At 38.2% G+C, this 72089-nt stretch overlaps 2 non-coding genes across 2 annotated transcripts; both read left to right on the forward strand.

Moving 5' to 3' along the window:
- The first annotated feature begins 20358 nt into the window (after positions 1 to 20358).
- Positions 20359 to 20466, forward strand: LOC112700531 (small nucleolar RNA R71). The gene has a single exon (XR_003153438.1). It is a non-coding gene; the product is annotated as a small nucleolar RNA R71 (small nucleolar RNA).
- A 26577-nt stretch (positions 20467 to 47043) lies between these two features.
- Positions 47044 to 47151, forward strand: LOC112699856 (small nucleolar RNA R71). Its single transcript, XR_003152791.1, has one exon. It is a non-coding gene; the product is annotated as a small nucleolar RNA R71 (small nucleolar RNA).
- Positions 47152 to 72089: the final 24938 nt, after the last annotated feature.

Genomic DNA, 72089 nt, shown 5'->3' on the forward strand with positions numbered 1-72089 from the left:
ATTCATTGATCAAATGCTGGATCGCCTGTCAGGTAAATCACATTATTGCTTTTTAGATGGTTATACAGGTTATTTCCAGATTCATATAGCTCCTGAGGATTAGGAAAAGACTACTTTTACATGTCCTTTTGGGACTTATGCTTACAAGAGAATGCCCTTTGGCTTGTGCAATGCACCAGCTACTTTTCAAAGGTACATGATGAGTCTTTTTTCTGATCTCATTGAGGACTGTATTGAAGTATTTATGGATGATTTTAGTGTTTATGGTGATTCTTTTAGACTTTGCTTAGATGGATTATCTAGAGTATTAGATAGATGTGTCAATACAAACCTTGTATTAAATTTTGAAAAATGTCATTTTATGGTTAAACAAGGGATTGTATTAGGACATGTTATATCTAATACTGGTATTTCTGTAGACCCAGCAAAGGTGAATGTTATTTCCAGCTTACCTTACCCTTCCTCTGTGAGGGAAGTCCGTTCGTTCCTTGGCCATGCAGGTTTTTACAGGAGATTTATTAAGGACTTCAGTAAGGTAGCACTTCCCTTATCCAGATTGCTGCAGAAGGATATTGAGTTCGAGTTCAGTGAGAATTGTAAACAAGCGTTCGATAAGCTGAAGACCAACCTGACTCAAGCTCACATTGTGAGAAGACCAAACTGGAGCCAGCCATTTGAAATCATGTGCGATGCTTCCAACCATGCAGTAGGAGCAGTGCTGGCTCAGCGTGACGGTAAGGATCCTTTTGTTATTGCTTATGCGTCTAAAACTTTAGACGCTGCCCAGTCCAATTATACTACTACTGAGAAAGAGTTTCTTGCTATTGTTTTTGCTCTGGATAAATTCCGAGCTTATCTACTTGGTACTAGAGTAGTAGTGTATTCGGACCATGCAGCTTTGAAGTATCTATTAGCTAAAAAGGAGTTCAAACCAAGGCTCATACGTTGGATATTGCTTTTACAAGAATTTGATTTAGAAATAAAGGATAGGAGTGGTAATCAGAATCTAGTGGCAGAGCACTTGAGTTGCCTTGAGCACATTAAGGATGATTCTACTCCTATAGATGATCATTTTCCATTTGATAACCTGCAAGCAGTATCTGAGGTAGCACCTTGGTACGCACCTGTAGCTAATTATTTAGTTAGCCGCACATTTCCTCCACATTTTTCTAAGCATCAAAGGGACAAGCTGAAAAGCGAGTCTAAATATTATATATGGGATGACCCATATTTGTGGAGATGTGGTGCTGATCAGGTAATTAGACGTTGTGTACCTCAATCAGAATTCTAGTCTATTTTGGAGGCCTGTCACTTATCTGAGAGTGGAGGACATTTTGGCCCTCAAAGAACAGCTAGAAAAATCTTAGACTGTGGATTCTGGTGGCCTACTCTTTTTAGAGACGCTGCTGAGTTTTGTAGATCTTGTCTTCCATGCCAAAAATTTGGTAATATATCCAGGAGGGATGAGATGCCTCAACAATTTATGCTTTTTTGTGAAATTTTGTATGTTTGGGGCATTGACTTCATGGGTCCGTTCCCGAATTCTAATGGTCAATTTTATATACTGTTAGCTGTGGATTATGTTTCCAAGTGGGTGGAAGCAATTTCCACCCGCACTGATGATGCTAACACTGTTGTTTCCTTTGTGAGAAACCATATTATTTGCCGCTTTGGATCACCACGAGCAATCGTGAGCGATCAAGGCACTCATTTCTGTAACAGGAAACTAACAGGATTGATGAAGAAGCATAGGATAATTCATAAGGTTGCAACAGCATACCATCCTCAGACCAATGGGCAAGCCGAGGTGTCAAACAGAGAGATAAAGTGTATCTTGCAAAAGATAGTCAAACCTCATAGAAAAGACTGGAGCACCAGGCTACAAGATGCACTATGGGCATACAGGACAGCATACAAAACACCCATTGGAATGAGCCCTTTCCGCTTAGTTTATGGAAAAGCTTGTCATCTCCCAGTTAAAGTAGAGCACAGAGCCTTTTGGGCAGTTAAGGAGTGCAACATGGGAATTGAGCAAGCTAGAGCTGAAAGGAAGTTGCAACTGCAAGAACTGGAAAGCCTTCGCCTAGAAGCTTATGAGAACTCAAGAATATACAAGGAAAAGATGAAGGCTGTACATGATCAGCACATTCGGAGGAAAGAGTTCTAACCTAGGGATTTAGTCCTCCTTTACAAATCTCGACTAAGACTCATGCCAGGCAAGTTGCGATTGAGATGGGAAGGTCCATACAGAGTAGAGAAGGCCGAACCATACGGAGTTTATCACCTAAGCCACCCTTCACACTCTGACCTTATCAAAGTTAATGGACAACGTCTGAAGCTATACCATGGAGAGAAGCTGCAGAAAAATAAGGAGCTTGAGATCTTCCTCTTGGAAGATCCCCACAGGCCAGAAGATTGAGCTACTGGAGCGTCCAACTTACGGACGTTAAAACAAAGTGCTAGGTGGGAGACAACCCACCATGGTATGATCGTTCTTTTCTTTTTATCTCTAGTTTTTCCTAGTCAATAACTCTCCTCTTTATTAGCGCCTTCATGCATCTGCATTCGCATTTTATTAAAAAAAAAAAACAAGAGCTGCGCGACGCGACCGCATCAGCGACGTGTCCGCATCGCGAGGAGAGGGGAGAAAATAAAAAAAACAAACAGAGAGTCATGCCGGAGCGTGGCTGGAGGTGTGCCACTGGCACAAATCATCCCACGCGACCGCGTTACTGACGCATCCGCGTCTCATGGGATTCCTGGCCTTCCACGCGATCGCATGCCCCACGCGGCCGCGTGCCGTGGATTTCGACGTAAAAGGGTGCACAACCAATTATTGTGATGGAGTGGTGCTGGATTGGTGCTGAACACACAATTCTACCCACGCGGCCGGGTGACCCACGCGACCGCATCACATTCCTCTAAAAGCCCACTCACGCGATCGCATGCCCCACGCGATCGCGTCACCCCAATTTTGGCAAATTTATCAATTTGAACAGAGAGTTGTGCAGCCGCGAGGATGTACTCGCGCTAGAAGCACATATGGGTCACACGACCGCGTCACCTATCTTACAGCGCAATCACGCGAATGCGTGCACCACGCGGACGCGTCGCTTGCGCCGCACAGCTCCACTAAAACTGCCAAATTATCTTATCTTTCTCTCCTCCAAATCCTAATTTTTCTTTTCCCTCCTTATTTCTCCCTTCTCCCTTCTCCCTTCTATCCCACCCTTCACTCTCTCTTTCTCTCACCTCCATTAACAAGGTTTTCTTTTCTTCTTCCCTTTCTTCCCTTTTTATCATTCTTATTCTTTTAGATGTTATTTTCTTTTCTTTTCTTTTTCTTTTCTTTATCATTATTTTCTTTCTTCTTATTTTCTTTTTACATGGTGCTAGCATATTTATTTGAGCCATCATTCCTCATTATTTGCTTGTGGATTATTGTAATTTGTTTGTGATGGTGTTTTGTGGAAAAATGAATTTCCAACACACAAATCCAACCGGCAAGTGTACCGGGTCGCATCAAGTAGTAATAACTCACAAGAGTGAGGTCGATCCACACAGAGATTGATGGATCAAGCAACTTTAGTGGGTGATTAGTTTAGTCAAGCTAACATTGAAGGGATATTGGATGAAATGTAGCCAACAGAATTCTAAATGACAGGAAACTTAAAGTTGAAGAAAGTAAAATTGCATAAACTTAAATAACAAGAAAGTAAAATAGCTGAAACTTAAATTGCAAGAAAAGTAAATTACATGAAATGTAAAGGGGGGTTGGGTGCTGGAAATTAAAGAGAGCAATAGATCAAAGCTTAGAACAATTGCAAGGAAATTAAATTGCAGGAAATGTAAATTCAAGGTCACAGTAGCTTAAATGTAAATTGCAGAAGAACACAAGCGCAGGAAATTAAATTGGGAGCAATGAGATGCAATAAAGAGACATAGATCATTTCTCAAATCTCAAAGTGAAACGAACAATTTCAATGAAACAGTAAAAACAGAAGGAAAGCCAAGAACTCAACTTAATTGCAAAATAAAATTGAAGATCTCAGGGAATCAAAGAGACTAGAGAACAAGTCTAGATCTCACACCCTTCCTTGATTCAACAGCAAATAGATTGAAGAAGAATTAGAGATGGAAGCAATAAAGAGAGCCTTGATTCAAAACAAAATTCCTTGAATTATGCAGAAGAACAAAGTAGAGATGTTGCAGATGGAGAATGAAAACAGAATTTCTTTCAATCTCAATCCAAAATTCAAACAGAAAGGAAAATTAAAAGAGAGAGAGCTATCTACTACTACTACTCCCTAATGGAGCAAGCCTCTTTCCTAATGGAGCTCTCTATTAGAGCCAACCTCCTCTCTGAAATGAGAGTGATGCCCTTTATATAGGCTTTTTACAAAATAAAAATAAAATGAAATTGAAATTAAAAATAAATTCACAAAATGAAATTCCTAATCTAGCTTGTTCTTGTGCCTTTGAGTGGGCTTTGCTTGCTTTGGATTTGAGGAGAAATGGGTTTAGTTGGCCTTGATTCGATTTGGTGAAGAAATGAATTAAATTGGATTTTTAATCCAATTTTCAGCCCATGAGGAAGTAGCTTCCAGGAGGCTGCCCTGCCCTTATGGAGGGCAGAGCAGGAAATGGTGCGTGCGGCCCTCGTTGCGTGCGTGCTTGGTGCGTTCAAGATGCTGCAGGATACTGCCCTGCACCTGTGGAGGGCAGGGCAGAGTTGTCATGGTGCGCCAAGCTGTCTGTGCGTGCGTGCTTGCTGGCCGAGACTCCCTTGGGGCGCGTCAGTGTTGTGCACTGGCCATGCACCACAAAATGCTGCCCTGCGCTTGTGGAGGGCAGGGCAATGTTGCCAATGGTGAAGTCCCACGTTCGAAACTCAGTGGAGGCACATGATGCTCCTTTTCGTTGGTTTTCTTAGCACCAAAGTAATGCTTAGTTCCTTGCTTCCTCATGGTGCCGTGTTCGATCCTGGGATATTGAAAGCAAGCCAGTTTTTGCTTGTTTTCCTTGTGCTTGAGCGCTACTCCTTTCCTCCTTGTTCTTGGGTTCGAAACCTATAGGAAGCACTAGGAAGCAATTTCCTTTGAATTATCCTTGGATGAAGCCCAATATTGCTCTTGAGGAGGGCAGGGCAGAGTTTTTGCTTCCTTTGGTCCTTGGCATTAAATTGTTCTCCGCCCTTGTTGTGGGGCAGGGCAGTGATGCATTTCAAGGCTTGGTTCAATATGCTGCTCTCCTAGAGGGCAGTGTGCTCTCCTGGAGGGCAGAGTAGCTTCCTCCCTTCCATGCGCCACATTCTTTTTTTCCTTGGGCCACGCTTTCTTAAGCCACGTTTTACTTCTTTTCTTCCTTTCTTCACCTTCAAGAAACCAAAACAACCAATCAAAGTATCTCTAAACTCATAAGGTTTATAATTCATTAAAAATCAACTAATTTTTGCCCAAACCTCATGATTTAGCCTAAATTTAATGGTGGTTGTTTGATTTAAAGAAGTTATGCATTTTCATTCCAAATCACTTACTTAGGATGCAAGAAAGTGCATAAAGACTAATGAAACAAGTGAAATTAGCTTTAAAAATAGGTATATGATGACATGTCATCACAACACCAAACTTAAACCTTGCTTGTCCCCAAGCAAGAAAAGAATCATGCAATAAAGATTGACAATCCAAGGTAAGAAAAATAGCAACTCAATGTTCATGGTTAGCTAGTTTTCTATGCATGCTTCAATCACAAAAGAAATGTAAATGATTGATGCTTCTATCTAGCTCATTTTATGAAATCTTTTTCTTATAATTCTTCCTTGAAAGAAGCTTTTGATTTTTTTTTATTTAGCTTCATCTTTTGGGTGCTTTGCCCCATGAGTTGATAACAAAGCTACGACTTCTAAATACTTTGTTTTCAAGTATTACCACTTGATACATAAGCACCACAAGTATTTAATTAGAGGACTTCATTAAGCTCATTTTTCTTTTCTTTTCTTGACTCTCTAATCATTGATGCTCAGAGCCTTGAGCTTTGAGGGAGTGCTTTTGCACTTGAGCCTAGCCTTGACTTCTAAGTGTTTTGTTTTCAAGCATTTGGCTTGATACATAAACACCACAAGCACTTAGCAAATAAATTGCCATTGGTACTCAGAGCCTTCAGCTTTCTCATTCTTTCCCTTTTTCTTTTCTTGCTTTAATTGTATTTGCTTCTTCAAGGTTTTCATGATTTCAAAAGATTTCATAAAATGTCCTAGATAAAAACTTTAATTAAATAAAATCCAATGCAATTGAGCAACAATCAAACATTCTAGCTTTCCAATACTTGTATGCACATGCTAAATTCTTCTTTAATTCCTTGTTTATTTATGATCATGATGCTTTACTGCTTTTAAACTCACAAAACTTAAGTTGGTAGTCATAATGGTACAGCACCATGTTGTAAATCAAATTCAAGCTATGCTTAGTCATACCACACATGTAGACAGAGAAGATAATAAGACAATCATGCAATTTAAAGTGCTGGAAATAAATGAGAGGAAAAGGAACTTTACAACCTTGCAATTCATCTTCTCTATTGTTGTCATTTTCCTCCCATTCTTCTCCTTCCCATACCAACTCAGAATGCTTGCTCATCCTCAAGCAACAATTAGAATAATGGCTATGGGGCTAAGATGGATCATGAATGTCTTACGCAATGAAATGTTAGCATTACATGTGTTTCAAGAAAGCAAAAATGGAAAATAACAATCAAGGCACAAGAGACAGCGACATTTTGATTGCAAGCATAAGAAGGTGTGCACAATACTTTGCATAAAGAATAAGTGGCATACCAAACTTAGTGTGACACTTTCACTTGGAATTGATGCAAGTATTAAATAGATATTGGAACCAAATTTTGTTGCATAGCAACACCAAACTTAGAATGCAATCATATTTCAATTTATTTGAATTAAAACAAAGCATGGAGAAGAAATATACCTACGGTTGGGTTACCTCCCAACAAGTGCTCTTTTAGTGTCATTAGCTTGACATGTTGCTCTTCACTTTCTTCCTCTTCTTCCAGTTTGTTAAGAGGAATGACCTCAAGGGGGGAGAAAATTCAGCTACTGTCCCTTGCCTTGGTCTTTCCTCAGCAAGCTTCCTTTTGCAAATGGCTTGTTTGATCTTGCTTGCTAGATCAGGGACAGGATTGGTGCTCTTGTTAGTTGCCTTCACTTCTTTGAATTCAAGACTTGGTTGCTGTGTGATTGTTGGAGTGATTTCTTCATCAAGAGCCTCTTGCATTGGTGGTTCCATGAGCTTTTCCTTCATATACTTTTCTGCTTCAGTTGAGTGTGACTTCTCTTGAGTGTCTTCCTCCCTTTCTTCTTCATGATTTTCCATTAATGCCTCTGGGAGGGAATCTTTATGCTTCATTGTCACCTTAAGTGGCTCTTGTGAATGTAAAACCCTTAGCTCATGTCCTTCATCCTTCATTGCAATTTCACTTGACACAAGGACCTTTTGTTCCTGTTTTTCTACTTCCTCATTCATAAATTGGTCTTCATCCTTACTGTTTGATGGTTCTAAGTTCCCCCTTGTTTGCTCTAAGGGCCCATTCATCTTCTTGAGGATGATTTCTTTCCAGGATTGAGGTTGTGTGTATCTTTCCACGAGTTTTCTATGTATTTCAGTGGCTTGAAGGTAATCCTCATCTGCTGATTCAAGAGATGAAGGTTGAGAGTAATTTTGGTGACGTGGATGTGTTGTGGTGAAGTTGTGTTGAGGGGTGTGGAATGAGTTGTATGATTGATGGGATGACTTGTATGGATTTTGGTGGAAACTTTGTGTTGAGGCATAATTAAGTGATGAAGAACTTTCAAATGAGAAACTGGGACGTGAGGGTGGATGCTCTTTCATTCCTTGGTGATACTCCCATCCACCATGAGGATAATGGTATGAATCATTTTGTGGTGGTGAGAAATATCCCATATGATTATCTTGTTCATCTTGTGGCTTTGAAGTGTATCTCCATGGATTGGAGTGCTTAGAATCTGTAAATTCTTGGTGATATTCCCAACCACCATTAGAGATTTGTGATGGTGGGTGATATTCCAGAAAATTTGTTTGATCACAAGATGAGTTGAACTCCATTTGAATTTTGTAAAACACAACACCAATGAAAATTGAAATTACACATATCAGAAATGAGTTTTGCTTAGTGAGGCAAAAACACAAACACCTTGGTTTCAACTTAGAACAGAGAACAAAAAAGAAAAAAAATGCTTGATCTAGACTTCTCACCCACTTAATCATTGTTGATCTAATCAATCCCCGGCAACGGCACCAAAAACTTGATGGTGTTTTTGTGGAAAAATGAATTTCCAACACACAAATCCAACCGGCAAGTGTACCGGGTCGCATCAAATAGTAATAACTCACAAGAGTGAGGTCGATCCCACAGGGATTGATGGATCAAGCAACTTTAGTGGGTGATTAGTTTAGTCAAGCTAACATTGAAGGGATATTGGATGAAATGTAGCCAACAGAATTATAAATGACAGGAAACTTAAAGTTGCAGAAAGTAAAATTGCATAAAACTTAAATAACAAGAAAGTAAAATAGCTGAAACTTAAATTGCAAGAAAAGTAAATTACATGAAAAGTAAAGGGGGTTGGGTGCTGGAAATTAAAGAGAGCAATAGATCAAAGCTTAGAACAATTGCAAGGAAATTAAATTGCAGGAAAAGTAAATTCAAGGTCACAGTAGCTTAAATGTAAATTGCAGAAGAACACAAGCGCAGGAAATTAAATTGGGAGCAATGAGATGCAACAAAGAGACATAGATCATTTCTCAAATCTCAAAGTGAAACTAACAATTTCAATGAAACAGTAAAAACAGAAGGAAAGCCAAGAACTCAACTCAATTGCAAAATAAAATTGAAGATCTCAGGGAATCAAAGAGACTAGAGAACAAGTCTAGATCTCACGCCCTTCCTTGATTCAACAGCCAATAGATTGAAGAAGAATTAGAGATGGAAGCAGTAAAGAGAGCCTTGATTCAAATCAAAATTCCTTGAATTATGCAGAAGAACAAAGTAGAGATGTTGCAGATGGAGAATGAAAACATAATTTCTTTCAATCTCAATCCAAAATTCAAATAGAAAGGAAAATTAAAAGAGAGAGAGCTATCTACTACTACTACTACTCCCTAATGGAGCAAGCCTCTTTCCTAATGGAGCTCTCTATTAGAGCCAACCTCCTCTCTGAAATGAGAGTGATGCCCTTTATATAGGCTTTTTACAAAATAAAAATAAAATGAAATTGAAATTAAAAATAAATTCACAAAATGAAATTCCTAATCTAGCTTGTTCTTGTGCCTTTGAGTGGGCTTTGCTTGCTTTGGATTTGAGGAGAAATGGATTTAGTTGGCCTTGATTCGATTTGGTGAAGAAATGAATTAAACTGGATTTTTAATCCAATTTTCAGCCCATGAGGAAGTAGCTTCCAGGAGGCTGCCCTGCCCTTGTGGAGGGCAGAGCAGGAAATGGTGCGTGCGGCCCTCGTTGCGTGCGTGCTTGGTGCATTCAAGATGCTGCAGGATACTGCCCTGCCCTTATGGAGGGTAGGGCAGAGTTATCATGGTGCGCCAAGCTGCCTGTGCGTGCGTGCTTGCTGGCCGAGACTCCCTTGGTGCGCGTCAGTGTTGTGCGCTGGCCATGCACCACAAAATGCTGCCCTGCCCTTGTGGAGGGCAGGGCAATGTTGCCAATGGTGAAATCCCACGTTTGAAACTCAGTGGAGGCACATGATGCTCCTTTTCCTTGGTTTTCTTGGCACCAAAGTAATGATTAGTTCCTTGCTTCCTCATGGTGCCGTGTTCGATCCTGGGAGATTGAAAGCAAGCCAGATTTTGCTTGTTTTCCTTGTGCTTGAGCGCTACTCCTTTCCTCCTTGTTCTTGGGTTCGAAACCCATAGAAAGCATTAGGAAGCAATTTCCTTTGAATTATCCTTGGATGAAGCCCGATATTGCTTTTGAGGAGGACAGGGCAGAGTTTTTGCTTCCTTTGGTCCTTGGCATTAAATTGTGCTCCGCCCTTGTTGTGGGCAGGGCAGTGATGCTTTTCAAGGCTTGGTTCAATATGCTGCTCTCCTAGAGGGCAGTGTGCTCTCCTGGAGGGCAGTGTAGCTTCCTCCCTTCCATGCGCCACATTCTTTTTTTCCTTGGGCCACGCTTTCTTAAGCCACGTTTTACTTCTTTTCTTCCTTTCTTCACCTTCAAGAAACCAAAACAACCAATCAAAGTATCTCTAAACTCATAAGGTTTATAATTCATTAAAAATCAATCAATTTTTGCCCAAACCTCATGATTTAGCCTAAATTTAATGGTGGTTGTTTGATTTAAAAAAGTTATGCATTTTCATTCCAAATCACTTACTTAGGATGCAAGAAAGTGCATAAAGACTAATGAAACAAGTGAAATTAGCTTAAAAAATAGGTATATGATGACATGTCATCAGTTTGGCACTTATATCTTATTCTCAAAAAAAGGATTGCTTGCATGTTTACTTTCATACTTTCTATGCCTTATTTACCATGCATGTTATGTGTTTGTGAAAAGGCCCATATGGCATCATGCACTTTTCTACATTATCCTATTCTACTACCCCGTGCATGTTTTTCACAAAATTCATTTTCTATTTTATTAATCCAATTTAATTGCCAATACAAATTGTTAATTTGTTACGAAGTGATGCTTGATCTATGCTACTCATGCCCTTGCCGGCATGCCAATAATCATCTTGTATCTACTTCTCTTTTTATGCACCTATCCTATTTCCTTTCTTGATCTTTTCACATGTTGTATAGACCATGTGTTTATTTCATTCATCTTCACCGTGCACTTTTTATTACCCACTCCATCTCCTTCCTTGCTTTGTTTCTTTGGATCTAACTTACTTTCTCTTCCCTTTTTCAGAATGGCCACCAAGAAAGGCAAAGAGAAGGCTACCCCTAAACCCACAGCAAGGAAAGGAGCGAAGAGAGCATTACTGGCAGAACCTTCTTCAACTGCAATCAAGCCCTCAACAAAGAGAATTAAAAGGATTATCAAGGTGGATGAAAAGGAACGAGCCTTTCCAGCCAAGGACACTGCACGATTCCCAAATCGCTACTGTAAGCAGATGTTTCCTATTCTGGCAGCTCGAAATTACAACAACGAACACCTTCTTATCCTTCCACCTAATATCGCTGAATTTGTTGAGCCACAAATTGCACATAGACATTGGGGATTTTGACTGAGATAGCCACGACAGGTTAATCTTTCTTGGGTTGTTGAGTTCTACTCCAATTTCCACCTACCGACTTTGCAGTCCATCCATTTACGCCAGAAGTAAGTCCCCATTACCGAAGAAGCCATACAGCAAGCCTTAGATCTCCCACCTGCTCCAAAAGGATTGGACGCTTTTCAGAGAGCCACAACCAAGCACCAGGCATACACTTTTGACTGGGACGCTGTTCTCAGAATTATTGCTCCCCCTGGCAGCAAATGGATCTTCGGATACCATCGTTCTCGTCCTAAAGGAATCTCAGCTTCCGCCCTTACCTTAGAGGCTCACGTATGGGCACAGATCATGTCCCATTACGTCTTCCCGAGTACTCATGAGTCCTCCTTCACCGCAGACATGGCCGTTCTACTATGGTGTATCCTCACAGACCAGCCTCTCAATTTACCGCGACATATTTGGAATGCTATGGCACATGTGCAGATCACGGACAACCTACCTTTTCCCGCATTGGTCTCTGATCCCATCTCAGCAGCCGGAGTATCCTACAGAGCTGGGGACACCAAAGCCATTCTCCCACGGGATGATCAATATGTTCCTCACGGGAAAAATCTCAGGCCACAACTTGCCACTACCAGCCAGTCCACAAAGGATGCTGCCACTCCTCCACCATTTACCAGTCAACTGCTACTTCAGATACTGAAGCGGTTGGACCAACATGAAAAGAAAGCAAAGCTCCGTGAGCGCTGAAACTAACGCCGATTCAAACACCTCAGGGAGCTGCTTCGAGGAGATTGCAGAGACTCAGACACGCCGGACTCCACGTCCTTCACCAGCACAGGGAGCCATGACGGCCCCGACTGTGGAGACACTGCCACTAGCCCACCATTGTTCCTGACAGATGGCACCGAGGACGGTGCAAAGCCTTAAGTGTGGGTAGGTCGGTCAGTACCTGACTTCCGGAGGTAAATTCTCTTCCCTAGCACCAATAAATTAGGATATTTTAGTTAGATTTTCTTTTTCTTAGAATAGGTTAGTTGCATGCATGTTCTACTTGATTGAAAAGACAATAAGTTTCTTCTAAAAAAAATATCTTTAGAACAAAATTTCACTAATTCTGATCCTAATTTTTATGATATATCTGCTTGAAGTTGTATTTGGAACATGATTTTTGAGCTAAAGAACACACAACCTGTGAAAATTTGAGCTTTTATGCATGGTTACATTATTTAACCATAATTATTTTATTCTTGTGTGTTTACTTCTCTATGATTGTAATCTATATTTTGTCTCATTTTATATGTCCAATAGTTATTATGTTTATATGCTTGCATGTGATTGAGGCCATTATTTGTTTAAACTCACTTATCCAAATTAAGCCTACCCTTTTTAATTACCTTTGTTAACCACTTTGAGCCTTAAAATCCCATTTGTTTTGTATTTTACCACATCACTATCCTTAAGTGGAAAAACAATTGTATATGCCAAATTGAATCTTTGGTTAGCTTAAGATAGAATTGTGTATGCTAGTTAAGTATGGGAATTTGTGGGAACAAAAATTATTAAGGGAATGTATCATGATAATATAATGGGAATTTGGGTACCTACTCATGTGAAGCTATAAGAATTACAAATCTATGTGCATTGATAAGCTATGTTTAATGAATAAGGGGACAAAATTACCCCAATGTTAAATTAAAAATTCAAAGACTAATGCACACATATATATATATAAAAAAATTTGATACATGAGTATGGAAGGTAAAAGGGAATTCTAGGTAGCTAGGTATGAATTCTAAAGTTATATAAAATATATAGGTTGGGTTAAAGTTGGGTTAATTAAAGATTCAATTTATAAGCTCACTTAACCATATATATATATATGTATATCATTACCTTGGCCCCATTACAACCTTAAAAAGACCTCATGATGTTTGCATTGGCATATTAACTGTTGTTGATTGGTTAGGAGAAAAACAAAAGTTAGAGAGCATAATTAGAGAAGGATAGAGTGATTACCCTATACACTAGAGGGATTAGAGCGTATATACATCATCAGTGAGGGTTCTATGCTTAAATTTTCATGTTCCCTGCTTTCACGAGTTATCTTCTTGCACTTTTATCTGTTTCACTGTATAGTGATAGAATTAATGGAATTTGATTACTAATTGTTTTGAAGAGCTTATTTACTTTTGATCAAGTGGGCAAGAATCATATAGTTGCATTTGTACATATATAGGTTGTATTGCATTGCATGAATTTCTACATGTTCATACTCATTTATCTTATCTCCTTCAATTAAGCATGAGGACATGCTAATGTTTAAGTGTGGGGAGGTTGATAAACCACTATTTTATGGTTTATATTGTGTATAATTATGTGGTTTTATCATGATCCTTACCTACTTATTCATTAATTTATCATGCATTTATATTTTCTTCCTGGAATTATTACATGGTTGAAAACTGCTTCCTAGAGACTTTTTATTATGCATTTTAACTCTCCTTTATCCCATTCGATGCCGTGATCTGTGTGTTAAGTGTTTCAGGCTTTATAGGGCATGGATGAGTTGGAGATTGGAAGGGAAGCTAGCAAAAATGGAAGGAACACAAGAAATTGAGGAGACAACCAGCGAGAAGTGATGCGGCTGCATGGCTCACGCATTCGCGCGGAAGAGGAGAAATCGTAGTGACGCGGAGGCGTGGACGATGCGAACGCGTGGCACGGAAAAACGCGAATGACGCGTCCACGTGGACGACGCGATCGCGTGACATGCGCGATCTGCATAATCTGCAGATTTCGCTGGGAGCGGTTTTGGGCCCTGTTTTGACCCAGTTCTCGGCCCAGAACAGCATACTAGAGCCAGAGAACATGCAGAAACGAAGAACAACATTCATTCTACACAGTTTTGAGTTTTTAGATCTAGTTTTACTCCTCCTCTAGGTTTTCTCTCTACACAATTGGTACTCTTAGGATATTATTTTTCTACTGCTTTTGCATTGGGATATTGAGAAGAGTCATTACCTCATCAAGACTTCGTCATTCTAGTTCGTTTTCTTTACCTGGTTTTACTCTTCCATGTCCTTTGCTTTGTTAATTTTACCATTGGAATACTATTAGGATTTATTCAATACAAGGATTATTCTTATTTTAATTGGATTATTTTTTATTTCTATTGACAATGTCTTTCTTTAATTTCTTCTCATATGTTATGAATTTGGCATTCACAATGAGCGAGTAGTTCCCTAACTTGATGGAGAGTTGATTGAAAGGAACCAATTGAGTTGGAAGGCTTGAAAGAAAGATTGTAATTGGGTTTACTGTTGGATTGCCTTCTAGTCACTAACATCAATCCCTTTTAATCGAGTGGGTTGCAATTTGTGAACAGACGTAGTATTCTAACCTGTTTGATTTTCCTTTGCCTAGTAAAGGATAACAAAACAGAATAACTTTTAATTATCAATTAATCTTGAGAGCATTCCAACTATAATAGGGATTCCAAATAATCCACTCCCAGTCAAGGCTTTTATTTACATTGTTCAAATTCATCAATTTAATTTCCTGTTATTCAACTCAAACTTTTTTGAAAACATCTGATTAATAAAATAGCACACCTTTCTGCAACTCGTTAGGAGACGACCTGGGATTCATACTCCCAGTATTTAAAATTTGAACTTCTGTGACTGGTGCGCGAAATTGTGAACAATACTTTTTCACAACTCTCATAATCCCCGGTCATGAACCCCAAAAACTTGGTGGCTCAATACCATGGCATTACACAACTTCGCACAACTAACCAGCAAGTGCACTGGGTCGTCCAAGTAATAAACCTTACGCGAGTAAGGGTCGATCCCACGGAGATTGTTAGTATTGAAGCAAGCTATGGTCATCTTGTAAATCTTAGTCAGGCAAACTCAAATGGTAATGGTGATGAACGAAAATAACAAAAAGGTAAAGATAGAGATACTTATGTAATTCATTGGTAGGAACTTCAGATAAGCGCATGAAGATGCCTTCCCTTCCGTCTCTCTGCTTTCCTACTGTCTTCATCCAATCCTTCTTATTCCTTTCCATGGCAAGCTTGTGTAGGGTTTCACCATTGTCAATGGCTACCTCCCATCCTCTCAGTGAAAACGATTGCATATGCTCTGTCACAGCACGCGGAATTCAGCTGTCGGTTCTCGGTCAGGCCGGAATAGAATCCATCGATTCTTTTGCGTCTGTCACTAACGCCCCGCCTGCTAGGAGTTTGAAGCACGTCACAGTCATTCAATCATTGAATCCTACTCAGAATACCACAGACAAGGTTAGACCTTCCAGATTCTCTTGAATGCCGCCATCAGTTCTTGCCTATACCACGAAGATTCCGGTTAAAGAACCCAAGAGATATTCACCCAATCGAAGGTAGAACGGAGGTGGTTGTCAGTCACACGTTCATAGGTGAGAATGATGATGAGTGTCACGGATCATCACATTCATCAAGTTGAAGAACAAGTGATATCTTAGAACAAGAACAAGCGGAATTGAATGGAAGAAAAATAGTAATTGCATTAATACTCGAGGTACAGCAGAGCTCCACACCTTAATCTATGGTGTGTAGAAGCTCCACCGTTGAAAATACATAAGTATAAGGTCTAGGCATGGCCGAATGGCCAGCCTCCCAGTGATCTAAGATAGCATAAAATGAAGATAGCTACCAAAGTCTGATCTAGAGATCTAAAGTAATCAAAAGATGAAAATACAATAGTAAAAGGTCCTACTTATAGAAAACTAGTAGCCTAAGGTTTACAGAGATGAGTAAAAGACATAAAAATCCACTTCCGGGCCCACTTGGTGTGTGCTTGGGCAGAGCAATGAAGCATTTTTGTGTAGAGACTCTTCTTGGAGTTAAACGCCAGCTTTTATGCCAGTTTGGGCGTTTAACTCCCATTTGGGTGCCAGTTCCAGCGTTTAACGCTGGGATTTCTGAGGGTTACTTTGAACGCCGGTTTGGGCCATCGAATCTTGAGCAAAGTATGGACTATCATATATTGCTGGAAAGCCCAGGATGTCTACTTTCCAACGCCGTTGAGAGCGCGCCAATTGGGCTTCTGTAGCTCCAGAAAATCCACTTCGAGTGCAGGGAGGTCAGAATCCAACAGCATCTGCAATCCTTTTTAGTCTCTGAATCAGATTTTTGCTCAGGTCCCTCAATTTCAGCCAGAAAATACCTGAAATCACAGAAAAACACACAAATACATAGTAAAGTCCAGAAAAGTGAATTTTAGCTAAAAACTAATAAAAATATACTAAAAACTAACTAGATCATATTAAAAACATACTAAAAACAATGCCAAAAAGCATACAAATTATCCGCTCATCACAACACCAAACTTAAATTGTTGCTTGTCCTCAAGCAACTGAAAATCAAATAAGATAAAAAGAAGAGAATATGCAATGAATTCCAAAAACATCTATGAAGATCAGTATTAATTAGATGAGCGGGGCTTTTAGCTTTTTGCCTCTGAACAGTTTTGGCATCTCACTCTATCCTTTGAAATTCAGAATGATTGGCTTCTTTAGGAACTCAGAATCCAGATAGTGTTATTGATTCTCCTAGTAGAGTATGATGATTCTTGAACATAGCTACTTATTGAGTCTTGGCTGTGGCCCAAAGCACTCTGTCTTCCAGTATTACCACCGGATACATACATGCCACAGACACATAATTGGGTGAACCTTTTCAGATTGTGACTCAGCTTTGCTAAAGTCCCCAATTAGAGGTGTCCAGGGTTCTTAAGCACACTCTTATTTGCCTTGGATCACAACTCTTATTTCTCGTTATTTTTTTTCGTTTTCTTTTTCTTTTTCTCTTTTTTTTTTAATAGAAATGCTTTTTCTTGCTTCAAGAATCATTTTTATGATTTTCCAGATCCTCAGTAACATGTCTCCTTTTTCATCATTCTTTCAAGAGCCAACATTCATGAACCACAAATTCAAGATACATATGCACTGTTTAAGCATACATTCAGAAAACAAAAATATTGCCACCACATCAAAATAATTAAACTGTTGTAAAATTCAAAATTCATGCAATTCTTTCCTTTTCAATTTAAGCACGTTTTTATTTAAGAAAGGTGATGGATTCATAGGACATTCATAACTTTAAGGCATAGACACTAAGACACTAATGATCACAAGACACAAACATAGATAAACATAAGCACTAGAATTCGAAAAACAGAAGAATAAAGAACAAGGAAATTAAGGAACGGGTCCACCTTAGTGATGGCAACTCTTTCTTCCTCTTGAAGATCCTATGGAGTGCTTGAGCTCCTCAATGTCTCTTCCTTGTCTTTGTTGCTCCTCTCTCATGATTCTTTGATCTTCTCTAATTTCATGGAGGATGATGGAGTGTTCTTGATGCTCCACCCTTAGTTGTCCCATGTTGGAACTCAATTCTCCTAGGGAGGTGTTGATTTGCTCCCAATAGTTTTGTGGAGGAAAGTGCATCCCTTGAGGCATCTCAGGGATTTCATGATGAGTGGGGTCTCATCCTTTTCTTAGTGATGGGCTTGAGGTCATGCCTTCTCAGTTGAACCGGCTTCCCTCTTGAATCTCTCTTTTATTGAACGCCCTCTTCACAAATGTCTATGCGGACTTGGTCCAACCTTTGATCAAAGTTGACCCTTCTTCAAGGCCACAACTTCATAGAAGTGGTCTTGATGCACCCTTGAGATGAATCTTTCCATCTCCCATGGCTCGGAGGTGAAAGCTTTTGCCTTCCCTTTCCTCTTTCTAGAGGTTTCTCCGGCTTTGGATGCCATAAATGGTTATGGAAAAACGAAAAGCAACGCTTTTACCACACCAAACTTAAAAGGTTTGCTCGTCCTCGAGCAAAAGAAGAAAGAAGAGAGTAGAAGAAGAAGAAATGAGGAGAAAGGGAATGGCTTTGTATTCGGCCAAAGGGGAGAGAGATGGTGTTTAAGGTGTGTGAAAATGAAGGAGTGAAGGAGGGTTTATATAGGAGAGGGGGAGAGGGATGTTCGGCCATTTAAAAACACGTTTTGAGCCAATTCTGGCGTTAAACGCCGGGCTGGTGCCCATTTCTGGCGTTTAACGCCAGCTTCTTGCCCCTTTTTGGCGTTTAACGCCAGTCTGGTGCCCCTTTCTGGCGTTAAACGCCCAACAGCTAACCTTACCGGCGTTTAAACACCAGTAGGTGCGTCCTCCAGGGTGTGCTGTTTTTCTTCCTGTTTTTCATTCTGTTTTTGCTTTTTTCATTAATTTTGTGACTTCTTATGATCATCAACCTACAAAAGACATAAAATAACAAAAGAAAATAGTTAATTATAAAACATTGGGTTGCCTCCCAACAAGCGTTTCTTTAATGTCAATAGCTTGACAGAGGACTCTCATGGAGCCTCACTGGTGCTCAGAGCAATGTTGGAACCTCCCAACACCAAACTTAGAGTTTGAATGTGGGGGTTCAACACCAAACTTAGAGTTTGGTTGTGGCCTCCCAACACCAAACTTAGAGTTTGACTGTGGGGGCTCTGTTTGGCTCTATTTTGAGAGAAGCTCTTCATGCTTCCTCTCCATGATGATAGAGGGATATCCTTGGGCCTTAAACACCAAGGATTCTTCATTCACTTGAATGATTAACTCTCCTCTATCAACATCAATCACAGCCTTTGCTGTGGCTAGGAAGGGTCTGCCAAGGATGATGGATTCATCCATGCACTTCCCAGTCTCTAGGACTATGAAATCAGTAGGGATGTAATGGTCTTCAACCTTTACCAGAACATCCTCTACAAGTCCATGGGCTTGTTTTCTTGAATTGTCTGCCATCTCTAGTGAGATTTTTGCAGCTTGCACCTCAAAGATCCCCAATTTCTCCATTACAGAGAAGGGCATGAGGTTTACACTTGACCCTAAGTCACATAAGGCCTTCTTGAAGGTCATGGTGCCTATGGTACAAGGTATAGAAAACTTCCCAGGGTCCTGTCTCTTTTGAGGCAGTTTCTGCCTAGACAAGTCATTCAGTTCTTTGGTGAGCAAAGGGGGTTCATCCTCCCAAGCCTCATTTCCAAATAACTTGTCATTTAGCTTCATGATTGCTCCAAGGTATTTAGCAACTTGCTCCTCAGTGACATACTCATCCTCTTCAGAGGAAGAATACTCATCAGAGCTCATGAATGGCAGAAGTAAGTCCAATGGAATCTCTATGGTCTCAGTTTGAGCCTCAGATTCCCATGGTTCCTCATTGGGGAATTCATTGGAGGCCAGTGGACGCCCAGTGAGGCCTTCCTCAGTGGCGTTCACTGCCTCTTCTTCCTCCCAAAATTCGGCCATGTTGATGGCCTTGCACTTTCCTTTTGGATTTTCTTCTGTATTGCTTGGGAGAGTACTAGGAGGGAGTTCAGTAATTTTCTTGCTCAGTTGACCCACTTGTCCTTCCAAATTTCTAATGGAGGACCTTGTTTCAGTCATGAAACTTTGAGTGGTTTTAATTAGATCAGAGACCATGGTTGCTAAGTCAGAGGTATTATGCTTAGAGCTCTCTGTCTGTTGCTGAGAAGATGATGGAAAAGGCTTGCCATTGCTAAACCTGTTTCTTCCACCATTATTATTGTTGAAACCTTGTTGAGGTCTCTGTTGATCTTTCCATGAAAGATTTGGATGATTCCTCCATGAAGGATTATAGGTGTTTCCATAGGGTTCTCCCATGTAATTCACCTCCTCTATTGAAGGGTTCTCAGGATCATAAGCTTCTTCCTCAGATGAAGCTTCCTTAGTACTGCTTGGTGCATTTTGCATCCCAGACAGACTTGAGAAATCATATTGACTTGTTGAGTCAATATTTTATTCTGAGCCAATATGGCATTCAGAGTATCAATCTCAAGAACTCCTTTCTTCTGACTAGTCCCATTGTTCACAGGATTTCTTTCAGAAGTGTACATGAATTGGTTATTTGCAACCATTTCAATTAGTTCTTGAGCTTCAGTAGGCATCTTCTTCAGATGAAGAGATCCTCCAGAAGAGCTATCCAAGGACATCTTGGACAGTTCAGAGAGACCATCATAGAAAATTCCTATGATGCTCCATTCAGAAAGCATGTCAGAGGGACATTTTCTGATTAATTGTTTGTATCTTTCCCAAGCTTCATAGAGGGATTCTCCTTCCTTCTGTCTGAAGGTTTGGACTTCCACTCTAAGCTTACTCAATTTTTGAGGTGGAAAGAACTTTGCCAAGAAGGCATTGACTAGCTTTTCCCAAGAGTCCAGGCTTTCTTTAGGTTGAGAGTCCAACCATGCTCTAGCTCTGTCTCTTACAGCAAAAGGGAATAGCATTAGTCTGTAGACCTCAGGGTCAACCCCATTAGTCTTGACAGTGTCACAGATTTGCAAGAACTCAGCTAAAAACTGATGAGGATCTTCCAATGGAAGTCCATGAAACTTGCAATTCTGTTGCATTAGAGAAACTAATTGAGGCTTAAGCTCAAAGTTGTTTGCTCCAATGGCAGGGATAGAGATGCTTCTCCCATAGAAATCGGGAGTAGGTGCAGTAAAGTCACCCAGCACCTTCCTTGCATTGTTGGCATTGTTGTTGTTTTCGGTTGCCATGAGTTCTTCTTCTTTGAAGGATTCGGTCAGATCCTCTAAAGAGAGTTGTGCTTTGGCTTCTCTTAGCTTTCTCTTCAAGGTCCTTTCAGGTTCAGGGTCAGCCTCAACAAGAATGCTTTTGTCTTTGCTCCTGCTCATAAGAAAGAGAAGAAAACAAGAAAATATGGAATCCTCTATGTCACAGTATAGAGATTCCTTGAGGTGTCAGAGGAAAAGGAAAGTAGAAGACAGAAGTAGAAAATTCGAACTTATCAAAGAAGATGGAGTTCGAATTTTGCATTAAGGGATAGTGTTAGTCCATAAATAGAAGGATGTGAGAAGGAGGGAAGTAATTTTCGAAAATTAAGTAAAAGATTTTGAAAACATTTTTGAAAACACTACTTGATTTTCGAAAATGAAAGTGGAAAAGAAATCAAGTAATTTTTGAAAAAGATTTTGAAATTAGAAATCAAAAACATTTGATTGAAAACTATTTTGAAAAAGATGTGGTTAAGAAGATATGATTAGTTTTAAAAAGATGTGATTGAGAAGATATGATTTGAAAAACATTTTAAAAAGATTTGATTTTGAAAATTAAAAACTTGGCTAACAAGAAAAGATATGATTCAAACATTAAACCTTCCTCAACAGAAAAGGCAACATACTTGAAATGTTGAATCAAATCATTAATTGATAGCAAGTATTTTTAAAAATGGAAAGAAATTGGTTTTGAAAAAGATTTGATTGAAAAATTGATTTGAAAAAGATTTGATTTTGAAAAGATTTTGAAAACTTAGAAAAAATTTGATTTGAAAACAAAATCTTCCCTTCTAGCCATCCTGGCGTTAAACGCCCAGAATGGTGCACATTCTGGCGTTTAACGCCCAAAATGCTACCCTTTTGGGCGTTAAACGCCCAACCAGGTACCCTGGCTGGCGTTTAAACGCCAGTCTGTCCTTCTTCACTAGGCGTTTTGAACGCCCAGCTTTTTCTGTGCAATTCCTCTGCTGAATGTTCTGAATCTTCAATTCTCTGTATTATTGACTTGAGAAGACACAAATTAAAAATATTTTTGGATTTTTGATAATTAGGACAAATCAAAATGCAACAAGAATCAAATAACAATGCATGCAAGACACCAAACTTAGCAGTTTGTGTACTACTGACACTAACAGGATGAAAATGCATATGAGACACACAAAACACTCAAGTCAATAGAATTCAAAGATTAGAGCAAGTAAATCGTCAAGAACATCTTGAAGATCACCAAGATACATGAATGAATGCATGCAATTGACACCAAACTTAAGATGAGACACTAGACTCAAACAAGAAATTTTTTGGATTTTATGATTTTTTTTTTATTTTTTTTGTGTTTTTCGAAAATTAAGTGGAAAAAGGTATCAAAATTCTTAATGAGAATTCCAGGAATCAGTGCAATGCTAGTCTAAGACTCCGGTCCAGGAATTAGACATGGCTTCACAGCCAGCCAAGCCTTCAAAGAAAGCTTCGGTCCAAAACACTAGACATGGCCAAAGGCCAGCCAAGCCTTAGCAGATCACTGCTCCAAAAGCAAGATTGATAGAAATCAACAAGCTCTTGTGATGATAAGTTGAAACCTCGGTCCAATGAGATTAGACATGGCTTCTCAGCCAGCCAGACTTCAACAAATCATCATGAAACTCTAGAATTCATCTTCAAGAATTTCGAAAAAAATACCTAATCTAAGCAACAAGATGAACCGTCAGTTTTCCAAACTAGAACAATCTCTGGCAATAACGCCAAAAACTTGGTGTTGTTGCCGGATCTTGGCACTGATATTACCAAAAGCTTGCTCAAAACTTGAACAATCCCCGGCAACGGCGCCAAAAACTTGGTGCGCGAAATTGTGAACAATACTTTTTCACAACTCTCATAATCCCCGGTCATGAACCCCAAAAACTTGGTGGCTCAATACCATGGCATTACACAACTTCGCACAACTAACCAGCAAGTGCACTGGGTCGTCCAAGTAATAAACCTTACGCGAGTAAGGGTCGATCCCACGGAGATTGTTAGTATTGAAGCAAGCTATGGTCATCTTGTAAATCTTAGTCAGGCAAACTCAAATGGTAATGGTGATGAACGAAAATAACAAAAAGGTAAAGATAGAGATACTTATGTAATTCATTGGTAGGAACTTCAGATAAGCGCATGAAGATGCCTTCCCTTCCGTCTCTCTGCTTTCCTACTGTCTTCATCCAATCCTTCTTATTCCTTTCCATGGCAAGCTTGTGTAGGGTTTCACCGTTGTCAATGGCTACCTCCCATCCTCTCAGTGAAAACGATTGCATATGCTCTGTCACAGCACGCGGAATTCAGCTGTCGGTTCTCGGTCAGGCCAGAATAGAATCCATCGATTCTTTTGCGTCTGTCACTAACGCCCCGCCTGCTAGGAGTTTGAAGCACGTCACAGTCATTCAATCATTGAATCCTACTCAGAATACCACAGACAAGGTTAGACCTTCCGGATTCTCTTGAATGCCGCCATCAGTTCTTGCCTATACCACGAAGATTCCGGTTAAAGAACCCAAGAGATATTCACCCAATCGAAGGTAGAACGGAGGTGGTTGTCAGTCACACGTTCATAGGTGAGAATGATGATGAGTGTCACGGATCATCACATTCATCAAGTTGAAGAACAAGTGATATCTTAGAACAAGAACAAGCGGAATTGAATGGAAGAAAAATAGTAATTGCATTAATACTCGAGGTACAGCAGAGCTCCACACCTTAATCTATGGTGTGTAGAAGCTCCACCGTTGAAAATACATAAGTATAAGGTCTAGGCATGGCCGAATGGCCAGCCTCCCAGTGATCTAAGATAGCATAAAATGAAGATAGCTACCAAAGTCTGATCTAGAGATCTAAAGTAATCAAAAGATGAAAATACAATAGTAAAAGGTCCTACTTATAGAAAACTAGTAGCCTAAGGTTTACAGAGATGAGTAAAAGACATAAAAATCCACTTCCGGGCCCACTTGGTGTGTGCTTGGGCTGAGCAATGAAGCATTTTCGTGTAGAGACTCTTCTTGGAGTTAAACGCCAGCTTTTATGCCAGTTTGGGCGTTTAACTCCCATTTGGGTGCCAGTTCCAGCGTTTAACGCTGGGATTTCTGAGGGTGACTTTGAACGCCGGTTTGGGCTATCGAATCTTGGGCAAAGTATGGACTATCATATATTGCTGGAAAGCCCAGGATGTCTACTTTCCAACGCCGTTGAGAGCCCGCCAATTGGGCTTCTGTAGCTCCAGAAAATCCACTTCGAGTGCAGGGAGGTCAGAATCCAACAGCATCTGCAGTCCTTTTTAGTCTCTGAATCAGATTTTTGCTCAGGTCCCTCAATTTCAGCCAGAAAATACCTGAAATCACAGAAAAACACACAAACACATAGTAAAGTCCAGAAAAGTGAATTTTAGCTAAAAACTAATAAAAATATACTAAAAACTAACTAGATCATATTAAAAACATACTAAAAACAATGCCAAAAAGCATACAAATTATCCGCTCATCAGTGACATATTTCGAAATTGATAAGTGGATTTCCGGTGAGTTAAGAACTATACTTGCAACGTACACATTTTAATAATTTTTAATTCACCAATTTTCGCTGCATCAGTCACCCACGCGCACGCGTGACCCTGCGAAATCGACGTAAAAGGGTGTATGGCAGCAAGTTGTGATGGAGTGGGGTTAGAACCGTGCTAGAAGCACAAGCCCTACCACGCAAACGCGTCCCCCATGCGTCCGCACCATTTTTCAAAACAAGGCCAACCACGCGATCGCGTCGCCCACGCGACTGCGTCACCCTAAAATTTGGCAATATAAGTTTCAAATAGAGAGTTGTGCAATCACGAGGCTGCCCTCGCGCTAATGGCACAAATCAATCCATGCGACCGCGTGGATGACGCATCCGCGTCATTTCATAGAAGCGCTATCCGCGCGAACGCGTCACTCACGCGTCCGTGTCACAAGCGGCGCACAGCTTATCCAGAGCAGCCAAATATCTTATCCTTTCTTCCCCATATCTAAATCTTTTCTTTCCTTCTTATTTCTTTCTTCCACCTTTCTTACTTTCTTTTTCTTTTCCATTGGTGTTAAAATTCTCTTCCTCAACTATTGCATCTTTTCTTGAATTATTCTGGTGCTTCATGACTTGTTTTATTCTGATTGGGTATTATTATTCATAAGTCAATGCTAATTTTTATAATATTGATATTCCTTTTGCATTGATATGCACTTACACTATCTTGCATTACCCACACTCTATTCCCCTTTGTTACACTTTTTGCACTATTGATATGCCATTTGATCTTACTATTTTCTCACTTGCATGTTGTAGCTACCATGTAATTGAAACCTTTATTATTTGGCATTAACACCCATATTTTATTTATGTTCTTATCTTTATTTCTGGGTTACTTTCCTTCTTTTTCTCTCCTTTCAGGATGGCCACCGAAAGGGGAAAGGAAGAACTTCTATATGGGGAGACATGCAAGTCAATCTGCACAATCTATAGAGAAAGGCATCAGTTGGAGCAGCCCGTCCACTTGTACATCTTAGCATGCACCGAGGACGGTGCAATCTTTAAGTGTGGGGAGGTCGATACTGATCTTCATGGGTTAGTTATTCTCTTCTCAACACCAATGACTTATTTTCTTATTAGTTCATTGTTGCATTACATAATAGATTGCATGTGTAGTTGATTGCTTGCATTTAAGTACTACATGGTTGAAAAATAATAAGTTTCTTTCTATGACCCTATTTTTGAATAATTTCGCTAATTTAAATTAAAAACTAAAATCTTTCATGTGTTAAATTTGTTTGAAGTTGTATTTGGAACATGGTTTTTGAGCTAAAGAACACACAACCTGTGAGATTTTGAGCTTATTTATATGGTTACATTATTTAACCATAAATTTTTATTCTTGTGTGTTTTCTTCCCTATGATTGCAATCTTTGCTTTGTTCTATTCTATATGTCCACTATTTAGTGTATTTACATGCTTGCATATGATTGATGCCATTATTTGTTTAGCTCACTTATCCCAAATAAGCCTACCCTTTAAATTACCTTTGTTAGCCACTTTGTGCCTTTTTAATCCTATTTGTTCTACATTTTACCACATTACTAGCCTTAAGCGGAAAAACAATTAAATATCCCAATTGAATCTTTAGTTAGCTTAAGATAGAAATTGTGTGTTAATTGAGTATGGGAAGATTGTGGGAACAAGGGTTAAGAAGGGAATGTGTCATGATAAAATAATGGGAATTTGGGTACCTACTCATGTAAAACAGAAAATCAAAAATTCCATATGCATTGATATGTTGTTTCGGTTTATATATATATATATATATATATATATATATATATAATCCAAAAAATATTCAATAAATAAGTAATTAAATAAGGGGATAAAATTACCCCAATGCTAAGTTAAGTTAAGAGAAAGATCAATGCATATGTGATACAAATTAAAAGAACAGTTGATACATGAGTATGGAATGTGAAAGTGAAAAGTATGGGTAGCTAGGCATGATTCTAAATATTATAGAATTTATGTATGTTAGGTGATAGCTTAGGTTAGTCGAAGATTCAATTTATAGCTCACTTAGCCATACATATATCCTCACCCTTGCCTTGGCCCCATTACAACCTTGAAAAGACCTCATGATGTTTGCATTGGTACATTAAATATTTGTTGATTGGTTAGATGAAGAACAAAGTTTAGAAAGCATTATTAGAGAAGAGTAGAGTGAATTACCCTATACACTTGAGAGATTAGAGTACACATACACTACCATTGAGGGTTCAATGCTTGATTCTATGTTCCTTGCTTTCATGAGCTATCTTCTTACAAGTTTACTTGTCTTTTATTGTGTAATTTGAATTAGTGGAATTTGATTCATATTTGTCTTGGAGAACTTATTTATTTTTAACCAAGTAGGTAGAAACATTTTTGCATGTAGTTGCATTCACATAGATAGGTTGCATTGCATACTCTCTATCATTCCTCTTCACTCCCTTATAGCTTCTCTTGAGCTTAGCATGAGGACATGCTAATGTTTAAGTGTGGGGAGGTTAATAAACCACTATTTTATGTTCTATCTTGTGCTCAATTGAGTGGTTTTTATCAAGTCTTTGCACACTTATTCACACTAATTGCATGTTTTACATTTTCCTTCCTAATTCTGTGCTTTGATTGAAAACATGATTCTTTGGCCTTAGATTTGCTAATTATTAATCCTCTCTTATTACCATTTGATGCCTTGATATGTGTATTAAGTGATTTCAGAGATTACAGGGCAAGAATGGCTTAGAGAATAGAAAGGAATCATGCAAAAGTGGAAGGACTACAAGAAACTTAAGGAACTGCTAAAGCTGTCCAGCCTGACTTCTTCGCACTCAAACGGTCATAACTTGAGCTACAGTAGTCTAAATGATGCAGTTTTAGTTGCGTTGGAAAGTTAATGTCCGGGGCTTCCATTTGATATAATTTGTCATAGTGGCCGTACAGCTAGGCAACACGAACGCGTGCTCCACACGAACACGTCGCAGTGACGAAAATCAGCGTGGCAGATTTCACCCCCAGCGATTTCTGGGCAATTTCCAGCCCAGTTTCAAGCCCAGAAAATACAGATTAAAGGCTGCAAAGTGGAGGATTAAAGAGGGACAATGATGAGCGGATAATTTATACGCTTTTTGGCATTATTTTTAGTATGTATTTAGTATGTTTTAGTTAGTTTTTATTATATTTTTATTAGTTTTTAGTTAAAATTCACTTTTCTGGACTTTACTATGAGTTTGTGTGTTTTTTTGTGATTTTAGGTATTTTCTGGCTGAAATTGAGGGACCTGAGCAAAAATCTGATTCAGAGGCTGAAAAGGACTGCAGATGCTGTTGGATTCTGACCTCCCTGCAGTCGAAGTGGATTTTCTGGAGCTACAAAAGTCCAATTGGCGCGCTCTTAATTTCGTTGGAAAGTAGACATCCTGGGCTTTCCAGCAATGTATAATAGTCCATACTTTTTCTGAGATTTGATGGCCCAAACAGACGTTTCAATTCAACTCAAGAATTCTGGCGTTTAACGCCGGAACTGGCACAAGAATGGGAGTTAAATGCCCAAACTGGCAAAAAAGCTGGCGTTTAACTCCATGAAAAGTCTCTACACATGAAAGCTTCAATGCTCAGCCCAAGAACATGCCAAGTGGGCCCGGAAGTGGATTTTTATGTCATTTACTCATCTTTGTAAACCCTAAGCTACTAGTTCTCTACAAATAGGACCTTTTGCTATTGTATTCTCATCTTTGGATCACTTTAGATCTTTTGATCATCTTTGGACGACTAGTTCTTAGATCATTAGAGGCTGGCCATTCGGCCATGCCTAGACCTTGATCTTATGTATTTTCAACGGTGGAGTTTCTACACACCATAGATTAAGGTGTAGAGCTCTACTGTACCTTGAGTATTAATGCAATTACTATTGTTCTTCTATTCAATTTAGCTTATTCTTGTTCTAAGATATCACCTGTTCCTCAACTTGATGAATGTGATGATTCGTGACACTCATCATCATTCTCACCTATGAACGTGTGCCTGACAACCACCTCCGTTCTACCTTAGATTGAGTGGATATCTCTTGGATTCCTTAATCAAAATCTTCGTGGTACAAGCTAGAATTGATGGAGGCATTCAAGAGAATCTGGAAGGTCTAAACCTTGTCTGTGGTATTCTGAGTAGGATTCAAGGATTGAATGACTGTGACGAGCTTCATACTCGCGATTGTGGGGACTTAGTGACAGACGCAAAAGAATCACTGGATTTTATTCCGACATGATCGAGAACCGACAGCTAAATAGCCGTGCTGTGACAGAGCGCGTTGAACATTTTCACTGAGAGGACGGGACTGTAGCCATTGACAACGGTGATGCCCAACATACAGCTTGCCATGGAAAGGAATAAGAAGGATTGGATGAAGACAGTAGGAAAGCAGAGAGGTGGAAGGGACAAAGCATCTCCATACGCTTATCTGAAATTCTCACCAATGAATTACATAAGTATCTCTATCTTTATTTTTTGTTTTATTCATCTTTTAGTTATCAATCATCCATAACCATTTGAATCTGCCTAACTGAGATTTACAAGATAACCATAGCTTGCTTCATACCAACAATCTCCTTGGGATCGACCCTTACTCGCGTAAGGTTTATTACTTGGACGACCCAGTGCACTTGCTGGTTAGTTGGGCGAAGTTGTGATAAAGAGTTGAGATTGCAATTGAGCGTACCATGTTGATGGCGCCATTGATGATCGCAATTTCGTGCACCAGACAACATTCATTATTCACTTTTCATAATTTAGATGTAGTATTAGAGAGAGAGGCTCTCTCCTCTCTCTTAGGATTAGGATTCCTCTTAAAGGATTTAGGATTTATTTCTTCCTCATCACAGGTTCAATGTTCCTTTACTCAATCTCTTATACTCTTCATGTTTGATTTGATTCTCTATTTAAATACAATTTGAGATATTTCATATTTATAATTGCTTCCTTCAATTTATGTTATGATATGGTGTAATGGCATTCATGTTGGTAGAGTAGGTTCCCAACTTGGCTTTGGAATTGATTAATATTAGGAGACCCTTGAGTTAGGATACTCAAGAGTTTAATTGTAATTGGTTTGTTGTTGGTTGGCTTCTTAGTAACTAACTCTAATTCTTTACAAGGGAAAGGATTAGGACTTATGAATAGAAGTTGACTTTTAACTTGACTTTCTTTCATTTGTTGAGGGTTAACTAAGTAGAAACAACTACTAATTATTAATTGATCTTGAGAAAATTCCAACAAGGATAGAACTTCCGATTAATCTTCTCCTAGTCAAGGCTTTTTATTGTTATTATTTTAATTTCTCTGCAATTCACTCTTCTTATTTCCTAATCCAAAACCCCAATTTACACAAACTCATAACCAATAATAAGAACACCTCCTTGCAATTCCTTGAGAAGACGACCCGAGGTTTAAATACTTCGGTTATCAATTTATTTAGGGGTTTGTTACTTGTGACAACCAAACGTTTGTACGAAAGGATTTTCTATTGGTTTAGAAGCTATACTTACAACGCGATTATATTTATGAATTTCTTTCCCGATAGGAAATCCGATCGTCAGTCACCGTCAACTTCTACTGGACAAAAGTAATGCCAACGTGAAGAGGAAGAAGATACGAATACTTTTATCGGATTTGATTTTTTATTGGAGTTACGGAACTCAAGAAATCGAGCGCCGAAGATCGAAGGTTCCATGGTTCTCCTCACGGTTCACTCTCTTTCTTATTTCCTTTCCTTATGGTTTGGTGACGATAAAAAAACAATGAAGCAAAACTTGTGATATGTGTCACACGCACGCACGCACGCACGCACACGCGCGCACACATGTGTGTATGTATGCATATTAAGTCACGTTTGGCATGCTTGCTTTCCTTTTTTACTATATATATATATATATATATATATATATATATATATATATATATATATATATATATAATGGATATATATAATATCATATATGTATCTATCTTGGCCTTCGGCCAAAGAAAAGAAAAAAACAATGATAGTAAATAATAATAATAATAATAATAATAATAATAATAATTTATTATTATTATTATTATTATCTTTTTAAAATATTTTATTATAATAAAAATTATTTAAAAAATTAAACATAAAGGAATAAGCTAAACCATAATCTAGGTAGACTATTTATGGTCTCCAAGATTTATACTTAATTCTAACTTAAACCCTCACTTTCTGCTTCCTCCAGCCCTCTAAAATACTGGTGGAACTACCCTCGTCACTCCTTCGCTGGACAAGGGGTATATCAGTTAAACAGACAAATAATACAGACAAGAAAAACACAGGTAGGATATAGTTACAACAGATAAAACATATAGCAAGTAAGCATAGTTGGTCGAATAGGCAAACCCAAGTAATGCACATTCAAACAAAACAAATAAATGCATATGATGTATGCCTGCCCTATGGCTGATGAGTCTCATCAGTCGGTTATATAACCAAACCCGACATGTCCAGTAGCTAACCCTAGATAGTCCCTCTGTGTGGGCATCCCCAAGAGTCTACGTATAGATTTTACAATCAATCATCAAACTCAGTTCATTAGGGGAATTTCCAGGCAGTTAAAGTGCCTAGCCATATCTTGAGACATAGAGTCAATAGAGTATTGAGTCTCAACCTGGATTGAGTAGTGGCTAGCCACTGCATCTACCCAGGAAAACTCATATCTTAGATAAGTGGAAGTGCATAAGCCAAGAAAAAAATCAATATCAATCATTCATTATCAATTTTGTGATTATTCAGGACACCATTATCATTCCCGCATTTTCTCAACCACAAATCATTACTTCAAAACTTTCTTCACTGTTAAGTTAACTCCTTCTCTAAGTTTACTCCTCTTTTTAAGATTTAAAAACTAAATTGAGACTTTAGGAGGTAACTATGGAGGTTTGGAAGTTAGAAAATAGGTTGAAAATCACAAAAATCCACTTTTCTCAAAAATAGGGGTTACACGTACACATGCCATGTTTTGTGTACGCAGGGGTGTCATTTGCCCAATTCGTGTACGCGACCCACGTCAGCGTACGTGAGCCCCTCGAATAGAGGAGATGTCCCGCGTCGTGTGGCACTTGCCCGCATACGCGAGCTTGTAAAACTCCCCTCTCGCATACGCATGCACACGCCCGTGTACACGAGATGACTAGACAGAGCCGAACATCCGCGATGCGTGTGTGTTCACGTACGCATGTCCTCCATGAATGTTAAATAGCTGCTAAGTCTTGTAGAATTCACTTTTACACACCAATCTTCTGACGCGCATAACTTTTTTGTTAAAAATCATTTTTAGTCTATTTTTTGAATGGCAAAAACTTCACGGACCCAATTTTTTTTCAAAACAAGTTTGAAAAAGTTTGAGGGTCGGGAAGCCAAGTTATGACCGGCCAAAGTTTGGCCAAAAATTAGATTTTCATAAATTTACCAAACCTCTATTTTTACGATATTCTCAATTTTAAAGCGAAATTTCTTAATCCCAAAACAGCACTAAGTCATTCAACCATGTTCACATAATTCTATTCCTCTCAACAATACACCACCACCTCAAACCATTCAAGAATTCTTCTATTTTATATACATATTACTCAACAAATCCTATAATCATAAAAAATCATGCACCTTTCTTTATCAACCACATTAATCAATACTATTTCATAACAAGCTCAACATTTTCATCAATATTGCTAACCATTAACAATCCAACCTATCTTATGTTCATCTAGCCTGTGTTTTCTCATGATAGTATATAGTATCTACGAGAAACCAAAACCATACCTTAGCCGATTCCTCCCTAAGCCAAAGACACCTCAATTCGCAAAATTTCAAGCCTCCCCCACCAAGATTTCAACACCCAATGCTCAATCCAAGCTTCCAACCTCCCCAAATATGTTCCAAAATACATATATACGACCTAATTCATATCATTACATCCATATACACAAGCTCAATACCCAACCTTATATAATCAAATATTTCACAAGGGTTTTGAGGGTTCTTACCTTACCCATATATCAAATGAACAAAAATCCAACAGTTTCCTCAAGCTAATTCAAGCCAAGAACATCAAAACCACACAATTTTATCAAACTAAAAAACCCAAATTTCAAATTTTAGGAGAGGAAATCAGAGTGAGAAATTGAGATTTCCTTAACAAATTGTTGGGTGGATTTTGTAGAGCTTGACTCGGTGGTCGCGTGGCCGCAAACGGTTCGGCAATTGAATGATATGTGAGGTTAAAATTGGACAACGGTTTTGTGTTTTCTCTCTTGTGTTCTTCCCCCTTTCTGCGTGTCTTAAGGGGTTCTGGGGAAGAAAGAGCTGAAATTGGCATTTTATATGTTGGGCCTGGGCCCGGTTTGAGCCTGATCCAATCGGTTCAGCCCGATGATCTGGTTTTGGGCCAAATTCTTTAAAATTAGTAACGAAATTTATATTTTTAATATTTTTACCTCTTTTGTATTAATAAAATTTAATTTCCTAATTTTTTATTAATAATTAATTTATTGGCTAATTTCACTTTAATTATGCGAGGTTTACACTTGCTAACTTAAGCATCGGAGTCTCTTGCAGGTATCATCCCCACCTCCTCACAAAAAACTCAGACGGCGGCATCTCGGCACTAGTACAAGTCGGGCACTGCCTCAGAAGGAGTCTAGACCTCACGTTCAGACCCAAGTTACCGTTTCAGGTAACCTTCGGAACGCCTCCTATAAACCTAAAAATGTTTTGAGGTGTTTAATATTGTAAACACTAATAATTTAAAAAAAAAAAAGAAAACAAATCTCAAATCATAAATGCCTACACTACACCAAATTGAACCTATATTTAACTTAATTTGTGACCCTTATTTTAAGAGTCTCTATTCATTAATACAGTGACATTTAAGCTATGTTTCTTTACAGAGACAGGACACTTAGACAGAGACATTGAGACACAAAATCGTGTTTGACAAATAAGGCATAGATAGAGACATTGTGTCCAGAGACACTAAGTTAGTGTATTTTGTGTCCATATCCTAACAGGGAGGATATAGAGACACTAACAAGAGACACAACTTATTTTTTATTTTTCTTTTATTATTCTTGTTAATTTTTATAATTATATTTTTTATTATTATATTTTTCTTCTCAAATTTTTTGAATGAAAAAAAAGAGAATAAATTATATTTCTATAATTTGTTCTATTTTATCACCAAACAGAATACAAGAACACAAAATTTTGTGTCTCTATCCTTTATATCCTATTCTCAATGTCTTGTCTTGTCTTGTTCTTAAAAACAAACGCAGCTTTATGGATGTAATGTTTTAACCGTAACAGAGTCACGCTCATTGTCTCACTTTTTTTTCTCTGTTTTTTCAAAAACTCTTTTACATAGATCTGTTTCCTCAAGTTGGAGATGAAATGCAAAGAAAGAGAAAGTAACAATCATCACCACGCTGCTACAGCTTGCGTTTGCCGTTCAGAAGGTTGCACATTGCATTTTGACTTCGTTGTTCATTGCTCCCCCATCACGGTTTAAGTTTGCAGTTCGAGTTCACCATTTCATTCACTGTCGCAGTTCGAGTTTGCCGCCCCTGTCCACTACGATGTCCTTTCTCTTTCCCTCCTTTGTGAGTGCAAAACTAATCTCCTCTTTTTGGTGACAATTTCTTTGATGTTACATTGTTAGATAAATAGATAGATAATCACTTATATCATTCTTCATCCTTTTCAGTAGATGTATCAATTTTAATAATTAATATTGCAGTAATGTAGTATATTGATGTGAATATTGGGGTACAATTTTGATTGTAGTACAATTTTTGGTCAAAAATTTTTTAAGATTTGCAGTGTTCGTGTGGAGTCCTAATTTAGGTGGGCCTTGCTTTTTATTAATTATGTAACTTGATTTAGTTGATCCTCTAATTTAGATTTGTCAAGTCTAAGTTGAACCATATGAAATATAATTTATCATAATAATTATATCCTCATGTTCTCTTTACTTATTTTTGCATTCTCTTATTTCCTTTTAATTTTACCAGTACTCAACATATTCAATGAAAGGTTTCGACCAGATTTCTTTGAATGTTTTATTATAAAAATGCTTCAAAATGTTGTCTATAATATTTGCGCGCTTGTGTTTCTCTCATTTGTGCTGCAGCCCTTTGAATATATAGAGTATGATTTTTATTCACATTATGTTGCGCTTCTTTTTTTAGTTCTAATGCATTGCTGTGAAATAGAAAACTCTAGAGGTACAGGGGCAAGGGGTGAGAACTACTTTCTGTCACTACAATATTTTGGGTCTATGGTCATGATTTTTTTGTCACGGTAAAAAATTGTGACCATAGACCCTTAATGGTCAAGGTTTTTTACCGTGACAAAAAAGGCTATAGTAATGGTTTTTTGGAAAAAAGCTTACCATAGAGTGTCTATGGTCACGGTTTTGGGGGTGACCTAAAGGGAAAGGGTCGATGGTGACGGATTTTCAAAAATGGTGAACTAAAAGGGTCTATGGTTATAGTTTTGGGGGATGATCTAAAGGGGTATGGTCACGGTTTTGTAGAGTGACCTAAATAGGTCTATGGTTATAGTTTTGAGGGTGACCTAAAAGGGTCTATGGTTACAGTTTTGTGAGATAACCTAAATGTATATATGGTCACAGTTTTGGTGGTGGCTTAAAAGGGTCTATGGTCACGGTTTTTTGAAAGGGTGACCTAAAAGAGTCTATAGTCATGGTTTTGGGGAGTCACCTAAAGGTATCTATGGTCATGATTTTGGGGGGTGACCTAAAAGGATCTATAGTCACGGTTTTTCGAAAAAGAGTGACCTAAAAGGAGTCTATGGTCACAGTTGTGGGGAGTGACCTAAAAAGGTCTGTAGTAACGTGTTTAGTAGCTGACCTAAAAGGTCTATGGCCACGGTTTTACAAAAAGGTGACCTAAAAGGGGTTTATGGTCACAGTTTTTTAGAGTGAATATTTTTAACTAAATCAGGTTTTGATCATTTGAGTTTAAATTAATTAAGGTTCTTATATATGTTTTATGATTTTAAATATTTTATAAATTTAAAATTTAAAAATTTTAATAATTGAAAATGAATGAAAATTTTATATAATTTAATTTAAATATTAAAAATTTAAAATTTAATTTTATAAATAAAAAATTAAATAGAATACTTTAAATTTAAATTAAAATATTATTTAAAACTTAAAACTAATTAGTAATTTGATAAATAAATATTATATTTTTAAAATAATTTAAATAAATTATGGTTGATTTTCAATTACTATTCTACTTAGTTTCTAATTTTATTAAAATTCCTACACTATCCTAGTTGTAATCCTAACCCTAACCGTAATTACTATTCAAGAACTTTTTTTTGTAACTAAATTAGGTTTTGATCATTTGAATTTAAACTAATTAAGATTCTTATATATTTTTTATGATTTTGGGTATTTTATATATCTAAAATTTAAAAATTTTAATAATTGAAAACTAATGAGAATTTTATATGATTTATTTTAAATATTAAAATTTTAAATCTAATTTTATGAATAAAAAATTGAGTAGAATACTATTAACTTTAAATTTAAAAATTATTTAAAATTCAAAACTAATTAGTAAGTTGACAAATAAATATTAAATTTTCAAAATAATTTAAGTAAATTATGGTTGATTTTCAATTATTATTCTATCTTCTAATTTTATTAAAATTTCTACACTATCCTAGTTCCAATCCTAACTCTAACCCTAATTACTATTCAAGAATATTTTTGTAACTAAATTAAGTTTTGATCATTTGAATTTAAATTAATTAACGTTCTTATATATTTTTTATGGTTTGGGTATTTTATATATTTAAAATTTAAAATTTTAATAATTAAAAATTAATGAGAATTTTATATGATTTAATTTAAATATTGATTTAAATTTGAATACTTAATTGAAAATCAGTTAGCAAATTGATAATTATATAATATTTTTAAAATAATTTTTAAAAGATTAAATGAAATCTTAAATTAATACTCTATACCCTAATTTGATTAAAATTATCAACCTTAACCCTAAAATTGAAAACACACACTAACCCTCACAACCCTATCCCTCACTCACCATTACCCCCTCACCCCCTCACCCCCTTTACCCACGGTTAGAAAGCAAGAAAGAAAGGAAGGAAGAAAAGAGAAAGAGAGGGCACATGGAGAGAAAGAGAGAGAGATGACGGCACCGGCGGGGATGGGTGCCGCCGTCGCCGTCGCCGTCATCGTTGTCAGGACCGAGAAGGAGATGGAGGAGACGTTCAGCGAGAGGGACGTCATCGAGCCAAATGCGAGAGATGGAGAGAGAGAGAGAGGGGGCCACCGCAATCCACGTGACCACTGGAGGGATCGTTGCACGTCACTGCTGTCGTCAAGATGGCCGTCATCGTCTAGTATTGCCGTTGCGTCGCCATTGAAGAAGAGAGGGAGAAGAGAACACAAGCCAGTGGCCCAGGGGGAGGAGTTGCCGCCATTCATGCCTCCCATCGCCGTTGTTTCATCGCCGTCTCTGATGTTTGGGTAGTCACTAGAGGGAGCCATGGCTATACGCGCCGTTGTCGGAGCTGCTGCTCTACTTATCGCTGTTTGAGAGCTCAGGTATCTTTGTTCCCTCTTCCTCTGACACCTTCACCCAACAATGTACCAAATTCCTAAGCTAAAAACCAAATTGAGTATAAAAGAAGAGAATATACTAACTAAGTTTCATTGATACTGTGGGATTCATTGTATATTCTCTTCTTTTTATCCTATTTTGCTTTCAGTTGCTTGGGGACAAGCAACAATCTAAGTTTGGTGTTGTGATGAGCGGATAATTTATACGCTTTTTGGCATTATTTTTATATAGTTTTTAGTATGATTTAGTTAGTTTTTAGTATATTTTTATTAGTTTTTAAGCAAAATTCACATTTCTGGACTTTACTATGAGTTTGTGTGTTTTTCTGTGATTTCAGGTATTTTCTGGCTGAAATTGAGGGACCTGAGCAAAAATCTGATTCAGAGGCTGACAAAGGACTGCAGACGCTGTTGGATTCTGACCTCCCTGCACTTGAAGTTGATTTTCTGGAGCTACAGAACTCCAAATGGCGCGCTCTCAACTGCGTTGAAAAGTAGACATTCAGAACTTTTCAACAATATATAATAGTCCATACTTTGCACGAGTTTTAACAACATAAAATGGCGTCAAAATGCCAGCTCTATGCCCTTTTCTGGTGTCAAAACGCCAGAACTGCCATAAAAGTTGGAGTTAAACGCCCAAACTGGCACCAAAGGTGGTGTTTAACTCCAAGGAAGACCTCTACACGTGAAAGTTTCAATGCTCAGCCCAAGCACACACCAAGTGGGCCTCAAAGTGGATTTCTGCATCATTTACCTATTTCTGTAAACCCTAGTAGCTAGTTTCATTATAAATAGAACCTTTTACTATTGTATTTTAATATTTGGAACATTTTTCTTAGACATTGGGGAGGCTGGCCATTCGGCCATGCCTAGACCTTGTTCTTATGTATTTTCAATGGTGGAATTCTACACACCATAGATTAAGGTGTGGAGCTCTGCTGTTCCTTGAGTATTATTGTAATTACTACTATTTTCTATTCAATTCAAGCTTATTCTGGTTGTAAGATATTCACTCGCACTTCAACCTAATGAATCTGATGATTCGTGACACTCATCATCATTCTCACTTATGAACGCGTGACTGACAACCACTTCCGTTCTACTTAAGATTGAGCGTGTATCTCTTAGCCTCCATTCCGAAAGATCGGAGTCTTCGTGGTATAAGCTAGAATTATTGGTGGCCATTCCTGAGATCCGGAAACTCTAAACCTTGTCTGTGGTATTCCGAGTAGGATCTAGGAAGAGAAAACTGTGATGAGCTTCAAACTCACGAGTGTTGGGCGTAGTGACAGACGGAAAAAGATCACTGGATCCTATTCCAACATGATCGAGAATCGACAGATAATTAGCCGTGCGGTGACAACGCATTTGGACCATTTTCACTGAGAGGACGGGAAGTTGCCATTAACAACGGTGATGCCCAACATACAGCTTGCCATGGAAAGGAGTATGAAGGATTGGGTGAAGGCAGTAGGAAAGCAGAGATTCAGAAGGGATAAAGTATCTCCATACACTTATCTGAAATTCCAACCAATGATTTACATAAGCATCTCTATCTTTATTTTATGTTTATTTATATTTTAATTATCAAACTCCATAACCATTTTAATCTGCCTGACTGAGATTTACAAGGTGACCATAGCTTGCTTCAAGTCGACAATCTCCGTGGGATCGACCCTTACTCACGTAAGGTTTATTACTTGGACGACCCAGTGCCCTTGCTGGTTAGTTGTGCGAAGTTGTGAAAAATAGTTGAGATTACAATTGTGCGTACCATGTTATTGGCGCCATTGTGTATCACAATTTTGGCACCAAGTTTTTTGCGCCGTTTGCCGGGGATTGTTCGAGTTTGGACAAATGACGGTTCATCTTATTGCTTAGATTAGGTAGTTTTCTTCTTGTTTCAACCTTTTTTTATTTTCAAAAAGTTTTCAAAAATCTTTCAAAAAATTTTTCTTCTTTTTCGTTTTTTCCAAAACAATTTTCGAAAAATACAAAAAAAATTCATAAAATCATAAAAACTCAAAAATATTTCATGGTTCTTATTTGAATCTAGGGCCAAATTTTAAGTTTGGTGTCAATTGCATGATTTCAATTGTCTTGCAATTTTCGAAACACATACATTGTATTCTTGATGATCTTCAAGCCATTCTTGATGAATTGCCTTGTTTGATTTTCATGATTTATTGATTTGCACTGCATGATGTTCTACATATGTATTCCTGCATTCATATGGCCTAAACATGAGAAAGTTCTAAGTTTGGTGTCCTCCATGTCTTCTTTCATTAAGAAAACTGAGTTCTTGATGATCATCTTGATCTTCAAGATTGTTCTTGGTGTTCATCTTGGCGTTCATAATGTTCTTGCATATATCTTGTGTTTTGATCCAAGAATTATGTGTTTTGACTCATTTTGTTATTTTTCAAAATTGAAAATATCTCTTCTTGAATAAAGGATTTAGCAAAATGAGGATCCAAGAACATAAAGCAGAGGAATTACAGAGAAAAAGCTGGACGTTCAAAACGCCCAGTGAAGAAGGAAAACTGGCGTTGAAACGCCCAAACCATGCAGCAATTGGGCGTTTGATGCCAGGGCATCTAGGTCAGTTTCACTGACCTTTTCTTTACTGTTTTAGGGTAGTTTCATGCATTTTATTAGTGAATAAGGCAAGTTTAGGATGAAATTACACTTACACCTTGATTCAAGCAACTTTTGTGAACTTTGCATAATTTCATGAGTATTTTTGCTAGAATTGCATGATAAATTGATGATGCATAATCTCATGACTTTGGCTAGAGCTTTGATACACTTTAATTGCTTATTTTCAGGGCAAAGGAAGCAAGGAAGAACCACGTCAGTATTCACGTTAACCTAGTTAACGTGAACACTAACGTGGAATGGTAAAGCTTGCAATGTTAATGAGAAAAGTGATCACTAATAATGCCTGCGAAGCCATCCAAAGCTCACGTTACTTGCCACATTAACTAAGTTAACGTGGTAGTTAACGTAGAAGAAAAAGGAACTCCAATGTTAATGGTAAAAGTGAACACTACTAACATTGGAGAACTTGGCAATGATCCATGTTAAGAGTCACGTTAACTTAGTTAATGTGAACTCTAACGTAGAAGAGGAAACAAAAGCCAACGTTAGTGACACTCACTTTTGTCACTAACGTTGGACCATCTAGCCTTGCCTACGTTAACTTTCACGTTAAGACTATTAACGTGAAAGTTAACGTGGAGTTGAGATCAAAGAGCCAACGTTAGTGACACTTACTTTTGTCACTAACGTTAGAAGGTGGCATCACTACTACGTTAAGAGCCACGTTAACTTAGTTAACGTGAGTTCCAACGTGGAGAATGTGGCATTTGGAGCGTTAGTGACAAAGGTGAGTGTCACTAACGCTCTCGAAGGTGGATCACACCTACGTTAAGAGTCACGTTAGCTATACTAACGTGGACTCTAACGTAGGAACATAGGGGCACTAAGCAACGTTAATGGAAAAAGTGATTCACATTAACGTTTGCGAAGGGGTATAAGCCAACGTTATTGGGAAAAGTGAGTCCCAATAACGTTGGCCAAATTTTGAGAAAGCAATGTTAGTGGTCATAATCCCCGGTCATGAACCCCAAAGACTTGGTGTTCAATACCATGGCATTACACAACTTCGCACAACTAACCAGCAAGTGCACTGGGTCGTCCAAGTAATAAACCTTACGCGAGTAAGGGTCGATCCCACGGAGATTGTTAGTATGAAGCAAGCTATGGTCATCTTGTAAATCTTAGTCAGGCAAACTCAAATGGATATGGTGATGAACGAAAATAAACAATAAGATAAAGATAGAGATACTTATGTAATTCATTGGTAGGAACTTCAGATAAGTGCATGAAGATGCTTTCCCTTCCGTCTCTCTGCTTTCCTACTGTCTTCATCCAATCCTTCTTACTCCTTTCCATGGCAAGCTTGTGTAGGGTTTCACCGTTGTCAATGGCTACCTCCCATCCTCTCAGTGAAAACGTTTGCCTATGCTCTGTCACAGCATGGGGTAATCAGCTGTCGGTTCTCGGTCAGGCCGGAATAGAATCCATCAATTCTTTTGTGTCTGTCACTAACGCCCCGCCTGCTAGGAGTTTGAAGCACGTCACAGTCATTCAATCATTGAATCCTACTCAGAATACCACAGACAAGGTTAGACCTTCCGGATTCTCTTGAATGCCGCCATCAGTTCTCGCCTATACCATGAAGACTCTGATCTCACGGAATGGCTGGCTCGTTTGTCAGAGGAGAACTCGGTTGTCAGGCGATCAACCATGCATCGTGCAATCAGGAATCCAAGAGATATTCACTCAATCGAAGGTAGAACGGAGGTGGTTGTCAGTCACACGTTCATAAGTGAGAATGATGATGAGTGTCACAGATCATCACATTCATCAAGTTGAAGAACAAGTGATATCTTAGAACAAGAACAAGCAGAATTGAATGGAAGAACAATAGTAATTGCATTAATACTCGAGGTACAGCAGAGCTCCACACCTTAATCTATGGTGTGTAGAAGCTCCACCGTTGAAAATACATAAGAACAAGGTCTAGGCATGGCCGTGAGGCCAGCCTCCCAGTGATCTAAGATAGCATAAAAATGAAGATAGCTACCAAGATATCTCAATACAATAGTAAAAGGTCCTACTTATAGAAAACTAGTAGCCTAGGGTGTACAGAGATGAGTAAAAGACATAAAAATCCACTTCCGGGCCCACTTGGTGTGTGCTTGGGCTGAGCAATGAAGTATTTTCATGTAGAGACTCTTCCTGGAGTTAAACGCCAGCTTTTATGCCAGTTTGGGCGTTTAACTCCCATTTTGGTGCCAGTTCCGGCGTTTAACGCTGGAATTCCTGAGGGTGACTTTGAACGCCGGTTTGGGCCATAAAATCTTGGGCAAAGTATGGACTATCATATATTGCTGGAAAGCCCAGGATGTCTACTTTCCAACGCCGTTGAGAGCGCGCCAATTGGGCTTCTGTAGCTCCAGAAAACCCACTTCGAGTGCAGGGAGGTCAGAATCCAACAGCATCTGCAGTCCTTTTTAGTCTCTGAATCAGATTTTTGCTCAGGTCCCTCAATTTCAGCCAGAAAATACCTGAAATCACAGAAAAACACACAAACTCATAGTAAAGTCCAGAAAAGTGAATTTTAACTAAAAACTAATAAAAATATACTAAAAACTAACTAGATCATACTAAAAACATACTAAAAACAATGCCAAAAAGCATACAAATTATCCGCTCATCACAACACCAAACTTAAATTGTTGCTTGTCCTCAAGCAACTGAAAATCAAATAAGATAAAAAGAAGAGAATATGCAATGAATTCCAAAAACATCTATGAAGATCAGTATTAATTAGATGAGCGGGGCTTTTAGCTTTTTGCCTCTGAATAGTTTTGGCATCTCACTCTATCCTTTGAAATTCAGAATGATTGGCTTCTTTAGGAACTTAGAATCCAGATAGTGTTATTGATTCTCCTAGTAAAGTATGATGATTCTTGAACATAGCTACTTATTGGGTCTTGGCTGTGGCCCAAAGCACTCTGTCTTCCAGTATTACCACCGGATACATACATGCCACAGATACATGATTGGGTGAACCTTTTCAGATTGTGACTCAGCTTTGCTAGAGTCCCCAACTAGAGGTGTCCAGGGTTCTTAAGCACACTCTTATTGCCTTGGATCACAAATTTATTTTTCTTTCTTTTCTCTCTTTTTTTTTCGTTTTCTTTTCTTTTTCTCTTTTTTTTTGATTTTTTTTAAATAGAAATGCTTTTTCTTGCTTCAAGAATCATTGTAATGATTTTTCAGATCCTCAGTAACATGTCTCCTTTTTCATCATTCTTTCAAGAGCCAACATTCATGAACCACAAATTCAAGATACATATGCACTGTTTAAGCATACATTCAGAAAACAAAAAAATATTGCCACCACATCAAAATAATTAAACTGTTATAAAATTCAAAATTCATGCAATTATTTCCTTTTCAATTAAGCACGTTTTTATTCAAGAAAGGTGATGGATTCATAGGACATTCATAACTTTAAGGCATAGACACTAAGACACTAATGATCACAAGACACAAACATGGACAAACATAAGCATAAAATTCGAAAAACAGAAGAATAAAGAACAAGGAAATCAAGGAACGGGTCCACCTTAGTGATGGCGGCTCTTTCTTCCTCTTGAAGATCCTATGGAGTGCTTGAGTTCCTCAATGTCTCTTCCTTGTCTTTGTTGCTCCTCCCTCATGATTCTTTGATCTTCTCTAATTTCATAGAGGATGATGGAGTGTTCTTGGTGCTCCACCCTTAGTTGTCCCATGTTGGAACTCAATTCTCCTAGGGAGGTGTTCAGTTTCTCCCAATAGTTTTGTGGAGGAAAGTGCATCCCTTGAGGAATCTCAGGGATTTCATGATGAGTGGGGTCTCTTGTGTGCTCCATCCTCTTCTTAGTGATGGGCTTGTCCTCATCAATGGGGGTGTCTCCCTCTATGTCAACTCCAACCGAATAACAGAGGTGACAAATGAGATGAGGAAAGGCTAACCTTGCTAAGGTGGAGGACTTGTCCGCCACCTTATAGAGTTCTTGGGCTATAACCTCATGAACTTCTATTTCTTCTCCAATCATGATGCTATGGATCATGATAGCCCGGTCAAAGGTAACTTCGGACCGGTTGCTAGTGGGAATGATTGAGCGTTGGATAAACTCCAACCATCCTCTAGCCACGGGTTTGAGGTCATGCCTTCTCAATTGAACCGGCTTCCCTCTTGAATCTCTCTTCCATTGGACGCCCTCTTCACATATGATTGTGAGGACTTGGTCCAACCTTTGATCAAAGTTGACCCTTCTAGTGTAAGGATGTTCATCTCCTTGCATCATAGGCAAGTTGAATGCCACCCTCACACTTTCCGGACTAAAATCCAAGTATTTCCCCCGAACCATAGTAAGATAATTCTTTGGATTCGGGTTCACACTTTGGTCATGGTTCTTGGTGATCCATGCATTGGCATAGAACTCTTGAACCATCAAGATTCCGACTTGTTGAATGGGGTTGGTAAGAACTTCCCAACCTCTTCTTCGGATCTCATGTCGGATCTCCGGATATTTACCCTTTTTGAGTGAAAAAGGGACCTCGGGGATCACCTTCTTCAAGGCCACAACTTCATAGAAGTGGTCTTGATGCACCCTTGAGATGAATCTTTCCATCTCCCATGACTCGGAGGTGGAAGCTTTTGCCTTCCCTTTCCTCTTTCTAGAGGTTTCTCCGGCCTTGGATGCCATAAATGGTTATGGAAAAACAAAAAGCAATGCTTTTACCACACCAAACTTAAAATGTTTGCTCGTCCTCGAGCAAAAGAAGAAAGAAGAGAGTAGAAGAAGAAGAAATGAGGAAGAAGGGAATGGCTTTGTGTTCGGCCAAAGGGGAGAGAAATGGTGTTTAGGTTGTGTGAAAATGAAGGGGTGAAGGAGGGTATATATAGGAGAGGGGAAGGGTAGGGTTCGGCCATTTGAGGGTGGGTTTGGGTGGGAAAGTGGTTTGAATTTGAATGGTGAGGTAGGTGGGGTTTTATGAAGGATGGATGTGAGTGGTGAAGAGAAAGATGGGATTTGATAGGTGAGGGGTTTTGGGGGAAGAGGTGTTGAGGTGATTGGTGAATGGGTGAAGAAGACAGAGAGAATGGTAGGGTAGGTGGGGATCCTGTGGGGTCCACAGATCCTGAGGTGTCAAGGAAAAGTCATCCCTGCATCAAATAGCAAGAAAAAACACGTTTTGTGCCTTTTCTGGCGTTAAACGCCGGGCTGGTGCCCATTTCTGGCGTTTAACGCCAGCTTCTTGCCCATTTCTGGCGTTTAACGCCAGTCTGGTGCCCCTTTCTGGCGTTAAACGCCCAGAATGGTGCCAGACTGGGCGTTAAACGCCCAACAGCTAACCTCACTGGCGTTTAAACGCCAGTGGGTGCGTCCTCCAGGGTGTGCTATTTTTCTTCCTGTTTTTCATTCTGTTTTTGCTTTTTTCATTGATTTTGTGACTTTTCATGATCATCAACCTACAAAAAAGATAAAATAACAAAAGAAAATAGTTAATTATAAAACATTGGATTGCCTCCCAACAAGCGCTTCTTTAATGTCATTAGCTTGACAGAGGACTCTCATGGAGCCTCACAGATATTCAGAGCCATGTTGGGACCTCCCAACACCAAACTTAGAGTTTGAATGTGGGGGTTCAACACCAAACTTAGAGTTTGGTTGTGGCCTCCCAACACCAAACTTAGAGTTTGACTGTGGGGGCTCTGTTTGGCTCTGTTTTGAGAGAAGCTCTTCATGCTTCCTCTCCATGATGACAGAGGGATATCCTTGGGCCTTAAACACCAAGGATTCTTCATTCACTTGAATGATCAACTCTCCTCTATCAACATCAATCACAGCCCTTGCTGTGGCTAGGAAGGGTCTGCCAAGGATGATGGATTCATCCATGCACTTCCCAGTCTCTAGGACTATGAAATCAGTAGGGATGTAATGGTCTTCAACTTTAACCAGAACATCCTCTACAAGTCCATGGGCTTGTTTTCTTGAATTGTCTGCCATCTCTAGTGAGATTTTTGCAGCTTGCACCTCAGAGATCCCTAACTTCTCCATTACAGAGAGAGGCATGAGGTTTACACTTGACCCTAAGTCACACAAGGCCTTCTTGAAGGTCATGGTGCCTATGGTACAAGGTATTGAAAACTTCCCAGGATCCTGTCTCTTTTGAGGCAGTTTCTGCCTAGACAAGTCATCCAGTTCTTTGGTGAGTAAAGGAGGTTCATCCTCCCAAGTCTCATTTCCAAATAACTTGTCATTCAACTTCATGATTGCTCCAAGGTATTTAGCAACTTGCTCCTCTCTGACATACTCATCCTCTTCAGAGGAAGAATACTCATCAGAGCTTATGAATGGCAGAAGTAAGTCCAATGGAATCTCTATGGTCTCAGTTTGAGCCTCAGATTCCCATGGTTCCTCATTGGGGAACTCATTGGAGGCCAGTGGACGCCCAGTGAGGCCTTCCTCAGTGGCGTTCACTGCCTCTTCTTCCTCCCAAAATTCGGCCATGTTGATGGCCTTGCACTCTCCTTTTGGATTTTCTTCTGTATTGCTTGGAAGAGTACTAGGAGGGAGCTCAGTAATTTTCTTGCTCAGCTGACCCACTTGTCCTTCCAAATTTCTAATGGAGGACCTTGTTTCAGTCATGAAACTTTGAGTGGTTTTGATCAGATCAGAGACCATGGTTGCTAAGTCAGAGGTATTCTGCTTAGAACTCTCTGTCTGTTCCTGAGAAGATGATGGAAAAGGCTTGCTATTGCTAAACCTGTTTCTTCCACCATTATTGTTGTTGAAACCTTGTTGAGGTCTCTGTTGATCCTTCCATGAAAAATTTGGATGATTTCTCCATGAAGGATTATAGGTGTTTCCATAGGATTCTCCCATGTAATTCACCTCTTCCATTGAAGGGTTCTCAGGATCATAAGCTTCTTCCTCAGATGAAGCTTCCTTAGTACTGCTTGGTGCATTTTGCATTCCAGACAGACTTTGAGAAATCATATTGACTTGTTGAGTCAATATTTTGTTCTGAGCCAATATGGCATTCAGAGTGTCAATCTCAAGAACTCCTTTCTTCTGACTAGTCCCATTGTTCACAGGATTTCTTTCAGAAGTGTACATGAATTGGTTATTTGCTACCATTTCAATCAGTTCTTGAGCTTCAGTAGGCGTCTTCTTCAGATGAAGAGATCCTCCTGCTGAGCTATCCAAAGACATCTTGGATAGTTCAGAGAGACCATCATAGAAAATACCTATGATGCTCCATTCAGAAAGCATATCAGAAGGACACTTTCTGATTAATTGTTTGTATCTTTCCCAAGCTTCATAGAGGGATTCTCCTTCCTTCTGTCTGAAGGTTTGGACTTCCACTCTAAGCTTACTCAATTTTTGAGGTGGAAAGAACTTTGCCAAGAAGGCATTGACTAGCTTTTCCCAAGAGTCCAGGCTTTCTTTAGGTTGAGAATCCAACCATGTTCTAGCTCTGTCTCTTACAGCAAAAGGGAATAGCATAAGTCTGTAGACCTCAGGGTCAACCCCATTAGTCTTGACAGTGTCACAGATTTGCAAGAACTCAGCCAGAAACTGATGAGGATCTTCCAGTGGAAGTCCATGGAACTTGCAATTCTGTTGCATTAGAGAAACTAATTGAGGCTTAAGCTCAAAGTTGTTTGCTCCAATGGCAGGGATAGAGATGCTTCTCCCATAGAAATCGGGAGTAGGTGCAGTAAAGTCACCCAGCACCTTCCTTGCATTGTTGGCATTGTTGTTTTCGGCTGCCATGTGTTCTTCTTCTTTGAAAAATTCGGTCAGGTCCTCTAAAGAGAGTTGTGCTTTGGCTTTTCTTAGCTTTCTCTTCAAGGTCCTTTCAGGTTCAGGATCAGCCTCAACAAGAATGCCTTAGTCTTTGCTCCTGCTCATATGAGAGAGAAGAGAACAAGAAATGTGGAATCCTCTATGTCACAGTATAGAGATTCCTTGAAGTGTCAGAGAAAAAGAATAGTAGAAGACAGAAGTAGAAAATTCGAACTTGTCAAAGGAGATGGAGTTCGAATTTTGCATTAAGGAATAGTGTTAGTTCATAAATAGAAGGATGTGAGAAGAAGGGAAGTGATTTTCGAAAATTAAGTAAAATTTTGAAAACATTTTTGAAAAAACATTACTTAATTTTCGAAAATGAAAGTGGGAAAGAAATAAAGTGATTTTTGAAAAAGATTTTGAAATTAGAAATCAAAGAGATTTGATTGAAAACTATTTTGAAAAAGATGTGGTTAAGAAGATATGATTGGTTTTTTTAAAAAGATGTGATTGAGAAGATATGATTTGAAAAACATTTTAAAAAGATTTCATTTTGAAAAATTAAAAACTTGACTAACAAGAAAAGATATGATTCAAACATTAAACCTTTCTCAACAGAAAAGGCAACATACTTGAATTGTTGAATCAAATCATTAATTGATAGTAAGTATTTTTGAAAATTGAAAGAAATTGAATTTGAAAGAGATTTGATTGAAAAGATATGATTTGAAAAAGATTTGATTTTGAAAAATTTTGAAAACTGAAAAAAAATTGCATTAAAAAACAGAATCTTCCCCCTTGTGCCATCCTGGCGTTAAACGCCCAGAATGGTGCACATTCTGGCGTTTAACGCCCAAAACTATACCTTTTTGGGCGTTAAACGCCCAACCAGGTACCCTGGCTGGCGTTTAAACGCCAGTCTGTCCTTCTTCACTGGGCGTTTTGAACGCCCAGCTTTTTCTGTATAATTCCTCTGCTGTATGTTCTGAATCTTCAATTCTCTGTATCATTGACTTGAGAAGACACAAATTAAAAATATTTTTGGATTTTTAATAATCTAAATGCAACTAAAATCAAATAACAATGCATGCAAGACACCAAACTTAGCAGTTTGTATACTACTGACACTAACAGAATGAGAATGCATATGAGACACACGAAACACTCAAGTCAATAGAATTCAAAGATCAGAGCAAGTAGATCATCAAGAATAACTTTGAAAATCCTTAAGATACATGAATGAATGCATGCAATTGACACCAAACTTATAATGAAACACTAGACTCAAACAAGAAACATACAATATTTTTGGATTTTATGATTTTTTTGAATTTTTTTGTGTTTTTTGAAAATTAAGTGGAAAAAGGTATCAAAATTCTTGATGAGAATTCCAGGAATCAGTGCAATGCTAGTCTAAGACTCCGGTCCAGGAATTAGACATGGCTTCACAGCCAGCCAAGCTCTCAAAGAAAGCTTCGGTCCAAAACACTAGACATGGCCAAAGGCCAGCCAAGCCTTAGCAGATCACTGCTCCAAAAGAAAGATTGATAAAGATCAACAAGCTCTTGTGATGATAAGTTGAAACCTCGGTCCAATGAGATTAGACATGGCTTCTCAGCCAGCCAGACTTCAACAAATCATCATGAAACTCTAGAATTCATCTTCGAGAATTTCAAAAAAAAAAAATAAATACCTAATCTAAGCAACAAGATGAACCGTCAGTTGTCCAAACTGAACAATCCCCGGCAACGGCGCCAAAAACTTGGTGCGCGAAATTGTGAACAATACTTTTCACAACTCTCATAATCCCCGGTCATGAACCCCAAAGACTTGGTGTTCAATACCATGGCATTACACAACTTCGCACAACTAACCAGCAAGTGCACTGGGTCGTCCAAGTAATAAACCTTACGCGAGTAAGGGTCGATCCCACGGAGATTGTTAGTATGAAGCAAGCTATGGTCATCTTGTAAATTGTAGTCAGGCAAACTCAAATGGATATGGTGATGAACGAAAATAAACAATAAGATAAAGATAGAGATACTTATGTAATTCATTGGTAGGAACTTCAGATAAGCGCATGAAGATGCTTTCCCTTCCGTCTCTCTGCTTTCCTACTGTCTTCATCCAATCCTTCTTACTCCTTTCCATGGCAAGCTTGTGTAGGGTTTCACCGTTGTCAATGGCTACCTCCCATCCTCTCAGTGAAAACGTTTGCCTATGCTCTGTCACAGCATGGGGTAATCAGCTGTCGGTTCTCGGTCAGGCCGGAATAGAATCCATCGATTCTTTTGCGTCTGTCACTAACGCCCCGCCTGCTAGGAGTTTGAAGCACGTCACAGTCATTCAATCATTGAATCCTACTCAGAATACCACAGACAAGGTTAGACCTTCCGGATTCTCTTGAATGCCGCCATCAGTTCTCGCCTATACCACGAAGACTCTGATCTCACGGAATGGCTGGCTCGTTTGTCAGACGAGCACTCGGTTGTCAGGCGATCAACCATGCATCGTGCAATCAGGAATCCAAGAGATATTCACTCAATCGAAGGTAGAACGGAGGTGGTTGTCAGTCACACGTTCATAAGTGAGAATGATGATGAGTGTCACGGATCATCACATTCATCAAGTTGAAGAACAAGTGATATCTTAGAACAAGAACAAGCAGAATTGAATGGAAGAACAATAGTAATTGCATTAATACTCGAGGTACAGCAGAGCTCCACACCTTAATCTATGGTGTGTAGAAGCTCCACCGTTGAAAATACATAAGAACAAGGTCTAGGCATGGCCGTGAGGCCAGCCTCCCAGTGATCTAAGATAGCATAAAAATGAAGATAGCTACCAAGATATCTCAATACAATAGTAAAAGGTCCTACTTATAGAAAACTAGTAGCCTAGGGTGTACAGAGATGAGTAAAAGACATAAAAATCCACTTCCGGGCCCACTTGGTGTGTGCTTGGGCTGAGTAATGAAGCATTTTCGTGTAAAGACTCTTCCTGGAGTTAAACGCCAGCTTTTATGCCAGTTTGGGCGTTTAACTCCCATTTTGGTGCCAGTTCCGGCGTTTAACGCTGGAATTCCTGAGGGTGACTTTGAACGCCGGTTTGGGCCATCAAATCTTGGGCAAAGTATGGACTATCATATATTGATGGAAAGCCCAGGATGTCTACTTTCCAACGCCGTTGAGAGCGCGCCAATTGGGCTTCTGTAGCTCCAGAAAATCTACTTCGAGTGCAGGGAGGTCAGAATCCAACAGCATCTGCAGTCCTTTTTAGTCTCTGAATCAGATTTTTGCTCAGGTCCCTCAATTTCAGCCAGAAAATACCTGAAATCACAGAAAAACACACAAACTCATAGTAAAGTCCAGAAAAGTGAATTTTAACTAAAAACTAATAAAAATATACTAAAAACTAACTAGATCAAACTAAAAACATACTAAAAACAATGCCAAAAAGCATACAAATTATCCGCTCATCAAACAACTAAACCCCTTTCATTGGGTTAGGGATCAATTATAGTTTTCATTCTTATTCTTCTTTCTTTTCTCTTGATCTTACTAGAAAGCTTTTGATCTTAATTCAATTGGTTAGTTGTCTTGGAAAAGAAACTCTCCATAATTGGATCTCCTTTGAGCCTTGGAAAAGGGATGAGGAGATCATGCTAGAAATACTTTCTCATGTTGGACCAAATTGGGGTTTGGGCGAATATAGTGACATGTAATCCTCCCAACACTTTGATTTGGAAATACATGTGGTATAATCAGTGACCACACTTCATCTCTTCCCATGAGCAATTAAATTAAGGAATTAGGCAATTGTTCAAGCTTAGAGAGATTGGATTGCCAAAGAATTGGGATCCAATCACTTAAGATTACCAAAAAGATTAATGAATGCATTTATTGAGGAAGATATGAGAATGAACTTGATCCGGAGAATGCAACATCTCCTGAACCCAATGATTTCCCCATTTTTGATCTTATCCATTCTCTTTACTTTCTGCCATTTAAATTCATGCTCGTTACCCCAAATCCCCATTTAAGATTCTGCACTTTAATTTCTGTTATTTACTTTCCAGTCCTTTAAATTTCTGCATCTCAATCTAAATTCTGTTTAGCTCAACTAGCACATTCTTCTAACTAAAGTTGCTTGACCAATCAATCCTTGTGGGATTTGACCTCACTCTATTGTGAGTTTTACTTGATGACAATTCGGTATACTTGCCGAAGGGAAATTTGTTGAGAGACAAGTTTTCATGTATCAGCGTTAAACGCCCAAAACATGCAGCTCCTGGGCGTTTAACGCCAGGATGACACAAGGAGAGGAATTTCGTTTTCAAATCAAATCTTTTTCAAATCAAATATTTTCAATCATATCTTTTTCAAAATCATATCCTTTCAAACATATATTTTTCAAAAATCAAATATTTTCCTCATATTTTCAAAAATCTTGATTCAAAAATATCAAGTTTATTACTTTCTTGTTAAGAGAGATTCAATATTTGAAATTTAGAATCATATCTTTTAGTTTCTTGTTAATCAAGTCATTAATTTTAAAAGTCAAATCTTCTTAATTTGTTTTTCAAAATTATCTTTTTCAAGTCATATCTTCTTTTTAAAAATCCCTGATTTCAAAATCTTGCTCTAACTTCTTATCTTTTTCAAATTTATCTCTTATCTTTTTCAAAACCACCTTTTCACTCTTAATTTTTGAAAAACATTAACCTTTTTTTAAATCCTTTTTAATTAACTAATTATTTTAAATTTTAATTTTCGAAAATTCCTTCCCCTCTCTCATCTTTTTCTATTTAAACACTAAGATTCCTCCTTCATTGTCAATTCGAACTCCATCTCTCTTTGAATGTTCGAATTCTTCCTTACCTACATCATCCTTCCATTTTTGTTTCCCTCTAACACCTCAAGGAATCTCTATACTGTGACATAGAGGATTCCATATTTTTTTTGTCTTCTTCTCTTTCATATGAGCAGGAACAAAGATAAAGGCATATATACTTGTTGAAGCTGATCCTGAACCTGAAAGGACTCTGAAGAGGAAGCTAAGAGCAGCTAAAGCATAAAACTCTGAGGAGGACCTCACTGAAATTTTCGAAAAGAAAGCAGCAAAAGAAACAATTATGGCCGAACCAAATAACAATGCAAGGAAGATGCTTGGTGATTTTACTACACCAACTTCCAACTTTTATGGAAGAAGCATCTCAATCCCTGCCATAGGAGCAAACAGTTTTGAGCTAAAGCCTCAATTAGTTTCTCTACTGTAACAGAACTGCAAGTTTCCTGGACTTCCATCAGAAGACCCTTATCAGTTCTTAACTGAGTTCTTGCAGATCTGTGATACTGTTAAGACCAATGGAGTTGATCCTGAGGTCTACAAGCTTATGCTTTTCCCTTTTGCTGTAAGGGACATAGCTAGAACATGGTTCAACTCACAACCCAGAGATAGCCTGGACTCTTGGGATAAGCTGGTCGTGACTTTCTTAGCCAAGTTTTTTCCTCCTCAAAAGCTAAGCAAGCTTAGAGTGGATGTTCAAACTTTCAGATAGAAAGAAGGTGAATCCCTCTATGAAGCTTGGGAAAGATATAAGCAACTGACCAAAGAGTGTCCTTCTGACATGCTTTCAGAATGGACCATATTTAGATATATTCTATGATAGTTTGTCTGAATTTTCCAAGATGTCACTGGACCATTCTGTAGGTGGATCCATTCAGCTGAAGAAAACACCTGCAGAAGCTCAGGAACTCATTGACATGGTTTCAAATAACCAGTTCATGTACACTTCTGAAAAGAATCCTGTGAGTAATGGGACGCCTTAGAGGAAGAGAGTTCTTGAAATTGATGCTCTGAATGCCATACTGGCTCAGAACAAAATATTGACCCAACAAGTCAATATGATCTCTCAAAGTCTAAATGGATTGCAAAATGCATCCAACAGTACTAAAGAAGCATCTTCTGAAGAAGAAGCTTATGATCCTGAAAACCCTACAATGGCAGAGGTGAATTACATGGGTGAAGCCTTTGGCAACACCTATAATCCTTCAAGGAAAAATCATCCAAATTTTTCATGGAAGGATCAACAGAAGCAAGGCTTCAATAATAACAATGGTGGAAGAAACAGGTTTAGCAATAGCAAATCTTTCCCATCATCATCTCAGTAACAGACAGAGCATTCTGGGCAGAATCCTTCTAGCTTAGCAAACATAGTCTCTGATCTATCTAAGGCCACTCTTAGTTTCATGACTGAAATAAGATCCTCCATTAGAAACTTGGAGGCACAAGTGGGCCAGCTGAGTAAAAGGGTTACTGAAACTCATCCTAGCACTCTCCCAAGCAATACAGAAGAGAATCCCAAAGGAGAGTGCAAGGCCATTGATATAATCAATATGGCCGAAACCTTAGAGGAGGAGGAGGATGTGGATCCCAATGAGGAAGACCTCAGGGGACGTCCAATGGTCAGTACGGAATCCCCTAATGAGGAACCAAAGGAATCTGAGGCTCATACAGAGACCATAGAAATTCCCTTGGACCTCTTTTTACCATTCATAAGCTTTGATAACTATTCATCTTATGAAGAGGATGAAAACATTATTGAAGGGCAAGTTGCCCAATACTTAGGAGCAATCATGAAGCTGAATGCCAAGCTGTTTGGTAATGAGACTTGGGAGGAAGAGCCTCCTTTGCTCACCAATGAACTGAATACATTGGTTCAGCAAAATTTACCTCAAAAGAAATAGGACCCTGGTAAATTCTTAATACCCTCTACCATAGGCACCATAACCTTTGAAAAAGCTCTGTGTGACCTGGGGTCAGGGATAAACATGATGCCCCTCTCTGTAATGGAGAAACTGGGAATCTATGAGGTACAGGCTGCCACATTCTCATTGGAGATGGCAGATAAATCTATAAAAAGGCTTATGGACTAGTAGAGGACGTTCTAGTGAAGGTTGAAGGCCTTTACTTCCCTACTGATTTCATAATCCTAGACACTAGGAGGGATGAGGATGAATCCATCATCCTTGGAAGACCCTTCCTAGCCATAGCAAAAGCTGTAATTAATGTTGATAGAGGAGAGTTGATTTTTCATGTGAATGAAGAATGCCTTGTAGTAAAGGCTCAAGGCTCTCCATCTGTAACCATGGGGAGTAAGCATGAAGAGTTTCTCCCAATACAAAGTCAAACAGAGCCCCCACATTCAAACTCTAAGTTTGGTGTTGGGAGGCCACAGCTAAACTCTAAGTTTGGTGTTGAGAGATCTCAACCATACTCTGATCATCTGTGAGGCTCCATGAGAGCTCACTGTCAAGCTATTGACATTAAATAAGCGCTTATTGGGAGGCAACCCAATTTTATTTTAATTTTTTCTATATTATTTTGTTTCCTTTTAGGTTGATGATCATGTGAAGTCACAAAGACAATTACAAAAATAAAGAAAAAAAATCAAAAATAGCATTGAAAATAGCACACCTTGGAGGAAGGACTTACTGGCGTTTAAATGCCAGTAAGGGTAGCAAAATGGGCGTTTAAATGCCCAATCTGGCACCTTTCTGGGCGTTTAGGCGCTAGAACAGGAAGGAAAGCTGGCGTTTAAACGCCAGAACAGGGCAGCAAACTGGCGTTTAAACGCCAGAATTGCACTCTAAGGCGTTTTGAACGCCCAATTGGAGCAGGGAAGAGAATTCCTTGACCCCTCAGGATCTGTGGACCCCACAGGATCACCACCAACCTCAACTCACTCTCTCTCCTCTTCACACTTTTCTACAACACTCTTCCCCAAAATCCCCCTCCCACCTTCAAAATTCAAAACCATTTCTCTCCCAAACCCACCCAAACCTTTCGACCACTCTCCTTCCCTTTTCCTATAAATACCCCTCTTTACTCCTTCATTTTCACACATCATACACACCTTCCCTTCCCCTTGGCCGAAACACATACACCTTCCATCTCCTCCATTTTCTTCTTCTTCTACATCTTTCTTTTATCTTTTACTCGAGGACGAGCAAATATTTTAAGTTTGGTATGGTAAAAGCATTGCTTTTTGTTTTTTCATAACCATTTATGGCACCTAAGGCCAGAGAAACCTCTAGAAAGAAGAAAGGGAAGGCAATCGCCTCTACCTCTGAGTCATGAGAGATGAAGAGATTCATCTCAAAGGTCCATCAAGACCACTTCTATGAAGTTGTGGCCAAGAAGAAGGTGATCCCTGAGGTCCTTTTTAGGCTAGAAAAGGGTGAATATCCAGAGATTCGACAAGAGATCCAAAGAAGAGGTTGGGAAGTTCTTGCCAACCCCATTCAACAAGTCAGAATCTTAATGGTTCAAGAGTTCTATGCAAACGCATGGATCACTAGGAACCATGATCAAAGTATGAACCCAACCCAAAGAATTGGCTTACAATGGTTCGGGAGAAATACTTAGATTTCAGTCTGGAAGACGTGAGGCTAGCGTTCTACTTGCCAATGATGGAAGAAAACGTACGCCCCTACACTAGAAGGGTAAACTTTGATTAAAGGTTGGACCAAGTCCTCATGGACATATGTGTAGAAGGAGCTCAATGGAAAAGAGACTCAAGAGGCAGCCCAGTTCAATTGAGAAGACCGGATCTTAAGCCTGTGGCTAGAGGATGGTTAGAGTTGATCCAACGCTCTAACATTCCCACTAGTAGCCGATTTGAGGTAATTGTGGATCGGGCCATCATGATCCATAGTATCATGATTGGAGAGGAAGTATAAGTTCATGAAATTATACCTCTAGAACTCTACAAGGTGGCTGACAAGTCCTCACCTTTGGCAAGATTAGCCTTTCCTCATCTCATATGTCACCTTTGCAATTCAGCTGGAATTTACATAGAGGAAGACATCCTAATTGAAGAGGACAAGCCCATCACCAAAAAGAGGATGGAGCAAACTAGAGAGCCCATTCATGGCACTCAACAAGAGCAAGAAGAAGTCCCTCATCAAGAAATCCCTGAGATGCCTCAAGGGATGCAATTTTCTCCACACAATTATTGGGAGCAACTCAACACTTTTTTGGAAAGCTTGAGTTACAACATGGACCAATTAAGGGTGGAACACCAAGAGCACTCCATCATTCTCCATGAGATTAGAGAAGATCAAAGAGCTATGAGGGAGGAGCAACAAAGGCAAGGAAGAGACATAGAGGAGCTCAAGAGCACCATTGGTTCTTCAAAAGGAGGAAGACGCCACCCTCACTAAGGTGGACTCATTCCTTAATCTCCTTGTCTATTTATTTTTCTGTTTTCGATTTTTAGGCTGTATGTTCTATCTATGTTTGTGTCTTCACTACATGATCATTAATGTCTAGAGTCTATGTCTTAAGGCTATGAATAACTCCATTAATCCTTCACCTCTCTTAAATAAAAAAATGTGTTTAATTACAAAAGAACAATAAGTACTTGGATTTTAAATTTTATCTTGAAATTAGTTTAATTATTTTGATATGGTGGCAATACTTTTTGTTTTCTGAATGAATGCTTGAAAAGTGCATATTTTTTATCTTGTTGTTTATGAATGTTAAAATTGTTGGCTCTTGAAAGAATGATGAACAAAGAGAAATGTTATTGATAATCTGAAAAATCATGAAATTGATTCTTGAAGCAAGAAAAAGCAGTGAAAAAAAAGAGAAAAATGGCAAAAAAAGAGAGAAAAGAAAAAGAAAAAGCAAGCAGAAAAGCCAATATCCCTTTAAACCAAAAGGCAAAGGTAGAAAGGATTCAAGGCTTTGAGCATTAATGGATAGGAGGGCCCAAGGAAATAAAATCCGGGCCTAAGCGGCTAAATCAAGCTGTCCCTAACCATGTGCTTGTGGCATGCAGGTCCAAGAGAAAAGCTTGAGACTGAGTGGTTAAAGTCGTGATCCAAAGAAAAAGAGTGTGCTTAAGAACTTTATACACCTCTAACTGGAGACTTTAGCAAAGCTGAGTCACAATCTGAAAAGGTTTACCCAGTTATGTGTCTGTGGCATTTATGTATCCGGTGGTAATACTGGAAAACAAAGTGCTTAGGATCATGGCCAAGACTCGTAAAGTAGCTGTGTTCAAGAATCAACGTACTAAACTAGGAGAATCAATAACACTATCTAAAATTCTAAGTTCCTATAGATGCCAATCATTCTTAATTTCAAAGGAAAAAGTGAGATGCCAAAACTGCTCAAAAGCAAAAAGCTACAAGCCCCGCTCATCTAATTAGAACTAAGTTTCATTGATACTGTGGGATTCATTGTATATTCTCTTCTTTTTATCCTATTTTGTTTTCAATTGCTTAGGGACAAGCAACAATCTAAGTTTGGTGTTGTGATGAGCGGATAATTTATACGCTTTTTGGCATTGTTTTTATATAGCTTTTAGTATAATTTAGTTAGTTTTTAGTATATTTTTATTAGTCTTTAAGCAAAATTCACATTTCTAGACTTTACTATGAGTTTGTGTGTTTTTCGGTGATTTCAGGTATTTTCTGGTTGAAATTGAGGGACCTAAGCAAAAATCTGATTCAAAGACTGACAAAGGACTGCAGACGCTGTTGGATTCTGACCTCCCTGCACTTGAAGTGGATTTGCTAGAGCTACAGAACTCCAAATGGGCGCTCTCAATTGCGTTGGAAAGTAGACATCCAGGGCTTTCCAGCAATATATAATAGTCCATACTTTGCGCGAGTTTTGACGACGTAAAATGGCGTCAAAAGACCAGCTCTCTACCCTTTTTCGGTGTCAAAACGCCAGAACTGGCATAAAAGTTGGAGTTAAATGCCCAAACTAGCACCAAAGCTGGTGTTTAACTCCAAGGAAGACCTCTACACGTGAAAGCTTCAATGCTCAGCCCAAGCACACACCAAGTGGGCCCGGAAGTGGATTTCTACATCATTTACCTATTTTTGTAAACCCTAGTAGCTAGTTTAATTATAAATAGGACCTTTTACTATTGTATTTTAATCTTTGGAATTTGACATCTTTGGAATGTTTTCCTTAGACATTGGGGAGGCTGGCCATTCGGCCATGCCTAGACCTTGTTCTTATGTATTTTCAACGGTGGAGTTTCTACACACCATAGATTAAGGTGTGGAGCTCTGCTGTTCCTCGAGTATTAATGCAATTACTACTATTTTCTATTCAATCCAAGCTTATTCTTGTTCTAAGATATTCACTTGCACTTCAACCTGGTGAATGTGATGATCCGTGACACTCATCATCATTCTCACCTATGAACGCATGACTGACAACCACTTTCGTTCTACTTATGATTGAGCGTGTATCTCTTAGCCTCCATTCCAAAAGATCAGAGTCTTCATGGTATAAGCTAGAATTATTGGCGGCCATTCCTGAGATCTGAAAAGTCTACACCTTGTCTGTGGTATTCCGTGTAGGATCTGGGAAGGGATGACTGTGACGAGCTTCAAACTCGCGAGTGTTGGGCGTAGTGACAGACGCAAAAGGATCCCTGGATCCTATTCCAACATGATCGAGAACTGACAGATGATTAGCCGTGCGGTGACAGTGCATTTGGACTATTTTCACTGAGAGGATGGGAAGTAGCCATTGACAACGGTGATGCCCAACATACAACTTGCCATGGAAAGGAGTATGAAGGATTCGATGAAGGCAGTAGGAAAGCAAAGATTCAGAAGGGATAAAGCATCTCCATACACTTATTTGAAATTCCCATCAATGATTTACATAAGTATCTCTATCTTTATTTTATGTTTATTTATATTTTAATTATCAAACTCCATAACCATTTTTATCCGCCTGACTGAGATTTACAAGGTGACCATAGCTTGCTTCAAGTCGACAATCTCCGTGGGATCGATCCTTACTCACATAAGATTTATTACTTGGACGACCTAGTGCACTTGCTGGTTAGTTGTGTGAAGTTGTGAAAAAGAGTTGAGATTACAATTGTGCGTACCAAGTTGTTGGCACCATTGTGTATCACAATTTTGTGCACCAATAGAGAGTCCACATTGGTTATACAAGGCTGGCAGCTAATATTAGATGAAATTTTCTCTGTTATCATCATTTTATTGTAACTTATTACTAAATCCCATGAAATATGTAATCTTGATAATACAAATTGTTTAAGAGTTCCTCTTATGTTGCCTCTGAATATATGCTTGATATCAAGCTTTTTTTGGGGTCAATAAGTGAAAGCTTGAATATGCCTTGTTATATTGCTGTTGTATTTGTTTACTCTCTCATTGTAGTGTTGGTTTATGTTTGTTAGTAAAAACATTGAAGAATACATATGTCTTAGGGTTTGTAGTTCTTGATATATTCTCTTTTACTTATTTTCTTGTTCTCATTGTTCGATTTAAAAGTTGACTTTTATGGGCGTGAATAGAACATTATCCATAACCACATCTCCTCTAGCCTTGTCAACGTCAGGTAAAAATAAAATAATATTAATCTTCACTGGTCAGTGAGACAGAAGATCATTCATTACCTAGTGTTTGTAGCTTTCGAATGTTCCTTTTGACTTCTCTTCATTGCCTTTTCATTGTTGTATCTCTTTGGTTTCCATACTTCACATAACACCTGGTGGTTTCTCTATATGACGAAGGAAGAATTGCTGAAGGAAAAGCCATATTTGAGAGGCTTCTGGGTGCTTCAGAAGCAAAATTTGCTATGTAAGAATTATCTAAGGTAGATAGAGGAGATGACACTGATACTGTGAAGCTCTCAGAATTATCTAAAAGTAATATTTTGATGTGTTCTATACTTTTTGAAAAGAGACTTTACCTGGTATTACATGTAATGGATAAATTACACTCTATTTTGATTTGTGTTGTTTGGACAAAAACATATCTAGCTTATAATGTAACTTTTATGATTTAAATTTCTTGACTTTCCCATTTTTACATTTATTTTATGATTATCATCATTTTGGGATGTGATTATACTTTAAAAAAATTAAATCTCATAAAACAAAATAGGCTATGATCACGGTTTTAAGGTGGGGTAACCATAGATAAGCTATGGTCACAGTAGTCAGAGTAATAACTGTGACCATTGATATGCCTATGGTCACGGTTTTAAGGACGGGTGACCATAGAGGCTATGGTCACGGTTTTAAGGTGGTGTTTTGTTTGGAATGCCTAATTGACTGCATAACTACTCGCTACTTGTTTAACTATTGTATATGCCTTCTACCTGTGATTTCCTTGTATGTAATAAATGTGTTTGTAACCACTATTTTCGGTGGCGGTTGGGAGGTTTGGAGGAGTTAGATTGGGGAGTATTAGATAGTCTGAAGACCCTTAGCTAGTTTCCTATTACTTTTTCATGGATTAGTATGTTTATAAGCTTTATTATCTGTTGGAAGTTCTAGGATTGCCTTCGGCTTTTCCAGGACATTATATGTTAGATATATGGGTACTATTACCATGTTGAGAACCTCCAGTTCCCATCCATGCAGATTTTGTGGTTTTCAGATGTAGGAAGCTTTTGATTTAGCGAAGATCCTTATCTCTTGGGGTTTTATTTTGGATATATGTATTTACATAGATACTTATTATCTCCACTGTTTATATATATATATATATATATATATATATATATATATATATATATATATATATATATATATATATATATATATATACTTATAAGCTCGGGCCGGTCACCTTCACAAACCGAGTCTTGAGCTTTGTTATCTGTATTTTGGCACTCTTCAGTATATATATTCGTGTTAGTTTCTCTTTTACAGAGAGCGGCTGCTGCAGTTGTTTTGGGTTGTCAGAGATGTGGAGGTCATCACCCAAATAGGTCGTGTCATTATAGTTCGGGTTTGTGTTACAATTGCGGAAAGCTAGGACATTTGGTTAGAGATTGCCCACACAGGAGAGATCGGGGTGCATCTAGATCCAATCCTCAAATCTAAGGTAATACAAAAACTGATAACTTAACTTTTAACCATTTTTTGGACAATACTGAAGACTGGTATTCACTTGTAACACATGGTTGAATGAAAAATCATGATCTATTATAGAAAACCCTAAGTTATCTTAATAGGAGCTTTGGCTAGCATAAACGATTAGGTAGGCCTTTAATAAAAAGCGATCAAAGCGACGCAACGAAAGTGAGAAGCTTGGGAGGATGTTAGGATACCTAAGGTCAGGTTGGAAGGAACGTGGGAGGTAAGTTGCTGCAAGGATTAGTAAAGGGCGAGAGACTATCCGCTAGGTTGAGAAGGGAACCACTCGTGCGGACTCTTGGAGCGAACGATATTTTCAAGGGCGAAAATTTCTATTTAGTGGGTAGAATGTAAAACCGGGTTAATTAATATATAATTAACCCATAAATTAGAATTTATTCTAGAAAGTTTGAAAATGAAATATTATAGTTTAATGTGATACTAATTTCGACACTAATTTTAAAGAATTTGGCCAAAGATTGGGCCGAACGGCCTAAATCGGGCACATATTGGGCCCAAGGTCCAACCCATTGATGGGTGAAAATTTTATTTCCAACACAAAACTCACCGGCAAGTGTACCGGGTCGCATCAAGTAGTAATAACTCACAAGAGTGAGGTCGATCCCACAGGGATTGATGGATCAAGCAACTTTAGTGGGTGACTAGTTTAGTCAAGCTAACATTGGTGATTTGGGTGAAGAGTGACCAACAGAATGTAAATGACAAGAAATTTAAATTTGCAGAAAGTAAATGAACAGAATCTTAAAGAGCAAAAAATGTAAATTGACAGAATCTTAAATGACAAGAAATGTAAATTGCATTAAATGTAAAGGGGGGCTGGGTGCTGGACATTAAAGGAAGCAATAGATCAGAACATGGAACACTTACAGAAAGATTTAAATTGCAGGAAAGTAAATTCAAGGTAAATGGAACAGAAGATTTAAATTTAGTCTTAATGTAAACTGAAGTGCATAACTGCAGAAAAGTAAAAGTAGCATAAGAGGAAATCAGCAAGAAGACTTAGATCAATTTTGAAATCTCAAAGAGAAATTAACAATTTCAACGAAATAGTAAAAATAGAAAGAAAGCCAAGAGCTCACTTGCTCTCTCGATCAAAACAGGGAAGAAATTGCAGAGGAAGGAGAATGAAATAGAAAGGAAAAGAAAACCCAGATCTGATTTCCACTTCTGAAGTTCACAAAGGAAAATTTAAACAAAGAGCTCTCTATCCTTCTCCTAATGCTCTCTAGCAGAGCTAGCCTTCCTTTTGATGAAATGAAATTGATACCTTTATATAGGTTTTACAAAATGGAAATGAAATTGAAATTAAAAACAAATTAAAAAAGAAATTCCTAAGCTAGCTTCTCTGTGTCTTTGAGTGATGTCAATTGGGCTTTGCTTGCTTTGGATTTCAATGAAATGGGTTGATTTTTATTTGGCCTTGAATAAAAAACATATTTGAAGAAGGATGGGTCCGGTTGGCTTTGGTTCAAGTTGGTTGGAGGCATGGGGCAGCTTCTAGTGAAGCGCTCAGTGACTCAAGAAAACGTAACGCTACTCATGCCTTATGTCTTCCTTGTGCCAAGCCTAATACATAGCGCTCTGTTGGAAAATTCCAAGGTAGCGCCCCTTTCTTGCATTTGTTTCCTTCTTTGAGCCTCGGTGGCTTCCTTTTGATCCAATTTTCTCATCATGTGTAGCGCTCAGTCAAGTAATGCAACGTAGCGCTACTTTTATGCCTCGGTTTCCTTCTTCAAACCTTGGTTGTTTCACTTTTTTGGTTGGTTTTTGGGCCTTATAGATGCCTATCATTTGTGCTTCAATTTCATGCCAAATATAGATTGTTATATATCGTTGGAAAGCTATGAATGTCAGCTTTTCAACGCAACTAAAAAAGCATCAATTGGACATCTATAGCTCAAGTTATGGTCCTTTGAAAGAGGCATGGTAATGCTATCAACGCCAAGTTAACTTAGTGAACGCCCAAGTTAACTTAGTGAACGCTGGATAGCAAAAAGCTTGCTTCCAAGCTGCAATTCACGCAAAAGTTAACTTAGTGAATGCCCAAGTTAACTTAGTGAGCGCTGATTTTCAAACTTCCTTTAGTCATCGCCCACGCTTTTAAAAGCGTGGCCTAAGGCATCAAAGTGTGCTCCAACTTCAAAGTGTGCACCAAAACTCTTTTTTTTCTCCTTTTTAGCTTATTTTGTGCTTTTTTGCTTCTTTTTCTTATTATTTCCTACAAGGTTTATCAAATCAAAAGATCAAAGAAATATACCAATTAAGCACAAAAGCATTCAATATTTAACCACAAATCATCAATTTCTTGTATGAAAAAGCATAGAAAAACATGACATGATGACATGTCATCACAACACCAAACTTAAACCTTGCTTGTCCCCAAGCAAGAAAAGAATCATGAAATAAAGATTGACAATCCAAGGTAAGAAGAATAGCAACTCAATGTTCATGGTTGGCTAGTTTTCTATGCATGCCACAATCACAAAAGAAATATAAATGATTGATGCTTCTTTCTAGCTCAATTTATGAAATCTTTTCCTTATAATTCTCCCTTGAAACAAGCTTTTGATTTTCTTATTAGCTTCTCTATTTGGGTGCTTTGCCCCATGAGTTAATAACAAAGCTACAACTTTAAATGCTTTGTTTTCAAGTATTACCACTTGATACACAAGCACCGAAAGCATTTAATTAGAGGACTTCTTTAAGCTCATTTGTTTCTTTTCTTTACTCTCTAATCATTGATGCTCAGAGCCTTGAGCTTTGAGGGAGTACATTTGCACTTGAGCCTAACCTTGACTCTAAGTGTTTTGTTTTCAAGCATTTTGCTTGATACATAAACACCACAAGTACTTAACAAATAAATTGGCATTGGTACTCAGAGCCTTCAGCTTTCTCATTCTTTCCCTTTTTCTTTTCTTGCCTTAATTGCATTTTCTTCTTCAAGGTTTTCATGATTTCAAAAGATTTCACAAAATGTCATAGATGAAAACTTCAATTAAATAAAATCTAATGCAATTGAGCAACAATTAATCATACTAGCCTTCCAATACTTGTATGCACATGCTAAGTTCTTCTTTAATTCCTTGTTTGTTTATGATCATAATACTTTACTGCTTTGGACTTTACAAAACTCAAGTTGATAGTTATAGTGGCACAGCAACATGTTACAAATCAAAATTCAAGCTATGCTTATTCATACACACATGTAAAAAGAGAAGATAAAGACAATCATGCAATTTAAAGTACTGGAAACAAATGAGAGGAAAAAGAACTTTACAACCTTGTAATTCATCTTCTCTATTATTGTCATTTCCCTCTCATTCTTTCCATTCCCCTACCAATTTCAGAATACTTGCTCATCCTCAAGCAACAATTAGAACAGTGGTGATGGGGCTAAGATGGATCATGAGTGTCTTACAGAATGAAATATTCGTAGTACATGTGTTTTAAGCAAGTAAAATTAAAGATAACAATCAAGGCACAGAGAAACAGAGACATTGTGATTGCAAAAATAAGAGGGTGTGCATGATACATTGCATGAAAATATAAGTGGCACACCAAACTAAGTGTGACACTCTCACTTGGAATTGATGCAAGTATCCAGTGTAGATTGGAAACAAATTTTGTTGCATAGCAACACCAAATTTAGAATGTAATCCTATGTCAATTTATTTGAACTAAAACTAAACAAAGGGAACTGTTATATGTTAAATACAATCACCAAGCAAAGAATCTGTCATGAATAAGGATTTCTTGGTGAGATATTTAACAAAAATAGTTAAGGAGCAAACTAACATAAAGCATAAAAAAATAAAGAACTGACTAAAGTAAAGAGGAACAAAATCAACCCAAGAGAAAGACAAAATTGCAGAGGCATTATGATTATACAGACAAGTGGTGTTGCTGAATAAATTGCATAGAAAATAAGTGGCACGCCAAACTTAAAATCTTAGTGTGATACTTTCAATTCAGATTTGATGCAATCATCTATAGAGATTGAAAACGGATTGTTGCAGGACAACACCAAACTTAAAATGTAATCATATGCCAATTTATTGAAATTTAAACAAAGCAAAGAAAGAAAATAAACCAAGTACAGAAATGAAATATTACCTAAGGTTGGGTTGCCTCCCAACAATCGCTCTTTTAGTGTCATTAGCTTGACATGTTGTTCTTCACTTTCTTCCTCTTCTTCCAGTTTGTTAAGAGGAATGACCTCAAGGGGGGAGAAGATTCAGCTATTGTCCCCTGTCTTGGTTTCTCCTCAGCAAGCTTTCTTTTGTTAATGGCTTGATTGAGCTTGCTTGCAGGATCAGGGGTAGGATTGGTGCTCTTGTTAGTTGCCTTCACTTCTTGGATATCAAGACTTGGTGGTTGTATGATTATTGGAGTGTTTTCTTTATCAAGAGCCTCTAGAATTGGTGGTTTCATGAGCCCTTCCTCTATGCACTTCTCTGCCTTAATTGAGTGTGCCTTCTCTTGATTGTCTTCCTCCATTCCTTCTTCATGACTTTCTATTAAGTCATTTGGAGAGAATCTTCATGTTCTATTGTCACTTCAATTAACTTTTGTGAATATAAAATCCTTGGCTCATGTTTATCATCCTTCATTGCAATTTCACTTGACACAGGGACCTTTTGTTCTTGTTTTCCCACTTCCTCACTCACACTTAACATTTGATTTAGCAAAACTTCCATGTTTTTGAGGGAGTTTTCTTGATCATTCCAGGACCTCTGTGCTTCCCTTTCATATCTTTGAAGCATGGTTTCAAGCCTTGAGAGGCTTTGGCTCATGGAAGTTTGTGTGGATTGTGAGTTTTGGAAGAGATTTTGTGTCAAGGGATAGTTAAGTGATGAAGAATTTTTAGATGAAAAACTGGGAAGTGAGGTTTGATAGCTTTCCATGAATGAATTGAAGGTTTGCTCAAGTGATGATAGCTCTTGATAAGTGGAGTATGAATTGTCAAATGCTTTCTGGTTTTGATTCTCCCAAGCACAACTTGAAGAATTGTTGAATTTATCACAGTATGAATCATCTTGTGGCATTGGGGAACAATTTTCTATGTATGCATTGATAGCACAATCAAATGATGATGTTCCTTGATGAACAGAAGATGAAACATTGAAATTCCCTTCCCCGCCACAATTTATGTCAATATCGTAGCAATATGAGTCACTTTGTGGCTCTGGAAAATAGTTCATTTCACTTTATTATTCATACTCTTGTTGATATGCCCAGCTACCACGAGGATCATGACATAAATCATTTTGTGGCTCTGGACAATATCTCATGTGAATTGCTTGATCAATTTGTGGCTTCGGAGCATATCTCCATTGATTGGAGTGCTTAGAATTTGCAATTTTTTGGTGATGGTGGGTAATATCCCATGAAATTGTCTTACTCACCTTGTGGTTCTGAGACATATCTCTATGGATTGGAGTGCTTAGGATCTGTAATTTGTTGGTGATATTTCCAGCCATCATTAGAAGTTGGTGATGATGGGTGATATCCCATAAAATTTGTTTGATCATAAGATGAGTTGAACTTCATTTGAATTTTGTAAAACACAACACCAATGAAAATTGAAATTCATGTCACAGAGAAGGATTTCTTAGTGAGGCGATAACTTAAACACCTTGCTATCAGCTTAAATCAGAGAACAAAAACAAAGAAAATGCTTGATCTAGACTTCCCACCCACATAATCATTGTCGATCTAAATCAATCCCCGGCAATGGCGCCAAAAACTTGATCGGTGAAAATTTAATTTCCAACACAAAACTCACTGGAAAGTGTACCGAGTCGCATCAAGTAGTAATAACTCACAAGAGTGAGGTCGATCCCACAGGGATTGATGGATCAAGCAACTTTAGTGGGTGATTAGTTTAGTCAAGCTAACATTGGTGATTTGGGTGAAGAGTGACCAACAGAATGTAAATGACAAGAAATTTAAAGTTGCAGAAAGTAAATAAGGAGAATCTTAAAGAGGAAGAAATGTAAATTGACAGAATCTTAAATGACAAGAAATGTAATTGCATTAAATGTAAAGGGGGCTGGGTGCTGGAAATTAAAGGAAGCAATAGATCAGAACTCAGAAAACTTACAGAAAGATTTAAATTGCAGGAAAGTAAATTCAAGGTAAATGGAACAGAAGATTTAAAATCTAGCTCAATGTAAACTGAAGTGTATAATTGTAGAAAAGTAAAAGTAGCAGAAGAGGAAATCAGCAAGAAGACTTATATCAATTTTGAAATCTCAAAGAGAAATTAACAATTTCAATGAAATAGTAAAAACAGAAAAAAAGCCAAGAGCTCACTTGCTCTCTCGATCAAAATAGGAAGGAAATTGCAGAGAAAGGAGAATGAAACAGAAAGGAACAGAAAACCCAGATCTGATTTCCACTTCTCAAGTTCACAAAGGAAAATTTAAACAAAGAGCTCTCTATCTTACTCCTAATGCTCTCTAGCAGAGCTAGCCTTCTTTTTGATGAAATGAAATTGATACCTTTATATAGGCTTTACAAAATGGAAATGAAATTGAAATTGAAAACAAATTACAAAAGAAATTCCTAAGCTAGCTTCTCTGTGTCTTTGAGTGATATCAATTGGGCTTTGCTTGCTTTGGATTTCAATGAAATAGGTTGATTTTTATTTGGCCTTGAATAAAAAAATAGATTTGAAGAAGGATGGGTCCGGTTGGCTTTGGTTCAAGTTGGTTGGAAGCATGTGGCAGCTTCCAGTGAAGCGCTCAGTGACTCATGAAAACGTAGTGCGCTACTCATGCCTTATGTCTTCCTTGTGCCAAGCCTAATACATAGCGCTCAGTTGGAAAATTCCAACGTAGCACCCCTTGCTTTGATTTGTTTCCTCCTTCGAGCCTTGGTGGCTTCCTTTTGAGCTAATTTTCTCATCATGTGTAGCGCTCAGTCAAGTAATGCAACGTAGCGCTACTTTTATGCCTTGGTTTCCTTCTTCGAACCTTGGCTGTTTCACTTTTTTGGTTGGTTTTTGGGCCTTAAAGATGCCTATCACTTGTGCTTCCATTTCATGCCAAATATAAATTGTTATATATCGTTGGAATACTCTGAATGTCAGCTTTCTAACGCAACTGAAAGCACATCAATTGGACATCTATAGCTCAAGTTTTGGTCCTTTGAAGGAGGCATGGTCATGCTGTCAGCGCCAAGTTAACTTAGTGAACGCCCAAGTTAACTTAGTGAACGCTGGATAGCAAAAAGCTTGCTTCCAAGCTGCAATTCACGCAAAAGTTAACTTAGTGAATGCCCAAGTTAACTTAGTGAGCGCTGATTGTCAAACTTCCTTTAGTCATGGGCCACGCTTTTAAAACCGTGGCATAAGGCATCATAGTGTGCTCCAACTTCAAAGTGTGTCCTAAAACTCTTTTTTTCTCGTTTTTAGCTTATTTTGTGCCTTTTTGCTTCTTTTTCTTCTTATTTTCTACAAAGTTTATCAAATCAAAAGATCAAAGAAATATACCAATTAAGCACAAAAGCATTCAATATTTTACCACAAATCATCAATTTCTTGTATGAAAAAGAATAGAAAAACATGACATGATGACATGTCATCACAACACCAAACTTAAACCTTGCTTGTCCTCAAGCAAGAAAAGAATCATGAAATAAAGATTGACAATCCAAGGTAAGAAGAATAGAAACTCAATGTTCATGGTTGGCTAGTTTTCGATGCATGCCACAATCACAAAAGAAATATAAATGATTGATGCTTCTATCTAGCTCAATTTATGAAATCTTTTCCTTATAATTCTCCCTTGAAACAAGCTTTTGATTTTCTTATTTGCTTCTCTATTTGGGTGCTTTGCCCCATGAGTTAATAACAAAGCTACAACTCTAAATGCTTTGTTTTCAAGTATTACCACTTGATACACAAGCACCACAAGCATTTTATTAGAGGACTTTTTTAAGCTCATTTGTTTCTTTTCTTTACTCTCTAATCATTGATGCTCAGAGCCTTGAGCTTTGAGGGAGTGCATTTGCACTTGAGCCTAACCTTGACTCTAAGTGTTTTGTTTTCATGCATTTTGCTTGATACATAAACACCACAAGTACTTAACAAATAAATTGGCATTGTTACTCAGAGCCTTCAGCTTTCTCATTCTTTCCCTTTTTCTTTTCTTGCCTTAATTGCATTTGCTTCTTCAAGGTTTTCATGATTTGAAAAGATTTCACAAAATGTCTTAGATGAAAACATTAATTAAATAAAATCTAATGCAATTGAGTAACAATTAATCATACTAGCCCTCCAATACTTGTATGCACATGCTAAGTTCTTTTTTAATTCCTTGTTTGTTTATGATCATGATACATTACTGATTTGGACTTTATAAAACTCAAGTTGATAGTCATAGTGGCATAGCAACATGTTACAAATCAAAATTCAGGCTATGCTTATTCATACACACATGTAAACAGAGAAGATAAAGACAGTCATGCAATTTAAAGTGCTGGAAACAAATGAGAGGAAAAATAACTTTACAACTTTATAATTCATCTTCTCTATTGTTGTCATTTCTCTCTCATTCTTTCCCTTCCCCTACCAATTTCAGAATGCTTGCTCATCCTCAAGCAACAATTAGAACAGTGGTGATGGGGCTAAGATGGATAATGAGTGCCTTACACAATAAAATGTTAGTAGTACATGTATTTTAAGCAAACAAAATTAAAGATAACCATCAAGGCACAGAGCAACAGATACATTGTGATTGCCAAAATAAGAGGGTGTGCATAATACATTGCATGAAAATATAAGTGGCACACCAAACTTAGTGTGACATCTCACTTGGAATTGATGCAAGTATCCAGTGTAGATTGGAAAAAAATTTTGTTGCATAGCAACAGCAAACTTAGAATGCAATCCTATGTCAATTTATTTGAACTAAAACTAAACAAAGGGAACTGTTATATGTTAAATACAATCACCAAGCAAAGAATCTATCATGAATAAGGATTTCTTGGTGAGATATTTAACAAAAATAGTTAATGAGGAAACTAACATAAAGCATAAAAAAACAAAGAACTGACTAAAGTAAAGAAGAACAAAATCAACCCAAAAGAAAGACAAAACTGCAGAGGCATTATGATTATGCAGACAAGTGGTGTTGCTGAATAAATTGCATAGAAAATAAGTGACACACCAAACTTAGAATCTTAGTGTGACACTTTCAATTCAGATTTGATGCAATCATCCATATAGATTGAAAATGGATTGTTGCAGGGAAACACCAAACTTAGAATGTAATCATATGCCAATTTATTGAAATTTAAACAAAGAAAAGAAAGAAAATAAACCAAGTACAGAAATGAAATGTTACCTAAGGTTGGGTTGCCTCCCAACAAGCGCTCTTTTAGTGTCATTAGCTTGACATTTTGTTCTTCACTTTCTTCCTCTTCTTCCAGTTTGTTAAGAGGAATGACCTCAAGGGGGGAGCAGATTCAGCTATTGTCCCCTGCCTTGGTCTCTCCTCAGCAAGCTTTCTTTTGTTAATGGCTTGATTGAGCTTGCTTGCTGGATCAGGGGTAGGATTGGTGCTCTTGTTAGTTGCCTTCACTTCTTGGATATCAAGACTTGGTGGTTGTGTGATTATTGGAGTGTTTTCTTTATCAAGAGCCTATAGAATTGGTAGTTCCATGATCCCTTCCTCTATGCACTTCTCTGCCTTAATTGAGTGTGCCTTCTCTTGATTGTCTTCCTCCATTCCTTCTTCACGACTTTCCATTAAGTCATTTGGAGGGAATCTTCATGATCTATTGTCACTTCAATTAACTTTTGTGAATATAAAATCCTTGGCTCATGTTCCTCATCCTTCATTGCAATTTCACTTGACACAGGGACCTTTTGTTCTTGTTTTCCCACTTCCTCACTCACACTTAACATTTGATTTAGCAGCACTTCCATGTTTTTGAGGGAGTTTTCTTGGTCATTTCAGGACCTCTATGTTTCCCTTTTATATCTTTGAAGCATGGTTTCAAGCCTTGAGAGGCTTTGGTTCATGGAAGTTTGTGTGGATTGTGAGTTTTGGAAGATATTTTGTGTCAAGGAATAGTTAAATAATGAAGAATTTTCAGATGAAAAACTGGAAAGTGAGGTTTGACAGCTTTCCTTGAATGAATTGAAGGTTTACTCAAGTGATGATAGCTCTTGATAAGTGGAGTATGAATTGTCAAATGCTTTCTGGTTTTAATTCTCCCAGGCACAACTTAAAGAATTGTTGAATTCATCACAGTATGAATCATCTTGTGGCATTGGGGAACAATTTTCCATGTATGCATTGATACCACAATCAAATGATGATGTTCCTTGATGAACAGAAGATAAAACATTGAAATTCCCTTCCCCGCCACAATTTATGTCAGTATCATAGCAATATGAGTCACTTTGTGGCTTTGGGAAATAGTTCATTTTACTTTATTATTCATACTCTTGTTGATATGCCCAGCTACCATGAGGATCATGACATAAATCATTCTGTGGCTCTGGACAATATCTCATGTGAATTGCTTGATCAATTTGTGGCTCCAGAGCATA

Source organism: Arachis hypogaea, chromosome 6 (genome assembly GCF_003086295.3).
Source record: "Arachis hypogaea cultivar Tifrunner chromosome 6, arahy.Tifrunner.gnm2.J5K5, whole genome shotgun sequence".
Lineage (NCBI taxonomy): Eukaryota > Viridiplantae > Streptophyta > Magnoliopsida > Fabales > Fabaceae > Arachis > Arachis hypogaea.